Below are 71,917 nucleotides of genomic sequence, written 5' to 3'. Positions count from 1 at the left end.
CTGGGTGAACAGTGCAGACGCCATACCACGGAAAGCATAGAGCCCGCTTAGCTCAAGACAGCAGTCATGAACTTTATAAACACCTCGCACATTATCGTGCAGTTTATGTTGAACCAGGACCTGAAAAATCAGGCGAGGAGGAGGTGGCGACGGCAGCACGGAGAAGAGAGTGATGTGGACATGGACACAGAATTCTCTCAAACTGCGGGCCCAGGTGCTTTGGAGATCATGCTGTTAATGGGGCAGGTTATTGCCGTGGAACGCCAATTCTGGGCCTGGGAAACAAGCACAGACTGGTGTGACCGCATAGTGTTGCAGGTCTGGGATGATTCCCAGTGGCTGCGAAACTTTCGCATGCGTAAGGGCACTTGCATGGAACTTTGTGACTTGTTTACCCCTGCCCTGAAGCGCCAGAATACCAAGATGAGAGCAGCCCTCACAGTTGAGAAGCGAGTGGCGATAGCCCTGTGGAAGCTTGCAACGCCAGACAGCTACCGGTCAGTCGGGAATCAATTTGGAGTGGGCAAATCTACTGTGGGGGCTGCTGTGATGCAAGTAGCCAAAGCAGTCACTGAGCTGTTGCTACCAAAGGTAGTGACTCTGGGAAATGTGCAGTTCATAGTGGATGGCTTTGCTGCAATGGAATTCCCTATCTGTGGTGGGGCGATAGATGGAACCCATATTCCTATCTTGGCACTGGAGCCAGGGCCGGCTCCAGGCACCAGCCTGGCAAGCAGGTGCTTGGGGCGGCCGTTCTGGAGAGGGGCGGCACGTCCAGCTATTCAGCGGCAATTCGGCGGATGGTCCCTCACTCCTGCTTGGAGCGAAGGACCATCCACCGAATTGCCACCACAGATTGCGATCGCGGCTTTTTTTTTTTTTTTTTGGCTGCTTGGGGCAGCCAAAACCCTGGAGCCAGCCCTGACTGGAGCACCAGGGCAGCCAGTACATAAACCGCAAGGGGTACTTTTCAATGGTGCTGCAAGCACTGGTGGATCACAAGGGACGTTTCACCAATATCAATGTGGGATGGCCGGGAAGGGTTCATGACGCTCGCGTCTTCAGGAACACTAATCTGTTTAAATGGCTGTAGCAAGGGATTTACTTCCCAGACCAGAAAATAACCATTGGGGATGTTGAAATGCCTATAGTTATCCTTGGGGACCCAGCCTACCCCTTAATGCCAGTGCTCGTGAAGCCATACACAGGCAGCCTGGACTGTAGTCAGGAGCTGTTCAACTACAGACTGAGCAAGTGCAGAATGGTGGTAGAATGTGCATTTGGACATTTAAAGGGTCGCTGGTGCACGTTATTGACTCTCTCAGACCTCAGCCAAACCAATATTCCCATTGTTATTGCTATTTGCTGTGTGCTCCACAATCTCTGTGAGAGTAACAGGGAGACTTTATGGCGGGGTGGGAGGCTGAGGCAAATCGCCTGGCTGCTGATTACGTGCAGCCAGACACCAGGGCGATTAGAAGAGCACACCAGGAAGTGCTGCGCATCAGAGAAGCTTTGAAAACCAGTTTCATGACTGGCCAGGCTACGGTGTGAAAGTTCTGTTTGTTTCTCCTTGATGAAAACCCGCCCCTTTGATTGACTCATTCTCTGTAAGCAACCCACCCTCCCCCTTCGATCACAGCTTGCTTTCAAAGGAACTAAAGTCACTATCGTTTAAAAATCATGTATTCTTTATTAATTGATTATAAAAAGAGAGAGAGAACTGACAAAGGTAGCCCAGGTAGGGTTTGGGAGGAGGATAGGAGGGAAGGAAAAGGCCACTAAAAAAGTTCAAAATAATGACAGCCTTTTGCTTGGGCTGTCCACTGGGGTGGAGTGGGAGCCTCCACCCCCCCGCGTTCTTACACGTCTGGGTGAGGAGGCTATGGAACATGGTGAGGGGGGCGGGCGGTTATACTGGGGCTGCAGCGGCACTCTGTGATCCTGCTGCCTTTCCTGAAGCTCCACCAGACGCCGGAGCATGTCCGTTTGCTCACGCAGCAGCCCCAGCATTGCATCCTGTCTCCTCTGAGCTTCCTGCTGCCACCGCTCATCTCGAGTGTCCCTCCACTCCTCACGTTGGTCCCTCCTGTCCTCACGTTCACTGGCATCTTTCCTGTACTTTGATACCGTGTCCTTCCACTCATTCAGATGAGCTCTTTCATTGTGGGTCGGTCAGAGAACATTTAGTCTCGTGTCCGTTTTTTTCGCCGCCTTATCTGAGATAACCTTCGGGACGGAGGAGGGAGGCTTGAAAAATTTGCAGCTGCGGGGAAAAGGGGAGAGAAGTATTTAAAAAGATACATTTTACAGAACAATGCTTATACACTTTCACGGTGAACAACACTATTCACATTACATAGCACGTGTGATTTCGGTACAAGGTTGCATTTTGCATCTTAATATTGAGTGTCTACGGCTTTGGTGTTAGAGATCACAGACGCAGGTCCGGGCAACAGAATTCAGCTTGCATGCGGCCATGGAAGCCATTGTCTTTCGGCTTCTGCAGCCTTCATAAAAGCAGTGCCCTCCTTTCCCACATACCAAGCAAAGCCCGTTGAGTGCTGCGGTTTTCCTGTTACCATGCAGCAGCAGAAACCAAACTACCCCCCCATCCAATTCTCTGGGATGATTGCTTTTCCCCTCCCCCCACCGTGTGGCTAGTATCAGGGAATATCCCTGCTAGCCAAACGCGAAAAGCTCAGTGCCAACACCCTCCTCCCCCCCCCCGCTTGGCTAACTGCAGGGAAGGATTTCTTTTCAGCCACAGGCAAACAGCCCAGTAGGAACGGCCACCTCTGTCCCCTTCATTAAATTCCCGTATTTCAACCAGGTTACCATGAACGATATCACTCTCCTGAGGATAACGTGAGATAAAGAACGGATGTTGCTTGAATGCCAGCAAACACCAGGACCATACGCTGCCAGGCTTTGTCATGCAATGATACCAGATTACTTGCTACTAGCATGGCGTGGTCAAGTGTCCTACCATGGAGGACGGAATAAGGCTGCATTGCCCAGAAACCTTCTGCAAAGGCTTTTGGAGTACCTCCAGGAGAGCTTCATGGAGATGTCCCTGGAGGATTTCCGCTCCATCCCCAGACACGTTAACAGATTTTCCAGTAGCTGTACTGGTCGCGAATGCATCCCAAGTCCTCAGGGCAAATTAATCATTAAAAAACGCTTGCTTTTAAACCATGTTTTATATTTACAAAAGGTACACTCACCAGAGGTCCCTTCCATGGCTTCATGGTCTGGGATATTGCCTTGGGAGGGTACTTCGGTCAGGCTGAGAAAAAGATCCTGGCTGTTGGGGAGAACGGAGTGCTGTGTGCTCTCTGCAAGCTCGTCCTCATCCTAGACTCATAGACTTTAAGGTCAGAAGGGACCATTATGATAATCTAGTCTGATCTCCCGCATGATGCGGGCCACAAAAGCTGACCCACCCACTCCCGGAAGAATTCTCTCCCTTGACTCAGCTGTTGAAGTCCCCATATCAAGATTTAAAGACTTCAAATCGCTGAGAATCCTCCAGCAAGTGACCCCTGCCCCATGCTGCGGAGGAAGGCGAAAAACCTCCAGGGCCTCTGCCAATCTACCCTGGAGGAAAATTCCTTCACGACCCCAAATATGGCGATCAGCTGAACCCCAAGCATGCGGGCAAGATTCTCCAGCCAGACCCTCTGGAAAAAGTTCTTTGTAGTAACTTTTAATACCCCATCATTGACCATTGTTGCTAATTACCAGCGATGGCACATTATTGACCTATTGACTAAAATCACTTTATCCCATCAAACCATCCCCTCCATAAACTTATCAAGCTTCATCTTAAAGCCAGAGAGGTCTTTCGCCCCCACTGTTTCCCTCGGAAGGCTGTTCCAAAACTTCACCCCTCTGATGGTTAGAAACCTTCGTCTAATTTCAAGCCTAAACTTCCCAGTTTATATCCATTCGTTCTCGTGTCCACATTAGTACTGAGCTGAAATAATTCCTCTCCTTCCCTGGTATTTATCCCTCTGATATATTTAAAGAGAGCAATCATATCCCCCCTCAGCCTTCTTTTGGTTAAGCTAAACAAACTGAGCGCCTCGAGTCTCCTTTCATACGACAGATTTTCCATTCCTCGGATCATCCTAGTGGCCCTTCTCTGTACCCGTTCCAGTTTGATTTCATCCTTTTTAAACATGGGAGACCAGAACTGCACACAGTACTCCAAATGAGGTCTCACCAGTGCCTTGTATAATGGAACCAGCACCTCCTTATCTTATCCCTACTAGAAATACCTCACCTAATGCATCCCAAGACCGCATTAGCTTTTTTCACGGCCACGTCACATTGCCGACTCATGGTCATCTTGTGATCAACCAGGACTCCGAGATCCCTCTCCTCTTCCATTACTTCCAACTGATGCATCCCTAGCTTATAACTAAAATTCTTATTATTAATCCCTAAATGCATAACCTTACACTTCTCACTATTAAATTTCATCCTATTACTATTACTCCAGTTTACAAGGTCATCCAAATCTCCCTGCAGAATATCCCGATCCTTCTCCGAATTGGCAATACCTCCCAACTTTGTGTCATCCGCAAACTTTATCAGCCCACTCCTACATTTGGTTCCGAGGTCAGTAATGAATAGATTAAATAAAATCGGACCCAAAAACGAACCTTGAGGAACTCCACTGGTAACCTCCCTCCAGCCTGACAGTTCACCTTTTAGCACGACCCGCTGCAGTCTCCCCTTTAACCAGTTCTTTATCCACCTCTGGATTTTCATATCGATCCCCATCTTTTTCAATTTGACCAATAATTCCTCATGCGGTACCATATCAAACGCTTTACTGAAATCGAGGTATATTAGATCCACCGCATTTCCTTTATCTAAAAAATCTGTTACTTTCTCAAAGAAGGAGATCAGGTTGGTTTGGCACGATCTACCTTTCGTAAAACCGTGTTGTAATTTGTCTCAATTGGCATTGTCCTCAAGGTTCTTAACTACTTTCTCCTTCAAAATTTTTTCCAAGACCTTGCATATTACAGATGTTAAACTAACAGGCCTGTAGTTACCTGGGTCACTTTTTTTCCCCTTCTTGAAAATAGGAACCACATTAGCTATTCTCCAGTCAAAAGGTACCACCCCCAAGTTTACAGATTCATTAAAAATGATCGCTAACGGGCTTGCAATTTCTCACGCCAGTTCCTTTAATATTCTCGGATGAAGATCATCCGGTCCGCCCGATTTAGTCCCGTTAAGCTGTTTGAGTTTGGCTTCTACCTCGGATACGGTAATGTCAACCCCCACTCCTTTATTCCCATCCGTCTCGCTTCTACTATTCCTCAGCCTTTCATTAGCCTCATTAAATACCGATGCAAAATATTCATTTAGATATTGTGCCATGCCTAGATTATCCGTAATCTCCACTCCATCTACAGTCTTAACCGGTCCCACTTCTTCTTTCTTTGTTTTCTTCCTATTTATATGGCTATAAAAACTCTTACTATTGGTTTTAATTCCCCTCGCAAGGTCCAACTCTACACAGCTTTTGGCTTTTCTCACTCCATCTCTACATGCTCTGACCTCAATAAGGTAGGTTTCTTTGCTGATCCCTCCCATCTTCCACTCCCTGTACGCTTTCTGTTTTTTCTTAATGACCCCTCTGAGATGCTTGCTCATCCATCTCAGTCTATATCTCCTGCCCGCAAACCGTTTTCCCTTTCTCGGGATACAGGCCTCCGACAGCTCCTGCAACTTCAACTTGAAATAATCCCAGGCGCCTTCTGCCTTTAGATCCCTAAATATGTTAGTCCAATCCACTTCCCTAACTAGTCCCCTTAATTTATTAAAGTTAGCCCTTTTGTAATCGTAAACCTTAGTCTCCGATTTAATTCTGTTAATCTTTCCATTTAGTTTAAACTGAATTAGCTCATGGTCACTCGAGCCAAGGTTATCCCCTATAACCATTTCCTCAACTAGGTCCTCACTACTCACCAAAACCAAATCTAAAATGGCATCCCCCCTCATCGGTTCAGCAACTACTTGATGAAGGAATTCATCAGCTATCACGTCTAGGAAAATCTGAGCCCTATTATTGTTACTAGCATTTGTTCCCCAATCTATATCCGGGAAGTTAAAGTCTCCCATGATTACACAGTTCCTATTAGTATTTACTTCACTAAAAACATTAAAGAGTTCTCTGGCCATATCCAGGCTAGATCCCGGCGGTCTATAGCACACCCCAAGCACTATCCCAGGGGAGGCTCTAGTAGTTCTTTTACCCAATGTGAGTTTTGCCCAGACAGACTCTGTCTTATCCATTCCATCACTTATTATTTCTTTACAGTTTACCTCATTATTGACATACAATGCTACTCCCCCACCTTTACCTTTGATCCGGTCCTTCCTAAACAGCACATACCCTTCCATACCTGTACTCCTCTTCCCCGTCTGCAGAATCCTCAAGCATGGCTGAGATTACCCCCTCCTCGGAATCCACGGTCAGAGGTGGGGTAGTGGTGGCGGCCCCCCCTAGAATTGGATGCAGCTCAGCCTAGAAGTGGCATGTCTGCGGCTCTGACCCGGACCTTCCGTTTGCTTCTTTGGTTTTCTGGTAGGCTTGTCTGAGCTCCTTAACTTTCACGTGGCACTGATATGAGTCCCTATTGTGGCCTCTCTCCATCATGCCACTGGAAATTTTTTCAAATGTTTTGGCATTTTGTCTTTTGGAACCTAGTTCTGCTAGCACAGAATCCTCTCCCCATACAGCGATCAGATCCAGTACCTCCCGTATGGTCCATGCTGGTGCTCTTTTTCGATTCTCGGACTGCATGGTTACCTGTGCTGATGAGCTCTGCGTGGTCACCTGTGCTCTCCACGTTGGGCAAACAGGAAATGAAATTCAAAAGTTCACGGGGCTTTTCCTGTCTACCTGGCCAGTGCATCCGAGTTCAGATTAATGTCCAGAGCGGTCACAATGGTGCACTATGGGATAGCTCCTGGAGGCCAATACCGTCGAATTGCGGCCACACTAACCCTAATTTTAAATGACAATGTTGATTTCGGCGCTACTCCCCTCGTCGGGGAGGAGTACAGAAATCGATTTTAAGAGCCCTTTATGTCGAAGTAAATGGCTTTGTTGTGTGGACAGATGCAGGGTTAATTCGATTTAACGCTGCTAAATTCGACCTAAACTCATAGTGTAGACCAGGCCTCAGAGTAAGTTTGTCTCTCCTTGCTTAATGAGGCTGAAACTTCCAGCTAATGTAGTTAACCAGCATGGTTACATGTTCCATTGAGTTGAAAAGACATTCCACGGTATGAGGTTACACATTTTAAATACCTCACCCACCTTGTCTTTAGCTAGACATTTTAGAAAACCAAACAAAAGCAAGAACATCCAAATCCTTGGGATTAAAGAGAGGGCAGGAAGCCAGTGTTGATCAGGGGGCAAACTATGCTAAAGTGAACAATTGATGGAAACTACTTTTGACCCCTTGCTAGCTGAGAGGAAAAAATAACAGTCCTAGCTATAGAATTTCTGGCTCTGCTTCAGATACTGTAAGAGAGACAAGGTGGGTAAGGCAATATCTTTTATTGGGCCAACTTTTGTTGGTGAGAGAGACAAGCTTTTGAGCCACAGAATTCTTTTTCAGGACTGGGAAAGGAACTCCCAGCCTCACAGCAAAATGATAGATGAATGGACTGTTTAGCAGAAGTAGCTAGTATATACTGTAAGGGACCATTCAAGGTAGAGTGACCTGTTAACACCTCTGCAGTCATAGGACAAAAAGAGGGTTAGTGGGTTACAGATTGTTATAATAAATTCTATGTCTGTGTTCAGTCCATGAACTTTGGTGTCTAGCAGAGTAATGAATTTAAGCTACGAGGCTCATCTTTTGAAAGTGTTCTACAGTTTTCCTTTGAGAATGAGGACTGTGAAAAGTGTTCACCCAGAGGTGCTAGGTTGTTTTTGTCTTTCATCATTTTCCTGTGAGTTCATTTGAGAGCATAGTGATTGTCTGTTTTCACCCACATAGTTGTTGTAGTTGGGGCATTTAGTGCACTGGATGGAGGTACACCACATGTTGTGTAGGCATCTGTAGGATCGATGGATCTTCAGAGGCGTGTTGTGGGTGGTGTTGATCATTGTAGCAGTAGAGATGCATCAGCAGGTTTAGCATCTGTTGTTCTGGCAGGGTCTTGTGCTGCTTTTATTTGGTGTGTCCTGGTCTGTGGGGAGCTTGCGAGAGTCAAGGAAATTCATGTATGTGGATGACATTGCCCTAGCTGTTCAGCATACAAGCCTTCATACCAGTAGCTGCAGCCTAACCCGAGATCTTAGCACAATGGCTGATTATTTCTACCACTGGAAACTTAGGCCTAACCCAAAAAAACCCCAGAGTAACCACTTTCCAGCTCAACAATAAAATGGCTAATACCAAATTTGATGTGCAGTTCTGAGGTGAGAGCATCAGCCAGGAGGCTAACCCAAAGTATTTTGGCATTACACTGGATCAGAGTTTAACCTTTTGCCAACACCTTGCGCACTAAGGCCAGGTCCTGTATTATACTTTTCAGAAAATTGGCTGGAACATCATGGGGCTCTAGTCCATGGACTCTATGAACCACAACAATTGCCTTAGTATATTCTGCAGCTGAATATTGTGCACCAGTGTGGTCTCACAGCAGTCACACTACACTCCTTGACACTCAATCCAGCTGTTCCACAGGCTCTGGGTGTGCTCCCTGCCCCCTTCCTGGTTCCCGCTGGACACGGGAAGGAAACTGCCTGGGGCATCTCACCCCCAGGAAGTGGGGTCCAGCTGCCCCAGCATCTCAGCTCTGCTCCTTGCCAGGAGCCCAGCAGCCTTGTCAATTTCACGGCTCTGGTTCCCAGTGGGAAGTGGGGGTGAGGGAAGCTGCCCCGAGTTTCTTGCTCCCCAGCTCCCAGCTGGGACCTGGGGGGCAGCTATACTCTAGCTGTCCACTTTTCTTGTCAATTTCATGGCCATTCCAGTCGTGAAATTGACAAGAATGACAGCCAACAGCCACTGTGTCTACACAGACACTGCATCGCCATAGGCCCCACTCTCATGGGGGTGGGTTTATTATGTTGGCATAGCAGGGGAGTTACATTGGCAGGAGGAGCATTTCAATGTGTACACGTCCACTGATTTGTCAACAAAACTGTGTAGTGTAGATAAGGCCTCAAATACCAGAAATATTTCTGTTATGACTGATTCAATAGCACTAGGACAGGAAAATTTTGATTTTTTAATTTTTGTGGTTTTTTAGTCTAAGGCCTTGGCTACACTTGCGAATTGGAGCGCATTAAATCAGCCCCGAGTGCCCTAACTCCTGAGGTGTCCACACTGGCAAGGCACATAGAGCGCTCGGACTCCACCGCAAGAGCGCCCCTGGTAATCCACCTCCATGAGAAGCATAAAGCTTGCTGCATCCCAGCTGGAGCACCGCAGTGCCAGTGTGGATGCCCTGGTCTATTAATGCGCTCTGATTGGCTTCTCTGGCCACTCTGGTCATCATTTTGAACTCTACTGCCCTGCCCTCAGGTGACCAACCATCAGACCCGCCCTTTAAATTCTCTGGGAATTTTGAAATTCCCCTTTCTGTTTGCTCAGCAAGGCGTGTACTGCTTTCAGCGAATCTTTCCAGGTGACCATACCTCCACGTGCCAGGCAATCCCCAGTATGGAGCAATGGTGAGGTGCTGGACCTCATCAGTGTTTGGGGGGAGGAAGCTGTCCAGTCCCAGCTGCGCTCCAGCCGTAGGAATTATGATACCTATGGGCAGATATCAAGGACCATGACAGAAAGGGGCCATGTCCGGGACGCAGTGCAGTGCAGGGTTAAAGTGAAGAAGCTGCGGAACACCTACCACAAAGCATGGGAGGCAAACTGCCGCTCCGGTGCTGCGCCCACAACCTGCCATTTCTACAAAGAGCTGGACGCGATACTTGGGGGTGACGCCACCTCTGCTCTGAAGACCACCATGGACACTTCAGAGGCCATGGCAGCCTGGAGTGCAACAAGGCAGGAGGAGGAAAGCAGGAGCGAGGGTGCTGAGGAGGAGGAGGGGGGCCCAAAGCCAGAGAATGGCCCAGCATCCCTATATGCATGCAGCCAGGAGCTGTTTTCAAGCCAGGAGGAAGGTAGCCAGTTGCAGCAGACGGTGCTTGTGGAAGAACAAACAGCAGCAGAGGTGCCTGGTAAGCGGCTTTTATTTTGGGGAGGTAGTTGTTCAGTGCGGGCTCTTGGGGTGAGGAGGGTTGCAGAAAGAAGGGTTAGGGCTGCGTGCATGCCGAGATGCGGAATAGGGCATTGATGTGCTCTCTCACATCGCAGTAATCGGCCTCAGTGATCTCATCGAAGGTCTCATGCAGAAGGTGGGCAATCCGCTTACACAGGTTCCTTGGTAGAAGCTACTATGCTGCTTGTCCCAGTAAGGCTAACATATCTGCACCAGGCGCTACTGTGCCGTAAGGGGTGGGGGGAACCATTGCTGCACACAGGTAAGCGGCATAAGGACCACGGCAGAGCCACATTGTAGTAGAAGACCCTCCCCTGCTTCCCAGGTCACCCCCAGGAGCGAAATATCTTCCAGGCTGAACTCATGCTGTGGAAAATGTAGGGACAGAGTTCAGTATAGGGCCCCCCTGCAGCCGTTATCTCTTCCTAAGGCACAGAACCCTAGAGGACAGTACAGCCCTGAAACAATCAGTCCCCCTCGCTCCTGTGCTTACTCACGATTTCGAGGCTCTTGTGGTTATGTGCACTTGCTTTGGGACGGGCACTTTCTGCTATTGTGTGCACTGTGCTGGTCTTTAAGTTCGGCCGAATCATTGCTCTGTCTAGCGTTAACAACGCTGCCTCTGTTAAGTGGTGCATTTTGGCTTTACAAATGCAACCTTGAGATCCTAGCCGTCCTTGTTATCAATGGCTGAAACGCTACAAAGAATCAGGAAGCATCTGTGAAGAAGCAAGGAGGACCTTCTGCATGAAGTCATGCAGCAGTCCCTTACTGAAAATAAAAAAGTACAGGAGTGGTGGGAGACTGAAAGGCAGCACTGCCAGCAGAATGCGGATCGCTGGCACCAAAGCACGGAGTAGCTCCTAAGCATTATGGAGCACCAGGTGGACTCTATGCAGGTGCTCATAGCACTCCAGATGGAGCAGATCTGTGCCCACCACCCCCTGCAGCCCTTGTCCCAAAACTCTTTCCTTGTACCCCCATGTCACTACCAACCCACTTTCCTCAACCTCTGGTTTCTTATCGCCACCAGCTGCCTCCAACACCTGTAGCTTCACCACCCAACCCTGCAAACTATGACTTTTACCCACTGCACTCAACCCCCATCACCATGCATTTTAACCAGCCTGAAGTGCAGCACTTATTGCACAGCATTCCAGACAGGAAGGCTGAACATGATAACAGAATATACGCAAATCTGTGATTGTCCCGTTCCCCACCCCGCCCCCTTCCCTCCTCCCACACAGCACAGATGTGTGATGCCATCTGTGTTTCCTCAACAGTTGTGTTTCTTTTCAATAAATGAATTTTTTGGCTTTGCAAACATTCTTTATTGCATTAAGTAAAAGACAGCATAGCCCAGGAAAGCAACAGGCACTGCAAGTCAGTGCATCATACGTAGCAAACACAGATGCCTACTATTGGAACCACTGCATTTCACTCCTGTGCAGGGCACCAAACATTACTGGTGGCTCTCATCATCAAACTGCTCCCTCAAGGCATCCCTAATCCTTGCAGCCCTGTGCTGGGCCCTCTATTACCGCTGGTCTCTGGCTGTTCAAATTCAGGCTCCAGGTGTTGAGCCTCTGAGTTCCATGACTGAGTGAAGCTTTCATCTTCCCTTCACAAATGTTATGGAGGGTACAGCCTGCAGCTATAACTGTGAGGATGTTGTCATCAGCCAGGTCCACCTTCCCATACAGACCGTGCCCTTTAAAAGGCCAAAAGCACACTCAGTCATTCTGCCCTGACTCAGCTGTTGTTGAACCATGTAGGGATATTAAAGAAGGTACTAACAGTGATTTCCCCAAGTGACAGTGACCCTCTAATAAATTTGTCCCCCACGCTTTAAAATCCAACAGTTTCACCAAGTACAAAAATCTCTTAGGTCTTCTGTTAAAACTTGTAAGCTACTGTCTGTAGAAACCATTGATTGGATCTATCCTGTGAAAGATACTTTATTACTATGTAAAACTTACAAACAAGTTAATTGACTTTGTTCTTGAAGTAATTAATACAATGTAAACAAACACTATAAGCTGTTAAGTGACTTTCACTTCACTCTAACAGCAACGGCTCCTAGACCCCCAACGCTCTGTGATTAAAGGGGCGGGAGTCTCAAATGAATTAGCACACCCCCCAAAAGTAGTGGAGACAGTAAATTAAAATATGGTTAAGATGGAATGTATGTTGATGAATGCTTGATGTACATGAATGGTTAGGGAGGTGCCAGCCTAGAAAGGGAGCATCTAGCGGCCGAAGAATGTGTCAAGTGGATGACCAGAAACCCCCGGAGGGTAAACTGGGATGCACCCCATCACCTGGAAGGATGAGAAACATAAACTTTGGACAGTTTAGAGCCACCAGGAATGTGCCATCTGCTGATTGAGTCAGCAACAGCAGGATGAAACAGCTCCCATAGACTAACATAGGAACTAATTCCTATAAGAATGGACTCTCAAGACTGATGACGGGCTGAGTCTCTGGTTCTGCTGCCAACCTCGAGGAGCATCAGGTGAACTTGACACAGACTCGGCTCCATCCTCATGACCAAGATACCTGGCCAGTAACTTGGCATGAGCAACTTCTAGGCTGGTAACTATAACCCCTATACAGAACTTAAATAATTGTGTAAATAAATAGTGTGTGTGTGTGTGTGTGTGTGTGTGTGTGTGTGTGTGTGTGTGTGTGTAAGGAATAAATAGTGATAGGAATAAGTAGTCAAACAATGTTGTTTACTTTTATCTTTTGCTTTATCATTAGATATACAATAAATGTGGCATCTTTGCCTTATCCCTCTTAATAAAATCCTGCTAGTTTTTATTCTATTGGTATAATGACAGCTCCTTGCTGCTGTAAAGGCTTCCTGTGTAGGGTTTCATGAGCCACGGCATTAAGGGGTAGGCAGGGTCTCCATGGATCACAATGGGCATTTCGACTTCTCCTACAGGTGATCTTCTGGTCCAAGAAGAAAGTCGCAGCTTGCAGCTTCCTGAACAGGCCTGTGTTCCGAAAGATACATGCGTCATACACCTTTCTGGACCAGCCTGCGTTAGTGTTCATGAAACACCCATGGTGATCCAAAAGTGCCTGGAGAACCATTAAGAAATACCCCTTCCGATGTATGTACTCAGAGGCTAGGTGGTCTTGGGACACATATTCCATCTATCGCCCCTCCACAGTTAGGGAAACCCATTTGTGCAAAGCCAGCCACAATGTCACGCACATTGCCCAGAGTCACGGTTCTTCTGAGCTGGATGCGATTAATGGCCCTGCAAACTTGCATCAACACTATTCCAACGCCAACTTTCCCACTCCAAACTGGTTAGTGACTGATCGGTAGCTGTCTGGAGTAGCCAGCTTCCAGATTGCAATAGCCATGTGCTTCTCCAGCAACAGGGCAGTTCTCAATGTCATGTCCTTGTGTCACAGGGTGGGAGTGAGCTCAGCACCCAGTCCCATGAAAGTGGCTTTCCTCATCTGAAAGTTCTGCAACCGCTGCTCATCATCCCAGACTTGCATGACGATGTGATCCCACCACTCAGTGCTTGTTTCCCCAAGCCCAAAGGCGGCGTTCCACTGTGGTGAGCATGTCCGCGAATGCCACAAGCAATCTCGTGTCCTATGCGTTATGCGAGTCGACATCGGACTCCTCACTGTCACTTTGTAGCTTAAGGAGTAACTTGACTGCAATTCGTGACGTGCTGGCGAGATCCATCAGCATATTCCTCACAAGTTTGGGATCTATTCCTGCAGACCGAAAGGGAAGACAGAGCACGCAGTACAAAAAACCTTTGAAAGATGGCACCAAATGTGAACGGAAGCACAGGGATTGCTGGGAGGCGAAGCAATGCATCATGGGGCATTGGGACAGGACCCAGGATGCCCCACGCCCCCCCTGCTTCCCACAAGCCTCAGCGCCAGAATGGGAAGAGGTGCTCTGTGGGATAGCTGCTCATAATGCACCGCTCCCAATGTTGCTGCAAGTGTGGCCACGCCACTGAGCTTGCAGCTGTCAGCGTGAACCCACAGCAGCGCTTTCCTGCTGTGGTATCCAAGGGCTGGTTTAACTCCTGGTGCTCTACATCTGCAAGTGTAGCAATGCTCTAAGTTGAAAACCAATTTCAGAGCTAGTACTGTGACATGCAGCCCTAGAACTAGCCAGTAATAAGTAGAGCTGAGGAAATTTTGGAATTTCCATCCTGCCAGGTGGGATAAAAAGTTGAAATTATTTTGCAGAAAAGAAATAAAAAAAAAAAAGGGGGGGGGGGTTGGATATAAAATACTGTTAATTCAGCTGAGGATGTATTTTAATCCTCAACTGAGCTAAAACGCTGGTGCGCACACAGTCTTTTTGGAGACAAACTTCAGGGTTCCTTCCCCACTCTAAACTCTAGGGTACAGATGTGTGGATCTGCATGAAAGACCCCCTAAGCTGATTTTTACCATCTTAGGTTTAAAAACTTTCCCAAGGCACTAATTCCACCTTGTCCTTGAACAGTATGCTGCCACCACCAAGTGAGTTAGACAAAGATTCAGGGAAAGGACCACTTTGAGTTCCTGTTTCCCCAAAATATTCCTTTCTCCCCCACCCCCCAAGCCCTTCACCCCCTTTCCTGGGGAGGCTTGAGAATACTCTACCAACCAGATAGGTAACAAGGTGAGCATAGACCAAACCCTTGGGTTTTAGGACACAAAAACCCAATCAGATTCTAAAAACAAGGACAAAACCCCCAGACTTTATTATAAAGAAAAAGTAAAAGCAGCACCTCTGTAAAATCAGGATGGAAGATAACTTTACAGGCCAATCCGATTAAAAAAAAAAAAAAAACGAACAGAGGATTTCCCCTTTAGTTAAAACTTTAAAGTTACAAAAACAGGGATAAACCTCCCTCTTAGCACAGGGAAAATTCACAAGCTAAGACAAAAGATAATCTAACGCATTTCTTTGCTATTACTTACTATTTCTGCAATACTAGATGCTTAGTCCAGATGTGGCTTAGGGAGATATATTTGCCATGCCCTGGTTCCTTTGCTGACTGAGAGAACAAAAAGACACAAACAAAAACCTTCCCCCACAGATTTAAAAGTATCTTCTCCCCTTATTGGTCCTTTTAGTCAGGTGCCAACCAGGTTATCCAAGCTTCTTAACCCTTTACAGGTTAAAGGAATTAACCCTTTGCACAGGGTAAAGAGGGATGTTATGTTACCCTTAGCTGTATGTTTATGACAATGTGAGTGTCTAGTGAGAGGAACTGGACACTGCCGAGACCTCTCTGGGGAGCCTGGTACCTGGGGTTCACTGAATGTTACCTGCAAGGCAAGATTTAGACTGGCAGGGTCTCAAGGAGTTTGCTGGTAAGGCTGCTGGTGTATCAGACCTGACACATCTTAAGCACCAGCAAAGCTCTCTTGCGGAGGCAGAAGCAGCACAGTGGCTTATGGTTCTGGGCACCCTGAGAAGGCATCACAGAGAAGGGATTCCACAGCCTCCTTTGGAAGCCTCTTCCAGAATTTAGCTACCTTTAGAGTTAGATATTAAGGAATATGTTCTAACCTAAAACTCCCTTGCTGTAGATTCAGCCTATTAACTTCTTGCCCTACCTTCACTGGTCATGGAGAACAACTGATCCCCACCCTCTTTAGAGCAAGCGCCACTTACATATTTGAAGTGTTAGGTCCTACCTCAGTCTTTCAAGATTAAACATGCCTATTTTTTTTGTAAACCCAGCTATAAGTCAAGTTTGCAACACCTTTTTATCATTTTTCTTGCTCTCCTCTGGACACTCTCCAAATTATCCACATCTTTCCTAGATGATGGTGCTCAGAATTGGACACAGTACTCCAGATGAGGCCTCACCAGTGCCAAATAGAGCAGGACAATTACCTCCCATGTCTTACATATAAAAATTCTGTTAATATATCCCAGAATGGTATTAGCCTTTTTCACAACTGCATCACATTCTTGACTCATTCAATTGATGATCCACTATAACCCCAGATCCTTTACAGTAGTACTACCTCCTGGCTAGTTACTCATTTTATAGCTGTGCATTTGATTTTTCCTTCCTAAACAAAGTACTTTGCACTTTTCTTTATTGAAGATTTCTGAAAACCACATGAAAACCCAAGAACACTTTCCACTGACTTTCTGAGAGAACAGATAGAAGGTACTAGGATTCACGGTAGTTTGGAAGAGGGTGCAGGTCAAAAGGCAACTGAAAGTGAGTTAAGGCAGGCACAATCTTTCCCAGACTTGAGTTTTAAAGGAGGAGATTAGATCCTGATCTTGCTGGCATATTTGTGCTTAAACTTTATTCATGCAAGACATATCATTGACTTCAGTAGGACTACTAACATGGGTAAAGTTAAGCATGTGCTTAAGTGCTTGCAGCATCCATCCTTAAGATTATCTTTCTGAAGGAGCATGAGAGGAAGGGGAAGATATTACTAAATTTTGAAAGACTAGAAAACAGTCCCCTCTGCCCCATCCACCTCTGCCCCCTCAAGAGCATTTTTCCAAGGAGGAAACAGAGGCAAATGTTTTTAAGAATGCTTTTAATGATCACTAAGAAAATATACAGAAATTTCATTGAAACGTTAAACAAAATTTCAGATGTAAACACAGTTTAATATCTGGAGATTTGTATAAACAGACCAAGGCAGACTTAAAAATACCAGGAATAATTTGGGTCTGTTAGAAAAGTTATTCAATTGAAGATCTCATGTTTAGATGCATCTATACATTATATTAAAATATGCAGAAAGTAACAGTGTATTGTTATGTGCATAACATTGGAACAGCAATAGAGAATCTCATTTGGATTAGAGAACCTAAAAACATCAAAGTAAAAGCTTTAAGGAATACACAGTAGAGTTCTCCTAAAATAGCTGAATCTGGGAGTGTGCCTTATTTTTGAGTGAGTCTTATTTTTTTCTATGATTTTTATGTTGGCTCTCTGCACGCTTGCACCAATCAATGGTTGGTTGTGCAAGGAACAGTTGCAAATGTGCAGTGCTCTTTGCTATTTCAGAGGCCACCTTCTTCCATGTTTGACCCACCAGGGAAGCTTACCTACATGCCTTACAGATTCAGGAGAAAAATCTTGTCAATCATCTAACTCAGTCAGGGCTTCTACAGTTTGTGTTCTGCAGATAGAAAGTGAGATTATTACTGCCAAACTGAAGAAGTTAATGGAATGTTCCTCTCCAGGTTACCCAGAATCCTTGGATACTAAAATAGCAACAGATCACCAGATTCTCAGACCTGATTCTCCCTGCCTTGTACGTGCAGTCATTCTTACCTATGCAAAGTGGGTATAAAATGCTACCAAATCAAAATTCTCCAGGCACCTAGATGGTAGCATTTTGCCAAGGTGTAAACAAATACACAGGGTGTAGTGGCGCATTAGGTCCAATATGTGTAGAGGGCACCTTAACATCAGCAATAAGTGACATTTGTAAGAAGTGGTAGTGCTTTGCATTGCCATGTAGACCCTCTGGTTCAATTCCTGGTGCTGCTTTAGCCAGCACATGCTGGAAACAAGATGGAGCAAGTGCCTTCTGTCACAAAAGAGTTCATTTTTTTGTTTGAGGAAATACAGGGAGAGCAAGAAAATGGAGGGGAGAGATAAAGGGAAAGAAGCTTATGGAAGAAGAATGTCTTCTGGGAGTTCTGGGCACATTAACCCGATTCCTTTTACTCACTGGTAAAAATGGAGTTTTTATAGGTTTATATGACATAACAGCTGCACTAAAATACCAGGCTGAGCAGAATGATGTCATGTCAGAGTACAAGAGGCACATTACTTCACCCACGTCCCAGCATCATAAAAAGTGTCTGTGGGGGGAGGGGGAAGAGGGAGGGGGTTGGGACTGTCATAGTAGATGGAAATTCTGGAAGTCGGAGAGTCCTCTTCCCTTTCCAGAGGAACTCAGAATTCCAGCAAGGAACCTTCCTCCTCAGCAGAGTCAGGCTATGTTGTTATAACTTATGTCAACCCCTTCCATCGGGGTAAGTAGTGTCTACGCTGAAGTACTGCAGCTGTGCTGCTGTAGCATTTTCAGTACAGGCATACCCTTATACGTTTGCTTCATTAGAAGCATACCTTGCTTTTGTGCACCATAGGGCAGAGGCAACTACAGGCAAAGTTCAAATTTCAATTAACTGAATATCCCGATTAATTGTGCTCATTCAGATAACCTCTTAGCGGCTCATTAAGTGCATGGGGGAAATACACTGTTCTTTCAGATCACACTCTTGGGGATCCAAAATGTAGTTAAGAGAGGGGAGGAATAGCTGCAGGAGACAAGAACCTCCTTGGTTCTAGCACTTAGAGCTGTGGGGGAGGGAGCCAGGCAGCTGTACCCCTCACTACAGTATTTGTACTGGTGCTTGTGGAATCCTGGGCTGTCAAGAAGGCTCCTGTCTCCTGCAGCTCCTTCCCCTCTACCTCCTTTCTTTTCTCTGCCATCCTCCTCTTTGCCTTCCCCCTCACCCTCCCGCCCTTTCATTCTGCAGCGATACCAGATCCTTTTTGCCCCTCCTCCCTCTGGGTCTGGCATCACTACAGCATGAAACAGTGGCTTTGTCTACACTACAGCCACTCAGGCAGCACTGAAATTGTGCCACTGGAGCACCATAGCATAGGCGTGACAGGAGGGGGTTTCCCCTCAATAGGCGTAATCCACCTCTGAGAGGTAGTAGCTAGGTCAACAGAAAAATTCTTCCATTGACCTAGCCACATCTACCAGAGAGATTAGGGCATCTTAACAACGTAGCTAGGCTGACCTCAATTTGAAGTGTAGACCAGACCTGTGAAACTGCAGCTAAAAATAGCACTTCCATTTATCTGAACACCTGGTTATCCAAAGGTCTTGGATGTCCTCCAGGCCATTCAGATAAACAGAATTCACCTGTATTATAAAGGTTCCCCCTTTGGGTAATGCTAAAGGAAAGAAAACAAGACATAGGCTAACAAGGCCATCCCTGTTAGGAAACCACTTATTACAAATTCACTGATGGAAATCTCATTGAGTCAGTGTGTCCCCCAAGGAGAACCCTTTGAGTGATGAATCACAAAAGCAGAGGCCCCAAACCTCCAGATCCACATTAATATCAGATCAACTGCTGGGACAGTCACACAATCAGGCTCTCCATTTTAGCTTTTGCTTTCTCAATAAAATCTACAGAGGCACTCAGGAGTGGAAGCCGTGGGGGACCCATTGGAATCCCTGAGGTAAAAGTCATGACTGCTTTAGTCTGTGCAACACCAAAACCTAGGTAGGCAAAAGAAAAAGGCAGGTTACTTAAATATATCACTTAAATAAAAGATAGTCACTACAGAGGGCTCTAAAATACCAACCGCATCAACTATTCCATCTCTTGTGAAACCCTAGAATATGGCCAGAGTTTAAATTCCCACAAGGGAGAAAGATGTAATCAGCAAGTGATGTTTGCAGACAGAAAACAGAGTTAATATCCATCCTGTATTACAATACAAACCACTCTTCGCTACCCATATTTTCCTCCAAAATGCCCCAAGTACAATATTTCCTTAGTAATGCATGCTTATGCTCTGAAAAGTGACTCAGAGTGTGGCTTTGGGAGGGTTCCCATACTTGTTTTTCCAGGACTTCCAGATCAAATTAGGGTAATCTTTATAGATAAAATGTATCCTCTAACTCTCAGCCCAGCAAACAACCTAGGAACCGAAAGCCCAACCATGTCCTTTGTGGTTTACATATAGTATCAGAAGTACTACAGACTAACATGGCTGCTACTCTGAAAGAAGTAATACAGATTCTGTAGTTAGAATTCAGTTAATCATTCTCTTGATTATGTGCAAACCAGAAAGAATCTGCCTCTCTCGCCCAAAGCGGTGATGGCTCTGCAGGGTTAACAGGAGAAAACATGTATTTTTGCCAGCAAAGTCAATAGATACAGTTTTGAAAGCACAAGGGGAGTAGGCCTACAATGTAAAAACACTTATTCTTCTCATAAATGGATGTTTAGATTCTTGGGCCTGATTGTCCTCTCCTCCCTAATTGAGGTCAATTAGGATCAGCTGATTCCAACTAAGGGCTGCCCGAGACCCTTTTACACCCTCCCCGTTGGGAGAAGAAGGGGAGGGAGAGAAGGAGTCATGCTGGTAGTAGGTTAGGTGCAGTGAGACAGCGAGCCTCACCAGGAGGGGAGGCTGCATTCCCTCCCAAAAGACTGGTGGAGAGAAGGAACGGACTTCCCCTGTGCAACCAAGAGGGACTGTTTTATCCAAGCCTGTCTCACCAAGGCTAAAAGCAGCGGAGCCTGGTGAGACCGAGAAGGTGCCTTGCCACACAACAAAAGAGGAGAATCAGGCCCCCCATGCTTTGTCATCAGGGCACTTTATTATCTTGTCCGGGATTGAGAACACTCAGTAAGAGTGACAGAGTGGACTTAAGAAAAATGGATAGTCAGGATAAAAAAAATTGTTTTTTGAAGTTGGGGAATTTGTCAGAGAGCCTGGAGAAAGGAGGGAAGAGTGAGTAGAATCTTTCTGGATGTGCTTTACCAGCTCAGTCATTGAACTTCCAACTGCTGATAACTCAAGCAGTAACAGCAGATGTGAGGTCTCTTTGCACAAGACCTTTCAGAAGGGAGCTTCTCTTGTTGCAGGGACCTGGAAGCTTCAGTGAAGCTCATGGATTTTCAGTTCTTGTTTTACAACACAGTGAGGAAGGAAGATATTGCAGCACCTACCTAGTTTGAATACAAAGCTGAGAAATTCTCCAGTACAGAACTAGAAGAGAAACAGACAGTATTTTTTAATTCACTTCTTCATATTTACAAGACTTATTCTAACAGCTCTGGATGCTTGTATAACAACAATTATACACATGACATAGCAAAGGGAAAGTCCCCAGTACATTTGACATGCCTTCTTAAGTAAAGAAGATCATCCACAGCTCCAAACCCCCACATTGAACTGCTCCCACCTCAATGAGCCACTCCCCATTCAGGCTATCCTCATTATTCAACTTCGCCCTTAACACAACAGTCTGCGGAAACTGGTGCACCGTGCCCTTCTAGACTTCCAGACAGGAAGTCCTTTCCGGAGTAGAGGACCCTTTGTTGAACATAGCCCCACCACACACACGCTCCTGCCACCAGTCCCTCTTTTAGAGCAAAGGAGAAGTGCCCCAGCTGCCCAAGACTGCGATAGAAAATTGTGTATCATTTGCATATTGACTACACCATCGCTATGGCCTCTGACATGTTGAGCAAGAAGGGTAATGGCATAGTGACCTGAGAAACCCTGCATGATGGAGAACCCTTGTGCAGAATGCTATTGCCTACTGTTAACCAGGAAGAAAGCCCAATCTCAGTGGTGTGGGGGAGGTGGAGGGGAAGCAGGAGAAGAGAGACAAGAAGGAAAGAGATGATGCTTGGTCCAGCCTTACCTCCCTTCCCCATAAGCAACTGATGAGGGAGGGGCAAGAAACTGCCAAGACTAGTTAAAAAGTGAGTAGAGTGGACAGTGACCCATCTGGAATGGTTAAAAAGACGACTAGGACAACCACCCCTTAAAAGAGATTGGGCATGGAGCCCTATAGATGGAGAGTATTTGAATGGTGGTTATCAATCAGCAAGGGGGTGTTCAACCAGGTTAGAAAGGCAGGAGGCAGTCTCCAGACTAGTCAGCAGGTAGGTGTGTGCACAAGGACAGGAAGGGAAGAGGAAGGAGGGTGGATGAGAAGAACATTGATTGGAAATGGGACAAGAGGATCCTAGAACAGGTTGTGCCTAAGCCAAAACATGTATGTGACTGGGGGAAACAAACAGACCTATCTAGGTTAGGCTGTTTATGAGGGAAGAGATGGACAGTGCCCATTCCACACAGGGTTTTGGGGGCTGAAGGGGAGGTTACACAAGGGGAAGAAAGGTGAGCTGTGCCTTGGCTAGTTAAAATAGTGGGGTTTGTGCCTGGATCAGTTTGAGAAAAGGGGAGCTGTGTACCAGACAAACAGATTGTGTGTGAACACAGTGGTGAGAGATTAGGTGGTTAAAGTGGTGGTGGGAAGTCATAGAATGAATGTTGCCCAGTGAAGAGAAGTGGAGTCAGGACACTCCCACTGTGAGCAGGTAAAGATGCTGTACCTGATACCGTTGTGCTAATGCAAGGTCTTGCTTTGCAAAAGCCTCCAACATCAAGTTGTTTTTTTTGCCCAGATAGTTGTATGTGCTGCCAAAAAAACCAAAGTAAACTCAGTTACACAAAGAGGTGCTTAGAGCAGCCACCACAACCAGAACAAACAAGAAGTCCCAGGCTTTCTAGTGCAATATTTTGTTTTCAGAACGTAATCATTCCGAGCTAGAAATTCCACGTGGTCTGAAACATATCGTATATAGTTGAGCCTTAAAAGCATGATTGTTCCCAATTAAAAAAAGTGTTACAATTAAGTGTTTTCTTCCCATCATCCTTTACAAATGACATTGTTTTTCCAAGAACAAAAAAATCAGTTAGCCATTCTAGGGAACAATCACTTTGTTTACTTGTCACTTGTGATTTATATATTGTACACACGAATTGCAATATGGTATGGTAACTCATTTACGCCTCCTCAGTGGTGGAGGAAGGGTTGTCTAGTGCTTAAACACTGACCCTGACCTAGGTTAGAGTCCCTTCTCCACTTTCCCCAAGATCACACAGAAGTCTCTTTAGTCTCTCTGAACTTCAGTTCCCCTCAGTAAAGAGGGTAATAGTCCAACCCTGCCTCACAGCAATGTTGTGAGGATAAATAAATACATCAAAGATTGTGAGGTACTCAGGGTATTACAGTAATGGGGGCCATATAATTACAATACATAGACAGATAGTGGTAAATATGGCAACAAATGGAGCAGGAATGCAAAAAGACTGACCTTCCAACTGCCCCAGATGCTCCTATTGCCAGTGCACTCAGCAGATGCTAGTTTGTGGGGAGAAAAAAGCATTTTTACTTCATATAATAAAAAGCAAAGGAAGAATGATCAGTACAAGTCGCAGTCCTGAACATGGCTAGAATTCAATTCGCACTGGGTTGTAATTGTTCAGGTTGGAACCAGGATGTGTCTTAGCATAAGCCACATGGTTTTTAGAGGAGATCATTAAAAGTGGAGCCCCTTACCTCATCCACCCCATAGAGTAGCACAAATTGCTCTTTGTTGTTCTTCACACACTGTGCGAAGTCCAAGAGGTCTGTGTCACTGAACTTCACCCCCTGGAAGGTGGGGATCTGTTCTTTTATACCATCCAGCAGCTCCTCAACACGAACTGCACAGAACAACAATCTCACATCAAGAAACACATTCCAGTCACATAAGATGTCCCTGATCTCCTCCTCAAAGGGTCATCATTGTCACTCAAGCCTTACTATTCTTCATTTGAGCAGAGTCAGGTCCCTTCCCTCCCCTCACACGAGGTAATCAGAGGCAGACTTGTTGCTTTCCAACATTTTCTTTACGGTTTAAATGTAAGAGCTTGGTTACTTAAATAGCTTGAAAGGAACCAGTAAAGCAACTCTGGAATATATGAAGAGATGCACAAATGCATGTTAGGAGAAATGTACCATTGATATAGAATTGTCACTACCCCCTCTCATTTATATCTACTCCCGTATTACATACTTGCTGCTTATTGACAATAAGAAAGATCATGTGGGACACATCCACAAAGCTGAACAGTTTCTATAATTCTGCTACCTGCATTTTCTTTTTTTCCCCCATTGTCTATTTCCTGGCTTGTGCCCTGTTACACAGCAGTGATTTCATTAATATCTATCAGATGTCTTATTTCCTTCTTGAGTATTAATCTTAGTTCAGAAACTGCGAAATACAGTTAGATAAGCAGTTCAGAAAAGAACTGGCAGCTACACTTTAAAAATATATTCAAAGAGGCTATACGGTCTGTTGCCTAGAGCAAGGGAGTCAAAAAACTTAAGTTCAATTCTCAGCTGCACTGCTAACTTGTCTGGACTTGTCTACATTAGAAAAATTTATTGTGGCTGAATGTGATTAGTACTTCAGTTAGCTAACCAGGACTATGCGGTCAGTATTGAACAGCACAAGTGGAGGTTATCACTGTCAGCTAGGTGTGGTGAAAGGTTGCTGGAAGCAGGGTTTAACCATGGTTAGCAGAAATGATGCTAAATGTAACCTGTCCTGGTCTACACTGGTCACGATGTTATAGTCAGCTTCGTTTCATCTTATAGACTCATAGGAGCGTAGGGCTGGACGGGACCTCCAGAAGTCATCTAGCCCAGCTGCCTATGCTGAGGCAGGACCAAGTAAACCCAGACCATCCTGAACAGGTGTTTGTCCAACCTGTTCCTAAAAACCTCCAATTGTAGGGATTCCACAACCTCCCTGGGAATCTATTCCAGAGCTTAACCACCCTTAGAGTTAGAAAGGTTTTCCTAACATCTAACCTAAGTCTCCCTTGCTCCAGAGTAAGCCCATTACTTCTGCTCCTACCTCCACTGAACATGGAGAACCGATCACAGTCATCTTGGTAACAGCCCTTAACATACTTCAGGTGTTATCAGGTCCGCCCCTCAGTCTTCTTTTCTCAAGACTAAAACATGTCCTGTTTTAACCTTTCCTTGGAGAATAGGTTTTCTAAATGTTTACCATTTTTGTTGCTCTCTTCTGGATGATCTCTAATTTATCCACATCTTTACTAAAGAGTGATGCCTAGAACTGGACACAGTACTCCAGCTGAAGCCTCACCAATGCAGAGTAGAGTGGGACAATTATCTCCCAGGTCTTGCGTACAACCAGACATGGGAGGTACACCTGTTAATACACCTCAGACTTAGATTAGCCTTTTTTGCAACTGCATCACATTGATGACTCATTAAATTTGTGACCCCAGATCCTTTTCAGCAGTACTACCACCTAGCCAGTTATTCCCCATTTTGTGCTTGGGCATTTGATTTTTTCCTAACTGTTGTACTTTGCACTTGTCTTAATTGAATTTCATCTTGTTGATTTCATATCAATTGTCCCATTTGTCAAGGTTGTTTTGAATTCTAATCCTAGGGTTATCATATTTTGAGTGTCCAAAAAGAGGACACTCCACGGGGCCCCGGCCCCGCCCCCAGCCCTGCCCCAACTCCGCCCCCACCCTGCTTCCCACGAACATTTGATTTGTGGGAAGCCTGAAGCAGACAGCAGGTAAGCTGTGTGGGGGGGGAGGAGGCACGGCCCACTCTGGCCCCCCCAACCGAGCAGCTCCCTCCGGCGGCCGGCCCCGGCCCCAGCATCTCCAGCCTGGCTCGGCTCGGGCCCTGGGGTGCTGGCCCCAGGCCAGCCCCCAACCGAGCACCCCCAGCCCCGCACCGCCGAGCGCCCCCGGCCCCTCCCTATTTTCCTGGACATGTTCGGCTTTTTGGGATTTCCCCCCGGACAGGGATTTGAGGCCCAAAAAGCCGGACATGTCCGGGAAAATCCGGACGTACAATAACCCTATCTAATCCTGTCCTCCAAAGTGCTTGCAACCCTTTTCAGTTTGGTGTTATCTGCAAATTTTATAAGCATCCTCTCTACTCCATTATCCAAGTCATTAATAAAAATATTGAGTAGTACCAGACTCAGGACTGACTCCTCTGAGAGCCCACTAAATAGGTCCTCTGATAGCAAGGCATTCATAACTACTCTTGGAGTATGTCTTTTCAACCAGTTCCAGACTCACCTTATAGTAATTTAATCTGAACCACATTTCCCTAGTTTGCTTAGGAGATCATCATGTGAGACCATGTCAAAAGCCTTACAATCACATCTGTTGCTTCCTCCCCACCCACTAAGCCAATAACTCTGTCAAAGAAGGAAATTAGGTTGGTTTTGCATGATTTGTTCTTGAAAAATCCATGCTTGCTATTCTTTATAACTCTTATCCTCTATATGTTTAGAAATTGATTTTTTAATCATTTGTTTCAGTATCCTTCCACGTACTGAAGTTAAGCTGATTGGTCTAGGATTCCCAAGGTCCTCTTTGTTCCCCTTTTTATAGATAGGCACTATGTTCGCCTTTCACCCATCATCCATGAGTTCTCTAAGGTAATTGCTAATGGTTCTGAGATTGCTTCAGCTAGTTCCTTAAGTACCCTAGAATGAATTTCATCAGTCCTGGCTGACTTGAATATGTCTAACTTATCTAAATATTGTTTAATCTGCTCTTTCCCTATTTTGGCTTGAGTTCCTTTCCCCTTATTAATACACCAGACCCTCACTAGAATGCGGGATTTGGTATCCATGCATGGTACTGCGTTAACATGGGGACCGTGTTAAAATGAACTGCAATTAAAGTAATTAAATTTGGGATCCATGGCTGCGACCGTGTTGTATGCAAATTTGTGCTATATAGACACGTGTTCTAGCGAGGGTCCGGTGTATTAATTGTGTTGAGTATCTGGTCACCATTTACTAAAAAAAGTTAAGACTGAAGCAAAATAGGCATTAAATACTTCATCCTTCTTGATGTCAAGAGTTATTAATTCTCCTTCCCCACCAAGTACAGCACCTACTTGACCATTCAATCCTGTTTCAGCACAGTAACATTTTCTAATGTAGACAAGCTAAATGTGTTTTTTAATTCTAGATTCACCAACTGTTTTCTGAGGGTACATCTACACTACAGCGGGGAGTCGATTTAAGATACGCAAATTCAGCTACGTGAATAGCGTAGCTGAATTCGACATATTGCAGCCGACTTACCCCGTTGTGAGGACGGCGGCAAAATCGACTTCTGCCGCTTTTTGTCGGCGGCGCTTACTACCACCTCCGCTGGTGGAGTTAGAGCGCCGATTCGGGGATCGATTGTCGCGTCCCGATGGGACGCGATAAATCGATCCCCGAGAGGTCGATTTCTACCCGCCGATTCAGGCGGGTAGTATAGACCAGATCTGAGTAAATCCCTTGAACAGGGAAAGTCTGCATGTAATAGGAGCAAGAGTCACTGAATGAGCAATATACTTACTCTTTACACCTGTTAAAGGAGGAATGTGATAGTAATAAAATGGAATGCCAGGGGCTTCAGATGCAACTTCCCGTAAGAAAGCAACCAGTGTATCTGAAAGAGGCAGTGAAAGAAGGCAATTAGACTCTGAGGCAAGCGAAGGAGGTCATCCACATAAAGGGGAGTTCAGGTTCATAGAGTTCTCAGCAAGCCATCTCTAAGTAGGGTGACCAGATGTCCCAATTTTATTGGGACAGTCCAGATATTTGGGGCTTTTTAAAAAACAAAACAAACACACACCACACACAGGTGCCTGTAACAGTACCTCCCATAAGGCTTTATGGAAATATGCTTAGAATGTGTTTTATGCTACATATGCCATGTAACATATCTCCATAAAGGTTATGATCTACTGAATGTATTAATCCTATTTGTATGCAAGTATCATTTTTGTATTCAAAGTTATGAATGTTGGCTGTGTCCTGGCTTGATTTCTAAACCTTAGTAGAACATTGGTCAATTCCTGGAGAAAGGAATGTGCAAATTAAGTACCTAATCAAGAAACATTTAAAGGACAATGGATCTTGGAATGCTCCATCCACATAAGAAGTCTACTTGAGGACATTCAAGGTAGCATGTAAACAATGGTTGCTACCTGTAAAAACAGAGTCATGCATGGACATGAGACTTGCCCAGGTGACTCCTAAACTCCATCTTGGAGCTGGACTTTGCATAGGAGTGAGGAGGGGGTCTCCACCCATAAGAGAAAGTCTATTTAAACCCCTGGGAGACCCCTCCATTTTGTCTTCAGCTGGCTAAAGAGATATCCTGGAGGGTGGAGAGGCTATTTGAAAAAAACTGGAACAAAGGACAGTGTGCAAGAGATGTGAGTGATTGCTGGACCCAGGCTAAAAGATTAGTCTGTAAAAGGGAGCATTCTGGAACTGGTGAGGATCTTATCTGTATTCAGTTTGATTAGACATAGATTTGTGCATTTTATTTTATTTTGCTTGGTAACTTATTTTGTTCTGTCTGTTACTACTTGAAACCACTTAAATCCTGCTTTCTGTATTTAATAAAGTCACTTTACTGATTAATTAACCCAGAGTATGTATTAATAGCTGGGGGGGCAAACAGCCATGCATCTCTCTCTCTCTGTCTTCTAGAGGGCAAGCAATTTATGAGTTTACCCTGCATAAGCTTTACACAGGGTAAAACGGATTTATTTGGGTTTAGACCCCATAGGGAGTTGGGCATATGAGTGTTAAAGACAGGAACACTTCTGTTAACTGCTTTCAGGTAAACCTGCAGCTTTGGGGGGAAGTAATTCAGACCCTGGGTCTTTGTTGGAGTAGACAGGAGTGTCTGGCTTAGCAAGACAGGGTGCTGGGTTTCCGAGCTGGCAGGGAAAGCAGGAGTAGAGGTAGTCTTGGCACATTGGGTGGCAGCTCCCAAGGGGGGTTCTGTGATCCAACCCGTCACAGTGCCTATTACCCCCACCCTCGGTCCCGATTTTTCACACTTGCTATCTGGTCACCCTATCTCTAAGGAGACACTATTTCTCTATCTCTTCTGCACTTAATAGGTCCAGGATATAGGAATTGGGTACTATGCTTTTAATAGTTTGTGAGCTCTCTAGTGTTCCTCACTGTCTAGGTTTCAGAAGCCAACAGAACAGTAGTGTATATATGTAGCTAGGCCTTGAATGGTTTATAAGATGAGTAAACATGATTATTTCAAACCCACTGGGCCAGTGTAATTCCTTCATATTACATGTTGTCTCTTGGTTTTTATACAACAGGTTATTTCATTTTGGGCTAATCTCACAAATTGATAACACTGGCTAGGGTCAGAGTTTTGCAAGCTTCTTCTACACAGCTCTATCATTTATCCTCCGCTCTGATCTGCTCCCAAGTAGTTCTGCACCTCACAAATAATATGCACTGGCCCTGTTAATCCTCTCCTGTGCTTCCGCAGAAACTGTCAAATATGCCAATGTAATGTATGCAATTTGGTGTGTCCAGTAGGCATCAAGAGATCATCAATTAGTTTCACTTATGACCAAGACCAAACACACCACTGGCATTCGAACAAACAATGTTATTTCCAGAAATGGTTTCCAAAAGAATGTCCATATGACAGTGAGGATGGTTACATTCTGAGCCAGAGCAGCAGAGGGTAAAGGAGGAGCCTATAACACAGGACCTATGTTAAAACTCGATTACCTGCCCTCTTAGAAAAAAACCCAACACCTGAAGGAGGAATATAAGCACTATAAAGGAAGTTTTATCATTGAGGAACCATATAGCAAAGATACAGATGCTCTGACCAACTACAGCAGCATTGCTGCCACAGATCTCTAAAAAAAACCATGACCTCCCTTTACCATATCATACTGCTGACAGCCTGAATGTGTGGTAAACTGCAGAAGAAAAAGGGCTCTGTGGATGTGATGGCCACAGATGTCTCTGCTCACCTTTGTTTGTAGGTTTGAAAAAAAAGGGTGCGATCCCAGCGATACCACTGGCTCCTATTGCAGCTGCATGTTTGGCCTGAATAGGAAAGAACAGAATGTATCAAAGGTGCATGCACTGCATGTGTTTCTATCATGCACGTAGTGAAGAAGAACCACATCAATCCATTCCACCGCTATGAATTAAACTCTTAGAAGCAAGTTGTACATTATGAAACAAGTTCAGCCCTGAAGTTAATGGGAGTTGTGCCAGTTTTGCCAGGGATGAAGGGGCCCTTCCATCAAGGTAATGCACTACCTCTGTTTCTAAACAAAACACATATCTATTACCTCTGTCTGATTAATGAATGGTCCTCCATCCTTACAGCTCCCACCTCCCAAGAAATAGGTTAGCATCACTGACCCCATTCTACACATTGGGAGACAGACAGGTTAAGCGACTTGCTCAAGTCACACAGGAAGTAAGTGGTAAAAGCAGGGAATAGAATCCTGCTCTCTGGCACCATCAGGTTCTTCAAGAATTTTCCCTTCCTTCAACTACAACATGCCTTTTAAGAGTCCCACATCCCCTGAAGTGGCCAGGAGTGGACCATCTGGGCCTGAGAACATGTGTGTGTGAGTGAGAGCGAGCAAGACAGTGCACAAGTGAACAGGGGCCGACAGAGAGAGATTGAGTCAGAAGACAGGAGAGAGTATGGAAGCCCCCTAAGAAACAAAGAAGAGGAGGAAATGAGGAGTAGAGGCCCTGGGGGGAAAACAAAGGAATAAAGTGCAGATATAGGGGAGCCATGTTACCAGTAGCCTGTGCTTTAGGGATGGCTAAAAAATCATAAGCCTAACTAGGTTTTTCTAACATATGCCCATCATCATAGTGTCACTCTCTTAGCACTAACGACACTATTTCCTTGCAACATAGGCTGGTATGGAGGGGATTTTTTTGTCCCGGACAGCACTACATCTATAGCAGTTTTCTAATTGCTACCTTTTCTCCAGGAGTATCCCAATGTTGAATGCTGATCCCACATCCTGCATGCCTACCTGGTGGAATGTTAAAGGGTACCTGAGAATTTTCAGGGCACAGCAGATGCTACTTGATACGTCAATGAGGCAGCAACATCCCCTTATGACAAGCTGATGCAACTTCATGACACGAGCTCATCCCTTAGGACGAAGCCTCAAAGGGCAAAAGCCTCCATTCATTAAACCTTCCCCCAACCAGAGTGCAGTGAAGAGGAGCCTGGCTGGCTCCTCCAGTTAACCAAATCAAGAGAGCCTCAATCCCAGGGGAGCCTGAGGTTTATCCTAAAGTGACCCACAACGAAGTGGGTCATACAATTTACAATGGTCATTAATTATATTACTAGATGAATGGGGCCGTTCACATGAGGGGTGTCAGGTCACATTTGGAAGTCCCCCCCACCCCCAGTAAAATGGTGGCGGAGAATCTATTTGTAACATATTCTGTGCTTGTACAGCACCTAGTGCAATGGGGTCCTGGTCCATGAAAGGGCATTCTAGGCCCTGTAGCAATACAAACAAACGCTGTATAACCTGACAGCTGTCCAGGAGATGCTAGTAGAGCAAACCAACTCAGTCTGATTAGATCCAATGCTTGTGTACTCAAAGACTCAGGGATATGACTATGTTGATAAAATACCCATGTCTGGCTCAGGTCAGCTGACACAGGCTCACTGGGCTTGGGCTGCAGGGCTATAAAACTGCAGTATAGACATTTGGGCTTGGAGTGGAGCCTGGGCTCTCGGACCCTGTGAGGTGGGCGGGTCTGAGAACCCATACTCCAGCCTGAGTTAAAACGTCTACACTGCAATTTTATAGCCCTACAGCCCAAGCCCTGTGAGCCTGAGTCAGCTGACCCAGGCCAGTGTTTTATTGCCATGTAGATGTACCCTCAGGATCCTCCAGGACCAAGACAGCATAACATGGAAAGAGCACATGTCAGTAAGCACATAAACTCAGAAAAGAAAAGGGGATCAACCCATTCATATAGAAGGTTATGGAAAGACAAAGGAAGGAGGCCAAGAGACAATTCACACACGCACCAGTTCCTTTGCCTCTGGTAGACTTAATGCTCCCACGTGAATGATCACATGATCCAACCTACACAGAGAAAGATTGAAAGGTTGCTGTTTATTTTTTGGTTTATGGGAATTTAAATGTGGGGGAAAAATGCCAGACAGACAGTCTGGGTAACTCAATTATGTCCACACAGCAGATACTTAATTGGAGTGGGCATACAAACTAAAGGGGATCTAGACACAAAGTTTTAGAGTATAGCAAAAAGTTCAGCCACACATCCAACACTTCTTTCCAGTACCTTCCTCCACCCAGATCCCACAATCTTATTTCTGCAGCTCTCAGATCCTCATCGCCAGAGCTGCCACATGCTGGCCAAGTGATCTTCCTGAAGCAGTGGGCCAGATTCTCCCCTGCATTGTCTCTTGTGTAGTCTCTTCCCCTATGTAAAGGGCTAAACATTCTGATCTGCAACATCTGACACCATTTTGCATCAGTAGAAATGAATGCACCAGATACAAGGCTGTGGAGAATCAGGCCCATTGTATGCAGCAAGCTTAGAGAGTCACACAAAGTAGGTTAAAATAAATAAAATAAATAAATATTAAAAAAATCATTTTTCATAGGAAATTTTCAAAATTTTTTCCTCCCCCTTAAACTTTCTATAGGAATTTTTTGAGTTATTCAGCAATAACCCCCCCACCCCCCCCCACAAAAAAACCCCGAATCCAGAATTTTTTTTAACTCAAACTTGAACAAGAGTTACCAAGATACCCCTACTTCAAGGAAAAACTCCACCCATTTTTGTTTCCCCTCTTTCTCCCTCTAAAGAGAAGCCCAGAAAGTTTAAACCCAAAAGAAAAATTCAGTGAAAATGTTTTCCCCCTCTGTCACTTCTCCCCCCCCGCATTTTCACTGTCCCTTCCCCACAATTCCACTCTCCCCCTCCCCATCTCTCACCTCCCCACAACTCACTTTCAACATGGACGTTAGAGACAGCGCAAAGGTGAGTGATATGAGAATATGCAAAACATCCAAGAAGAGGGATGGTCCAGTGATTAGAGTTGTAATGTGGGACACAGAAGACATGAGGCCAATTTCCTGCTCTGCGACAGACTTCTGGTGTGGTTTTGGGCAAGTCACTTAGTCTCTGTGCCTCAGTGTCCCCATTTGTTCAATGGGGATAACAGCACTGCCCTGCCGCACAGGGGTGTTGAAAAGATAAATACATACAAAGATGGTGAGGCTCTCATGCCTGTGAGAAGGCAACATAAAAGCAGCAAAGATGGTCTCATTTTCACATCCCTTATTACTTTCCCTTCCCCCAACTTAAGCAACAGGAAGAGGGCGTTTCCAAAACCGCCTCTCTTCCACATGCCTCCATAAGCATTTCTATAGTCCCTTATTTTGACAACACCAACAACATCTTGATAAAAGGGCCAGGGAAAGAAAATAGAGGAAGTAATTAGAGGGTGCACCCTTTGCTTAGACAAGCAGTAATGTCTAGGTGAACAGACAAGTTTCCTTAGAGCTACTCACTTGTTTTTCCCTTTGGTCACCCACTCCTCTGCCAGCTGCTTCCTCTCCTGGGTGCTCAGTGACAGCCCTTCTCCTGTTGTGCCATTCACTGTTTCAAGCAGAACACAACACACTCTAAGGCCTGGCCTATACAGAGAAGTTGCACTGGTTTGACTAAAGACCATTATTGAAATTTAATCACACAAACTAACCTAATATTGAACAGTTGTAAACAGATACCCTGTTTCCCCGAAAATAAGACAGTGTCTTATATTAATTTTTGCTCCCAAAGATGCGCTAGGTCTTATTTTCAGGGGATGTCTTATTTTTCAGAAATGAAAAATGCCTTATTATCGGTGGATGCCTTATTATCGGGGAGGTCTTATTATCGGGGGGATGCCTTATATTACAACGAGAGGCAAAACTGTAAGTAGGCCTTATTTTCGGAGGATGTCTTATTTTCGGGGAAACAGGGTATGCAAGTCCACACAAGGGTTTGCACTGATTTAAATAAACTTTTTTTTAAAAGTGCTTTAGTTAAACATGCGGAATTTGTGTGTGATATATATATATATATATATATGAGAGAGAGAGAGAGAGAGAGAGACTATAGCACTGAAAGAGTTAAATGCATATGCCCTCTGTGATGTTAGGAGTATAATATAATATCTCATTGAAAGGTGACAGGGCCAGAAAGAGTTAACTCACAGACTGACCTAACCCGTGTTTGAACCTTAAGGACTGGTTAGAAAGATATGTAAATGAAAAGAGCTTTGAAATGCAAGTCTGCATTGTTAGAGATCTCAGGGGTAGATGTTTGCTCAGGTCTTGTGATGTAAGCAAACAAGTCTTATCTATTGCTATAACTTTAATTCAAAGATCAAAAAAGGAATTAACATTTATAATGATATTTGAGTGAAACAGTATTATTGTCTATATGTCTCTTTGAAGGTTGTGGTAACCTGTATCTGAACTGTTTAATAAATAAATTACCCTGTGCTAATTGCCAGGATGTTTGGAGGGAGAATTAAGCCTAGTGTTTTCTCAGGCCGAAAGACGGCTGGAAATGTCTAAGAACCCTGGGACACAATCCTGCTGCGTCTCAGAACTTCTTTGGGTTTCAAGAGGGGGAAAACCTTGAGCCACAAGGATTGAGATCCCCAGTCATTGACTGGAGCCACCCTGAATATGAACATTGGAATGTAACCTATGGACTATTTCTAAAAGGACTTTTGGCAACTACAAACTCACCTCTACTATATATCTGAACCTCAAGAATTGAATTCAAGTCTGTGTGTGTATATTATATATATATATATATATATATATATATATATATTTTTTTTTTGATCTTTTAACCAACACTCCCTCTCTTTTCTTTAAGAAATTTTAGCTTAGTTAATAATCATTGGCTAATAGATCTTACCCAAAATACACACTAAGTTATAATTGGACCTGGGTATATGGCTGATCCTTTGGGATTGGAAGAACTTTCTCTTTTATATGATAAGATTCTCAGTAATCATCATATCTGACGTGTGTGTCTGGATGGAGGCCTGAGGCTGGGTACTTTAAGGGAACTGCGTGGTTTGGACTTCTGAGTAACCAGTGAGGTACTACAGAAGCGGTTTTGTGCTGGCTTGGTAAATCTAAGTATTGGAATAACCACCAGCATTTGGAGTTTGTCTGTCCTGTTTTGTTTGCAGTTCACCCTGATTGAGTGACCTCAGCTGGCTCCCATGGGCAGCACCGTCACACCCTCCTAGGCCAACACAATCAGAAAGGAAGAAATCCTTTTAAGAGAACAATGGACTTGAAGCTCATTTGATAAAGGTGCCTACTGAATAAATATGATTTGAATAAATGCATCTCTCTCATATCCAATGTTGTCCATCAGGTGACCACATCTTGTCCAAGCATGTGGATAGAATCATTCAGATGGGTCTTTTCTGTCACTGCTTTGATCCTTCTTAATGCCCTAATATGGCATTATCTAGTAGTGGTCTCTGCTTCCTTCCCCACTCCAGTAACATTCTCATCTTCTGCTCTATCCTGCACATAACTGGGAGTTTAGGCAAAAACAGATTCCTAAAGAATAGGCTATGATCTCTTCCACTTAAGTGCACGTTTATAATGCTCCCATCCCCATATTCCATTGCCTCACAGCTCTTGGCTGACAAGAAGCACAATTCACTGCTTAAGACTTACCAAAAATGTTCTTCACACCCTGCTCTTTTACAAGATAATCCACATATTGCCCAATCACAGAGAGGTTAATTTCTCTGAAAAGAAAGAAAATGAAAAAGGGGAAGACAGAAATAACATGTGTTTAAGGAATCCCTGACCAAGTTCAAGTTCTAACAGGTTTCCCTCTAATAACCTAGAGGGGTTGGGAGTATGAAATCTAGCTTAAAAAAAATTCATCTGCCCTCTTCCTGAATTGTGGAGACCTCTATACATAAAGCTTCTGAACAGGGTATTTGGGCTGAGAACGCCAGATTAGAAAGCGTCCTGTATGTGAGACCTAAATTGGGATTCCTAGAGCATGAGATTCACAGAACTATAAGACCCAGATATTCAGCGATCAGAACCACAAAGCTTCACGTGTTCTATTGCTACAATTTATTAATGCCTTTAAAATTTATATAGATATAGATAGAAGACTTGATAGGAACGCTATTTTTCAAGTTTACCTGATTCTGTCTCATAACCACTGCCCTTCTGAGCACACAGCAGCCACCAGGCTGGCTCTGACTTCTGGAAAGTGCTACAGCAGAGGTTCTCAAACTGTGGTCCGTGGACCACCAGTGGTCAGTGAGCTCCATTCAGGTTGTCTGCAGCTAGTTCCCTCTAAGGTGCACGCCTGGGCGGCTACACACAAGAGAATGAAGGGCCACCCACCCAGAGGGGAAAGTAAGCTGGTACGCTACCCCAGGGCTCCAGGGGCTATTTAAAGGGCCAGGACAGTAGAAGCAGGAGAGGCCCTGGCCCTTTAAATAGCTGCCAGAGCAGCAGTGGCAGCTGGGGTCTCCGGCAGCAGTTTAAAGGGCCCGGGGCCCTTTAAATAAACTGCTGCTGGAGCCCCCAGCTGCTGCTGCTATCCTGGCGGGGGAGAGGGAGGGCGGGCACTTACTAGTGAGCCAGCCCCAACCCAGCCCCATACCAGCAAGACCCTGTTTCTACTTTCACCCCTCCACCCACCTACTTATGGGAACTGCTGAAAAGACTTACATGTAAGGTGAGGTGGTGGCCTTGGGGAGGCGGGAATAGGAGGTAGGTGGGAGGGGGCAGTGGGGTGAGAAGAGAGGGTGGAGGGAATTTGGGATGTGGAGGGCTGTGGCGGCTAGAGAAAAAAAAAAAAAAAAAAAAAAAAAAAAGGCAACTTTCCCCAGCTCCAGGGCTGGGGAGAGATTCCCCCTCCTTCCTAGCCCCAGCTCAGAGCTGCCATGGTGGGGGAGAGAGAGGGCACATCCATCGCATTGGAAAGGTAAGACTACTGATATTAAAATTTGAGTTGTGTGCTTTTATTTGTAGACCAAATAGCGCTTTTATGTAGAGTGCTTTATAATAGTTAGCAAACAGTACAAACAATATTTGGATAGATCATTAAGTGGTCCGCCGAGACCCTCAGCAATTTTCAAGTGGTCCGCAAAAAAAAAAAAAAAAAAAAAAAAAGTTTGAGACCCATTGATCTAAGGAACATGGGGTAAGCCTGGAATAAAGTGTAGCTAGGAGGGATACCAAGCTTAGTTATGTTTTGAAACTAGTAGACTCTCAGACACCAAAGTCTCCAATCGCCAACAGGGTTCACTCAGGCCTTCAGAGGTGGCTAAACAATTCTAGGCAGTTGTTTGTTTTTTCTGTATCTGAAAAAACCCACAATAAAGGCCCTTTCTCCCCTGGGCAAACATTTAATATCTTGTAGTGCTTTAAGACTGCAGGTCTAAAGGAAAAGTGACTAGGTAAAAGTAGTAACTATTGCTTTGACAGAGCTATTAGTTTGCTTATTCAGTCATATCTGCTCACTTCAGTGGCAAGCAGAGAACCAAATCCTCAGCTGATGTAAATTAGCATCAGCTGAGGACCTAGCCCATACCTTGACAATTTTACAGTTTCTAACCCATATATTTTCACTACTCTTTACTGCTGCTTGCCCTGCAGAGCCCCTCCCAGATATTGTATGCTAAATTCCAATCTGTGCAAACTTAATGAAGACAATGGGATTGTGCCTGTGTCAGAGGTATAATTTCTCTGCAGAATGTGTGTTACTGGTTGTCAGGTGAGAGATGGGAAGAGAACAACTCGTTGCTCAGGATCCAGGCTTAATCTGCAGAAAGATTACTTAAAAACCATTGTCTGAATTTTAAATGGTACATGCTGGAGTACAGAAATCACTGAGAGACTATGATCTAGAGCTGCTCAAACAATGGTGACCTTTATGGAAAGGTTTTATTCCATACAACTTAGACTTCTTGAGAAATCTTGACCCGTTCTGCTGTGATCCATTTTTGCTGTCACAGAATTAAACAAAGAACAGAGAAACTCCAGCGTTCTCGGTCAAAATTTCCCTTACCCTCCCCATCTGTATTCTACAGTGTGCTAGATGGTTGCCAGTGCCACTTTCCCACACTCCCTGCATCTTACTGGTGTGCTGCATGCTTGTAATTTGTGGAGCACACAAAGACATCATTTAGGATGAAAGGCTCAGAGTAAAATTACTGGAAAAACAGTTTCCCCCCCACATTACATTCTTGGATGCTCACCATTTAACCCCTTTAAGGGACGGAACGGTCTGTGGTCTTGGCTTTAACACAAGAGAGACAAAACAAGACCCGCTGGCACAGCCACTTACCTCTGCTACTGAAGATGCTTTGTGGGTTTTTTCCTGCCCTATTAAAATACAGTGACTCATTTCCAGCAGCTCTACCATGCTCAGATTATTAAGTGTTTCTTGTATTGTACATTGTAATTTAAGGAGAGTTAAGGTTGGAATGGAATGCTCAAGATTTAAAAAAAAAAAAAAAAAATCTGAGCTCCCGATTCAATATCTGCCGGGGGGGGAGGGGGGGGGGGGGAAATGCAGCGTTCCCAAACAAGATGAAATATGTAGTGTTGTTGATCAGCCATACAGTTCCCCTTTGGACATAGGAGTGTGACTCAAAATGCTAACAGTCTAGCTGTCCTTAAACTGGCGAGAGACAGCATGTGTAATCACAGCATCTCTATCAGGTTCAGATTTTAAATTAGTCACCACTAGAACCTTTTAGTTATTCTGACTATGTGGGTAGTGAGCCAATGTCAGAGTGGCAGATGGGGCCTGATTCTCCCTTACATGAAGATCACTTTACACCAGAGAGAGTGGGGGAGATAGGGAGGTGTGTGAGATCAGAGAATATTGTGCTGCAGCCAGTCTCTGCATCCTGCTTCCCTGATTCAACCTAGGTGTGACTCCTTCATGATCTGGGGTGACTAGCTGTAGGCCCTCCATCCAGCCCTTAAGATCAAGCCACCCAGTTACACTTCCCCAACACACGCACACACTTTGAAACCTTGCTTACCCTCCCTCCCACTCAATTTACCACTTGAATGCATGGTCTGGGCTCTCACCATAATGAGCAGGTCTACAGTCACCTGATGCTTCTCTGCTAACTGCTCCCATGTCCCCTGAGAAGAGACTGAAGCCACCCACACTCCCTGTTCCCATGTGCCCTCAAGGCCACAGTTTGGGTGTTCATTTCAGCAACCTTAACCCCAATTTAAAGAGGTGTGGGATTATAAAACAATTTTTAAAAATCCATTTTAAAGAAGTGTGTATGTACACATACGGATATTTATTTATAGGCCAAAAGAGGTCACAGGATCATTTAGATGTGCAGTTCTAACTTTCATGCCTCTTTCTTTTAATTCCCCCACTGCCTCCTGACCAATTGTTTGTTGCTGTAATCCACGGTGTCTTTTTTGGTAATTAAACTAAGCACTTTTGAGAAGGGAAGCACTATGAATAACTTCTGGGCACTAAAAAAAAAAAAAATAGAAGTTATTTGTATAAATACACTCTACTACTGTAAGAAGTAGCTAAGCAAACCATCCTTCATAGTTACAGGATGCAGGCTGTTAATGGCATCTGGTGGATGTTACTTTGCCCTTTCTCTTTGGTTGGATAAAGAGAGAAAGGGACAGTCTTCATTTTGCTTGTGATAAGAATAATCAGGGTTGGATTCCATATTTATGGCCTCTCAATAACTCCAGATGAAATCTTCTCAGTTTACAAGTCAAAAGGAGTGGTGTAAATACCGACATAACACTGTACAAACCTAGATCTCAAAGCACTTATCAAAGTCAGGTAAGGTTGAGCAGCTCCATTTTTACAGTGTAACCAACCTGATGGTTTTTTTTTTTTTCCTTTTCTTCCGAGAGCCAGTCTAGACTCTGAGTAAGCTGCCCACCACAAAATTAACCTCTGCTCCTAGTACTGCAGGACTGTAAGGAAGGGGATTAGTCAGTCAAACAAAAGCCTTCACAAACCTTTATCTTCTTGGGATGTTGAACACGGTTAGAAAGTTAACTTAAAAAAAAAAGTAGTTGCAGAAAAGCAAGTAGGAAAATGTAAGGTTCTGGGGAAAAGTTCACAATACATTAATTGTCATTGACAGCAACCCTTTTGGTGGGGAGAGGTAATATTTACCCATCTGGAGTCATTGGAGTGATTGTAGCTGCTGTGAGACCCTGCAATCTCTTTGGGGATGCCATTGAGCTGTTGGGAGAAGTCAGAAAGACAAGCAAAATATATATTTTGAGTAAATTCTGTTAATGACAAAGCTCTACAGGCAAAGCCTGGAACAGGTGGACTTTGTAAGTTTCTTTTGAGAAAAGACGACTGTGCAGTTTTCTGCAGATCTGTGCAGATGGGGTTACTGTAGCAGGCAAGGTCTGAGCATAAGATTGGTAGCACCTGGTACAGGTCTAGTTCATAGGCAGTTTCTCTTTGAATCTCCTGTTTTCACATGTGCATCACTTCCTAAAACATTCACCTTTGGGCCAGACAGTACTTATGTCTGGGTCTCTGTTTGAAGAGAGAATTTCTGGAAGCAAAATCTCTAACACCATTTTTGAGGTCTGGGGATGGAGTGGAAAAAATGCATGTCAAACAATATAAAGGGGAAAAAAAATAAGCACATTTTTATCAAGGGAGCTAAGCCACCAAATTTAACATTTCATATGGACATAATCCCTGAAGAGCTCTATAGCGTCTACTTGGGTTGGAGATAGTGGGAAATCAAGTCAGGGCTGCCCAGAGGATTCAGGGGGCCTGGGGCAAAGCAATTTCGGGGGCCCCTTCCATAAAAACAGTTGCAATACTATAGTAACATGTATTTGGAAATGTAAAAAATAACCAGTGAAATACATTCAAAAATTAATTTGTAATAATTTGAAAATACACTAAATACATTTAAAAACATTAAATACTTTAATGGTATGTATACATTTGCAATTACATAATGGGCTGTTGCTGGGTGATGGTTGGTGCCAACGGACTGTCGCTGCCTGGGGGTGGTGCTGCTGTTGTCCAGGGCTGGTTGGGGAGCTGGGCTCTGGGTTGGAGGGTGCCCGGCTCACAGGGGCTGGGCTCAGGGCTGTGGGGAGATGGGGTCAGGGGGGTGTCCGGCTTAGAGGGGCTGGGCTCGGAGCTGGGAGTCAGGCCTGTGAGGGTCATGGGGTCAGGGGAGGTACCTGGCTCACAGGGGCTGGGCTCAGGGCTGTGGGCAGGAGGGTGCCTGGTGCACAGGGGCTGGGCTCGGAGCTGGGGGTCAAGGCTTGGGGGGGGTAATTGGGTCGGGGGGTACCTGGCTCACAAGGGCTGGCTCAGGGTTGTGGGGAGCTGGGGTCAGGAGGGTAGCCGGATCAGAGGGGCTGGGCTCAGAGTTGGGGGTCAGGGCTGTGGGGGGGATGGGGTCAGGGAGGTACCTGGCTCAGAGGGGCTGGGCTCAAAGCTGGGGGGTCAGGGCTGTGGGGGATGGGGTCAGGGGGGGTGCCCGGCCCCGGCTCCTTACCATGCCGCTTACCCCCTCTCCCGGAGCCTCAGCCCACCACGTCCAGGAGCGGCCCCAGACAGTGCTGCAGCAGCGTGATGTCTCCAGGAGGGCCTGAATTCCCGCCCACAGCTCGCAGCCCTGCCCCCTTACCAGCTGAGACGCCAGGGAATGTGGGATGACGGAGGTGGGGGGAGCCTCCGACATACTCGTGGGGGCCCTGCAGGGCCCGGGGCCTATTGCCCCACTTGCCCCCCCTTCTGGGTGGCCCTGAATCAAGTGATTGAAAAGTCACTTCTGAGCCTGGTCAATTCTACTTCTCTTTACAAAATTTACCCACCACTCATTACTGTTATTCCAAATATGGCCCCAGCCCCACCCTCAGCCTCTCTCTCCTCTTGGAAAGGATGGGAAAAGGAGAATTCTTCTCCTGCTGGACAGGGAAGTCTCTACTGTGGGAAAGAGGTAGCATAGCAGCCTTATGGTGCCTTCTCCTCCATGACTTTCTCTGCTGCTGTTTCCAACTTAGTCTACAGTATCAGAACAAAACTTATCCAGTTTGTCCCAGTTACATTTCTGAGCAGTATTCATAGAAGCAGGGTTGGGAGGGACCTCAGGAGGTCATCTAGTCCAACCCCCTGCTCAAAGCAGGGCCAATCCCCAGACAGATTTTTACCCCAGTTCCCTAAATGGCCACTCAAGGATTAAACTCACAACCCTGGGTTTAAGCCAGGGGTCTCAAACATGCAGCCCTCAGGGTGATTTTCTGCTGCCCGCGAGCCCTCCCCCAGTGTCTACCAGCGCAGCTCTGGCCAGACATGCACCGGGAGCAGGTCATGGTCCCTGCTTGTCTGGCCTGCCCTGTGCAGCTCCGGGAAGAGGCTAGAAGGGGGGGGTGGAGGGGCTGTGTGTGGCTGTTGCTTCGGGCAGCGCCCCCAGCAGCTTCAATTGGCCAGGAATAGGGAACTGCGGCCAATGGGAGCTGCTGGAGGCGGTGCCTCAAGCAACAGCCACACACAGCCCCTCCATCCCTCCTTCCCCATGTTCCAGCCTCTTGCAGGGGCAGGGCAGACGCGCCAGGCCAGATCCTGCCCCCCAAACTCCTCCTGCAGCCAAACCCCCTGCCCTGAACCCCCTGCCCCATCCCACACTCCTCTTGCACTCCAACCCACTGCCCTAATCCCCCGCCTCACCCTGCACCCTGACCCCTTGCTGTACCCCTCACCCCCTCCTGCACCCCACACGCCAACTCCCTGCCCTTAGGCCCCACCACACCCCTCCTGCCCCCCCTGGGGGCAGAAGTGGGGTGGGGATTTCAGGGAAGGGGTTGGAATGGGGGCAGGGAAGAGGTGGGAAGAAGCGGGGCAGGGGCAGGGCCTCATGGAAGGGGTGGAGTGGAGGTGGGGCCGAGGGCAGCACGGGGGAGAGGTGTCAGTAATGCAGCCCTCGGGCCAATGTACTAGTCCTCATGGTCATTTGAGTTTGAGACCCCTGGTTTAAGCAGACCAATGCTCAAACCACTGAGCTATCCCTCCCCCTGGAGTGGCATATCTGAGGACATAAGACTTCAACACTGCAATGGTTACTCTTGGCTCAGCTTTGGGAGGTTGTCTTCATAATCATAAGGGCTAGAAACTAAATTCTTCTATAAATTAAAGATTCGATTCAACAGAAGCAGATGGCATTGGCACCCCAACTCACCCACAGTGGATTGTGAGTCCTGTTAATGCAAAGCTACTTTCTAACAGGTTTTGCCCTGAGTACACATAGTATGGAAATAATTGAAACAGCACAGAGCACAGGCTCTCTTGAGAACATGCTGATTTGCACATTGGGTGAACAGCTCCAGCCCAGAGATAACAGCATCACATGAGCTTTACAGGGGATGGGGAAAGGGGACAAAATCTGCTACAACCATGCTGCTCAGAAACTCAGTCTCCCCCCCGTGAGCTCCACACACCACCCCCTCAGTCACTCTCAGAAAGCCGGTCGGTCTGTCTGTCTGTCTCCCCCTTTCCAAGACTCAGCCAGTCTGCCCCCCCTTTAAGAATCTGAGTTTCTCCGCAACTCTGCAGAGCCTGCCCCCCACTGCAATGAGTCTGCTGTCCTGCCCACCCGGCCTGTGTCAGTCTGTCCTCACCTGCAGAGTGAGCCCCTCTGGCCAGCACACCGCGCTGCCTCCCCTGGACCTCGGCAGCGAGACTGATCTGGTGTGACTCTGCTCCCTCGAGCTGCTGTGGCTTCCTTTTTATTGCTGAGCATGCCTGGAGGGGCCGCACATGCTCACTAACAGCAGCTGAAGCCCTGCCCTAAGCCGGCACTCATCACCCCCAGGACCCCAGCCGCAGGATTTGCTCCCCGATCAAACTGCTCTTCTCCGGATGGGGGTGCTCCGTGCCCAGGGCTGCGGCGTTAAAGCCCCGCCGGGCCCCCCACTGCCCATTGCAGACCTGGTTCCTTGTCACCCTTGTTAAGTATTAGGGTCGTGGCCAAAGTCCTAGTCGGGGCGGGGGGGCATTATACCCTTGTGTGAACAGTCACCGTCCTGCCAGAGTTCACAACCCCACCACCACCACGGGTGCGGATGGGCGCTGCCCTCCTGGACAAGCGAACGAGCAAGGGGGTGGTTACCTGTTTTGCTGGTGGTGGTGGTGATAGTTTTCGGTTGTGGTTAGGGAGCGGGAGAAATGTTGGCGCTCGGGAGAGGAAGGGGAAGAAAGAAGGACAATCACAGCTCGGCAGCTGCCCAGCACTGATCAGGGCCGGTGTAGTGTATTGAATTGCTCTTCATAGGAATGTGCTACTTATGGTGTACTGAGCATGCTCAGTACATCTGCTGACGCCACTGCCCCTCACCTTGCCCTTATTAGCCGTAAAAAATCTGCTGACTGCTATTTACAGGGGTTAAAAAAAGGCATATTTATTTGTGTATGGTCACACGAACTGAGCATGCTCAGTAACATCTGCTGAAGCCACTGCCCTTCACCTTGCCCTTATTAGCCGTAAAAAATCTGCTGACTGCTATTTACAGGAGTTAAAAAGGAGCAAAGGGGGCGAATCAGAGCAGGGAGGTGGACAGGTTCTGAGCAGGGGGCGGAAGTTGAGTGGTCAGGGGGGTCAAGCAGCTGGAGGCAGCAGTAGGAGAGGGGCTAAAGGGCAAAATCAGGAATGGGGGGAGTAGGCAGGAGTGAAGCACTGGCAGAGGGTGACAATCCCAATGCCTAGTCAATGCAGCTCCTCTTTGTCTGATCTAACCTACTGAGGCTATGTCTACACTACAAAGTTCAAAGTGCTGTCATGGATGCCAGTGCTCCTGGTAATCCACCTCGACGAGGAGATTAGCTCCAAGCACTGGGAGCCGAGCCTGTCCACACTAGCGCTTTAAAGCGCTCAAACTTGCTGCACTCGGAGTGTGTGTGTGTGATTTTTCACATCCCCGAGCCAGCCAGTTAGAGCGCTTTAACTTGCCAGTGTAGATAATCCCTGAGATTTAATTCAGTGAAACATTTTACACATATCCCCTCAGAAACAAAGAATCCCTTATCACTGTATCTGATTGCATAGAGTCTCCGAGCAGTTTCCCAAGTTGTCTTATCTGCTGCTGGGATTCCCTGAATTCCCTGAATTTTTAAATTTAATTTTTTCTTTTCATTTTAGAGCTGACTGAATTTCTGGACTAGTGTCAAAACTTTGTTTTGAGTCAATCCACCAATGGGGATTGCATTTTTGCAACTGTTATTTTGCCTCTTAGTCTAGCCCTTAGTGTTTTTGTGCATGCTGTTGTATACAACTTGATTCTGAAATATTCAGTAAAGGCAGTATACTATCTCCTATAATGTTGAGAATGGATTCAGGCAGAGAGATCATAGAATATCAGGGTTGGAAGGGACCTCAGGAGATCATCTAGTCCAAGCCCCTAAATATATGGAGATATACCTATCTCATAGAACTGGAAGGGACCCTGAAAAGTCATCAAGTCCAGCCTCCTGCCTTCACTAGCAGAACCAAGTACTGATTTTGCCCCAGATCCCTAAGTGGCCCTCTCAAGGACTGCACTCACAACCCTGAGTTTAGCAGGCTAATGCTCATACCACTGAGCTATTCCTCCCCCTTACTGAGCTTAATGTCTTTCTCCCTGGAAAAAAATCTATTGTAATTTTTGCAGAAAATTAGAACTGCCATCATGGGTCAGACCAATAGTCTGCCTAATCTAGTATCCTGTCTTGTGACAGTGGCCAATGCCAGGTGCTTCTAAGGGAATGATCAGACCAGGCAATGATTCAGTGAACCATCCCATTGTCCACTCCCAGCATCTGGCAGTGAAGGGACAGTTTAGGGACATGCAGAGCATGGGCCTGCATCCCTGATTATCTTGGCTAACAGCCAATGTGCTTATCCTGAGGGACTGATCTAATTCTTTGTTCAACCCATTCATAGTTTTGCCTTTCAAAATATAATGAACACACACCTACAACCCCAAGATACCTTTACAACCACAAGAATTCTAAAATCATGAGTTATACACCCTCAAGTCAAGAAATTTTAATAAATAAATTATATCTTTTTTTTATGTGCCTCTTTGTTCCTGAGCCTGTAGGGTGCAGTAAGGCCAGTTCCAATGCCTTGAGCCTAAACACCCGAATGAATCTTAGTCTACCCTCATACTGTTCCTGTTACCGCTCCCAAACATTTAATAGACCTAAGGCCATATCTACACTTTAAGTGTTGGTTAACTCAAGTTATGTCAGCATAGAGTCACTACAGTTACTATGTCAAGTATCAGGGGGTAGCCGTGTTAGTCTTAGGGTGACCAGACAGCAAATGTGAAAAATCGGGACAGGAGTGGGGGGTAATAGGAGCCTACATAAGAAAAAGACCCAAAAAATCGGGACTGTCCCTATAAAATCGGGACATCTGGTCACCCTAGTTAGTCTGTATCCACAAAAACAACAAGGAGTCCGGTGGCACCTTATCTGTTAGTCTTTAAGGTGCCACCAGACTCCTTGTTGTTTTTACGGTTATTATGTCACTTGTGTATGCCTCCTGGACTCCTTGTCTCAGCAGTCAGGGTACTCACCAGAAGCACTTGTATAGATTCAGAGTGAGGTGCACCATGAATAGATATCCCACTGTATTTTGGGAAGCTTTGTTTTGGCAGCGTATGCTGGGTACCAAACAAGTCAGACGGGGTGGTTGTGACCATGGGATCCAACTTCTTATAATGCATTGTTAACTATCCACTAATTTCATATGTATCCCATACATAAACGTATACATAATGTTTACAGTTTTTTTTCTAAACCCACAAACATGCCTGGCCCACCTCACTGTCTGCCATCTCACACAGACTCATGGAGCTTGCATGGCTCTGCACTATTGTCATGAACGTTTGCACCCAAAGGTGCATACTCCTTTACTATTTGCAGAGCAGCAAACATACATGTGGGGTGTGCAGGGCCGGCTCTGGCTTTCTGGCCGCCCCAAGCAAAAAAACCGTGGCGGCCAGAACAGCAAAGCAAAAAAAAAAAAAAAAAACCTGCGGCCTGGCCGGACCCAGGGTGCAGGGGGATTCCCTGCCCTGCAGATGTGCCCCGGCTAGCGGGGGGAGGGAGAAAAGGGGGGCGGCCAGGGCTTCAGCAGGGCGCTGCCACGCAGCCCCTCCCGCCGTGCCCCCTACTGGGAAGGCTCCGCACCGCTCTGGTTGGCTGGGAGGGAAGGATGCGGGCTGCCCTGCCGGGCTTGTTGCAGGGCGCTCCCATCCTCCACGCTGCTGCCCCCTACAGGGCGGCCGGAGCAGAACAACAACAGGAAAAAAAAGCGGCCGTGCCGCGGATTGGGCGGAATGCTGCCTCCTACAAGCTGCCGCCCCAAGCACCAGCTTGCTTGGCTGGTGCCTGGAGCCGGCCCTGGGGGTATGACATTATACTCTACATTCTTTATGAAAATATGCTTATGATATGGATATGACATAGCTAATATGTACTTTATGCAAGATGGCTGATGTGGGGTATCATTGCAAAACTTAAGATCTATTGACTGTGTTTATCCAACCTGTATGCATGTAACATTTGTATCTGAGGCTAGAAATATTGACCATGTCTCTATATTTCAAATGTGCTCTGTGGGATGAGGCCAGACAATGTTAGTGGCTTACTGAAGGAATGCACAAAGACATAAAGATTACCCCAGGAACTGTGTGCAATAGGACCCTCTGAATGATAGTGCTATACAATGGGGACTACTTGACAAGATCAGATACCTCTACAAAGTGGGTGCTGTTTATCCCAGGTCACAGCACAAGAGCCTTCCAGAAATTGGGGGGAAGAAAGAAAAGGTGGACAATGACAGCCTACAAAGAACAACCGGAAACACCTGAGGTACAAAGACTGAACAGTGAGAAGTGCTTGTCCCAGTAATCTGGATGATGGGAAGACAGACACTTCAGCTTAGCTCAGCATACTGAGAATGAGAAGGATCTGACATTATCAACCACTGAAGAATAATACAGGTATGTATAATATATCTTGTGTCCCCATTATGCAGGCATAGACCTTTTTCTCACTGCTAATAACACTAATGAAAACAACACAAGACAAGTTAAGTTTTAACAGTGAAGACAAAGGCTAAAGAAAATGTCTCAAAAATTAAATGAGCACGCAATGAGGTGACATGTGAGTACCACAGTTCTGAGTGTAATTTTTGTGGTGATACCTCTTTGCTCCTTATGTGCATGAAACAGTGACAGAAGTGGAAGTCTGTATAAAGCACAATGGTAGATTTTCTGCCTATGAGCTTGCTTTCCAAAGAAATTAAGTATTTCATATACTATTTATAATGTTTTTCACTACTCTCAATGTTTTGTTTGCATTCAATGTTTTTTTTTATTAATAGACTGTATGACCTACTATGCAGTGGAAAGGGACTAATAAAGATTTCTTTTTAAATGTTCAGACTTTCATTAAGGTTTTTCATGCAATAGCCATGAAATTCCACTTGCAAAATGTTTTTTAAACAGTCCTGAAAATATAGGAATGTGGGGTTGGGTCTCTCTTCTCCAAAAATGTGTTTGGTATCAAGTGTTTGTCTAATGGATATTTTGAGGATGGCGACTAAGCATCTTGTAATACAGCGAAAGTGTCACTTAAGATTTCTTGAGTAATAAACATGTACATAAGGCTTTGACACTGGCCCTAAACCATAGTGGATTTGATTTAAATTTAAATAATAATTTAAATCATTAGTCAGGAAGACAATTTAATCATGGTTTTCTAGATAAAAGTGCATTCTTGTTGGTTGCTATAGCCTTAATACATATTCTTCACAACTCAGAGTTAGATATAAGTTTCATTTCTAGAAGGTACACACTATACATTTTTAAACAGTGATTTATTTAGAAAACTTTTAAGAGTAGTTTTACAGCTATATCAGAAAATGAATGTGTGACATTCTATACCTTGCGGGAGTGTACCCCATGTTCCTCATTTTCATATAATTGTGATCTTACATATAAAGCATGCCATGTAAGGTATCAGGGGAGAGGGTTAGGGTTACACACCAAACCTGTCCAAAGGAAAGTTTATGGCATATGTTTTTTCCTTTCAGCCTAACCTAGAGATGTGCAAAAAATTGGGACTACAACATAGCTTCACCAACCCATACCATCCACAAAGCAATGGACTATCTGAAAACACAATCAAATCCATCAAAAGGTAATTTTAGGGCAGGGAAAATTATGGTATTAATAGAAAGGAGAATGTACTTTGACAGAAGCTACAAATTGCTTCAAATGTTTAGTACATTGAAACTCAACTTGTCTTCTATTTCAAGTAAAAGGAATTATCCCACTGCACTAGGATGGCCTCTTTACGCCTTTTCGATTGCATACAATTTCTCTCAGTAAAGACAGTCCTTTCCCCTTCCCCCACAAATAATCCATCCCCATTTTTTACAGAGCATTGCACAAGTTGGTTGATGACAGTGCGACTAATTGTGATGAATTTCTTGGTGATGAATTTTCTTTGAGAACAAAACCAAACACGACAACCAAATTGTCACCCTATCGACTACTTTGAGGCAAGATTCCTAGACCAAATCTCAGACAACTATATGGTAAGTGTCCTTCAGCTTTCAGGTGTATATGTTATTCTGTTATTGTTCTTTTTACAAACACAACTCCTTGTTCATTTGTTTCCAAAGCCAACAGATTTTGAGGAACTTGATGAAGAATACTACAAAGAATACATCATGAAAATTGAAGCTAGACGTGATGCTGAAACTAAACTGCCTATTAGTAATATTTCAAAAGCACAAGAAAAGCAACAAATACAGTATGCCAAACGAAGACTTGTAAACATGGGGAAATAACATTCAAGATTGGTGACACTGTCATGTTACTGAATGCGAGAAGGAAAACAAGAAAGGGAGGGCAGCTACAACCTACCTATGTGGGACCATACAAAACTGCCGCTGTAGAGGGCAAAAGAGTTAAATTAGGAAACAAGTTAGGGAAAGGTTTAGCAAAGTTGTATAGTATCTCACAACTAAAAGTATTTAAAGAGTCTCCAAAATTAGGTGAGGAAAACATATCACAGAGAAACATGGAAAAGGAAACTGCTGTGGATGACACTGTGAAAACCTCTGAGGTAGGAGAAATGGGAGGCGATGTATCTAACAAGCCTCACAACAGCCAAGTGGCGGTCACACACACGGAAAAGGAGGAGTGTGTAGTGTCAAGAGTTTCAAGCAGTCATGCAGGTGATTTTGATGACATGGTTACAGAGGATGATGAAGACAGAGAATGGTTTCTCAAAGGTGTTGCTTACCACACAGTTGTTTTTAAATAATTTGTTGACACCCTTCCATTTATCAAGGATGTCAATAGTTTCCATGTAGGAATGGAATGTTTGTTTGCAAAAATCATTTCTCATTCTCTTTTGTACACAGCACCACACAAGAGAGGTGGGAGGGACACCAACTTCTATCTAACACCTGGTGATAGATCCAGAGGGGTGAAAAGATCTGCTGCTGAAATCAGAATTGTAGCTGGCCTATTTACTCTTGAGTTAACAGGGCAGCGGAAAGTTGAGAGGACAAACTGGAGGCACACAAGGTGATGTGACTTGCCAAAGGTTACATACCAAGTCAGTGGAAATCCTGGCTCTCATTTCCCTGAACTTTTCTTCAGAATCCCGAATTATAAAAATTCTGGATTTCCCCTGGTAAATTCTCAAAAGGCCTGATCAGTGTAATCTCTCTGGTATATTCCCCCCACTATATTTCCAGCAGCAGCAGCTATTATCTGGCAGGTTAATCAGCTGAAACTCTCATCTTTCCAAATGTCATCTTGTGTGTATTACATTTTGTGTTGAGTGAGAGAAGCCAGATGAAGGTAGGGAGTGTGATTGGGCTAGGCATGTGCAGAGTTTAGCAGAAAGCTCTTCTAACAAGAAAGAGATCTGTGTGATACTTGTTTACATCGCATTCTGTCAGCTGCAGTATTCAGCATTAGTTTCTTTTGCTCAGGGGTGAAAGTAACTTTCAGGACTTACCGGTACTGCCGGAGTCCTGAGGGGGCGGAGCCTCATCTGGCCCAGGCGGGGCCTCTCAAGATTTAAAGGGCCTGGGGCACCGACTGTGGCTTGGAGCCCCAGGGCCTTTAAATCAACCGGGGCCTCCCAGCTGCAGAGGTGGCTGGGAGCCCCTGGGGCTCAGGGGCAAATTAAAGGGCCCAGGCTCAGCCGCCGCGGAGCTCTGAGCCCTTTAAATCCCGGCCCCAGCCCGGCCGCCAAGCCGCGGGCGGGATTTAAAGGGCTCTGGGCTCCCTGCTGCGGCAGGCGCTCCCGGCCCTTTAAATCCCAGCCCCAGCACGGCCGCCGAGCCGCGGGCGGGATTTAAAAGGCTCTGGGCTCCCCGCTGCGGCAGGAGCTCCCGGCCCTTTAAATCCCGCCCGCAGAAGCCGTTGCGGTACGCCGTACCAGACCAGACCGGCTTACTTTCACCTCTGCTTTTGCTCTTAATGAAAATAGCAGGGTAGGTTTGATTATTGTGCTAGGCCAGGGGTTTTCAAACTATGCGTTGCGGCTTGTACGGGAAAGCCACTAGCTGGTCACAAGACACTGTTTACCTGAGTATCCACAGGTACGGCCCTTCGCAGCTGTCACGAACTGCTAATGGTAAGAATTCACTATCTCTCTGCTACAAGTTGCAAATTGCTACAGATAGCAGTCTCACATACCTATGGTGTGAGAAATGCTATCTGTAGGAATTAGCTTCATCACATATATAGATAGCAGTGTTACAGGTAGCACATCCCTACAGATTGCAGTTTCTAACCATGTGTGTGTCAGAAACTGCAATCTGTAGGACCGTGCTACCTGCAGCAGCAACAGGTCCTACTTTGCTAAAAAAGGCCATCTGATGTAGCTAATTCAAGCAGATAGCCTCACATATCTACGGTGTGAGAAACTGCTATCTGTAGGAATTAGCTTAATCAGATTGCAGTGTTACAGGTAGCACATCCCTACAGATTGCAAATTCTTATACATGTGTGTGTGTGTGAAAATGCTATCTGTAGGACCGGTCTATCTTGCATTTAGTAAGACTTTTGATACTGTCTCCCATGACCTTCTCATAAACAAACTATGGAAATGCAACCTAGATGGAGCTAAAATAAGATGGGTGCAAAACTAGTTGGAAAATAGTTCCGACAGTAGTTATCAGTGATTCACAGGCTGAAGGGCTGAGTCAGGCTGAAAGGGCACAACGAGTTGGGTTCTCCAGGGATCAGTTCTGCATAAGTTTCTATTCCAAATCTTAATCAATGATTGAGATAATGGCATACAGAGTACAATTATAAAGTTTGTGAATGATAACAAGCTGCACGCATACAAAATGGGAAACGACTTCCTAGGAAGGAGTACTGCGGAAAGGGATCTGGACCACAAGCTGAATACGAGAACTCTGGAAAGGGATCTATGCAAAAAAACAGAACATCACCTTGAGATATCTGCTCTGCTCTGCGCTGATTAGGCCTCAACTTGAGTATTGTGTTCAGTTCTGGGCACCACATTTCAGGAAAGATGTGAACAAATTGGAGAGAGTCCAGGAAAGAGAAAAAAAATTTAAGGTCTAGAAAACATGACCTATAAGGGAAGTAGCATATTTTTACAAAAGCTGTTTCTTGCAATCTATACCTATAAATAACTGCTACAGATAGCAAATTTCTACACGTAGCAATTTCACATATACTATAGTACAAGAAACTGCTACCTGTAGGCATTTGCTACATCAGGTAGCAGTTTACTACAATAGCAGTTTCTTACAATCCATTATGTATTGGTAACTGCTACCAGTAGCACATTCCTATGCAGAGCAGTTTAATACACTACACCGGCTCCAGGCACCAGCTTACCAAGCAGGTGCTTGGGGCGGCCACTTTGGAGAGGGGCGGCACGTCCAGCTGTTCAGTGGCAATTTGGCAGACGGTCCCTCACTCCTGCTCGGAGTGAAGGACCTCCCGCCGAATTGCCGCCACAGATCGTGATAGCGATCACGGCTTTTTTTGTTTGTTTGTTTGTTCAAAACCCTGGAGCCGACCCTGGCACTGATCAGTTTTGTATGCACGATTGCAGAGATTTGATTTCTTTGAACATCTGCTGCAGCATTCCGATGGCTTGGGTGCCCTAACTGTGCATTTCCTTGCCTTAGCATGTATGAATGACTCCTATGGAATAAGGATCCAATCCTCACAAGGGGCTTTACCCTGCATGGCTAATATGTACTCCCAAACTCCGTCTCATTGCAGTTTTTGCCTGCCTGAGAATTTTGTATTTTATTTATTACAAAATTCATCCATAAACACTGAACAAGAAATCTGTTTCTGGTGTTCCCATCACTCTGTATTTTTTGCACAATCTTCCTTCCATGCCCTTCTTCGTTTGTCGTTCCACCCCCCCGCCCTTTTTTTTTAAACAATGAATTGGCTGTGTGGTTGTGGAAGTCCCTCCTACCCTTTCCAGGGCACCTTGCTATCCTTTTTTAGATATATTTGTATTTTGGTGCTATCTGCCATTTTGGGGAAAACAAGATTTAAATTTTATGTGATTTAGCCTTACTGGAAACATTATAAATACAAAAATAAATATAGACTTCATGATGTTCCTAATTTTTAAGAGGCAATATGCTTTTTATGAAGGTAGTACAATTCTAAATAATGGTTGTTAAACAATTGCAAAGGTCACAAAATAGTAATGAGAGAAAAAAAAATTAAGGCTGTCAAGCGATTAAAAAATTAAACAATAATAGAATACCATTTATTTAAATATCTGTGGATGTTTTCTACATTTTCATATATATTGATTTCAATTAGAACACAGAATACAAAAAGGGTACAGTGCTCACTTTATATTTTTGATTACAAATATTTGCACTGTAATAAACAAAATAGTATTTTTCAAGTCACCTAATACAAGTACTGTAGTGCAATTTCTTTATCATGAAAGTTAAACTTACAAATGTAGAATTATGTACAAAAAACCTGCATTAAAAAATTAAACAATGTAAAACTTTAGAGGCTACAAGTCCACTCAGTCCTACTTGTTCAGCCAATCACTCAGACAAACAAGTTTGTTTACATTTGCAGAAGATAATGCTGTCTGCTTAGAATCGTAGAATATCAGGGTTGGAAGGGACCTCAGGAGGTCATCTAGTCCAACCCCCTGCTCAAAACAGGACCAATTCCCAACTAAATCTTCCCAGCCAGGGCTTTGTCAAGCCTGACCTTAAAAACCTCTAAGGAAGGCGATTCCACCACCACCTTAGGTAACCCATTCCAGTGCTTCACCACCCTCCTAGTGAAAAAGTTTTTCCTAATATCCAACCTAAACCTCCCCCACTGCAACTTGAGACCATTACTCCTTGTTCTGTCATCTGGTACCACTGAGAACAGTCTAGATCCATCCTTTTTGGAACCCGCTTTCAGGTAGTTGAAAACAGCTATCAAATCCCCCCTCACTCTTCTCTTCTGCAGAATAAACAATCCCAGACTAAATAATCAGCCTCTCCTCATAACTCATGTGCTCCAGCCTCCTAATCATTTTTGTTGCCCTCCACTGGACTCTTTCCCATTTTTCCACATCCTTCTTGTAGTGTGGGGCCCAAAACTGGACACAGTACTCCAGATGAGGCCTTACCAATGTCGAATAGAGGGGAATGATCATGTCCCTCGATCTGCTGGCAATGCCCCTACTTATACAGCCCAAAATGCCATTAGTCTTCTTGGCAACAAAGGCACACTGTCGACTCATATACAGCTTCTCGTCCACTGTGACCCCTAGGTCCTTTTCTGTAGAACTGCTGCCTAGCCATTCAGTACCTAGTCTGTAGCAGTGCATGGGATTCTTCCGTCCTTAGTGCAGGGCTCTGCACTTGTCCTTGTTGAACTTCATCAGGTTTCTTTTGGCCCAATCCTCTAATTTGTCTAGGTCCCTCTGTATCCGATCCTTATCCTCCAGCGTATCCACCACTCCTCCCAGTTTAGTGTCATCTGCAAACTTGATGAGAGTACAGTCCACGCCATCCTCCAGATCATTAATGAAGATATTGAACAAAACCGGCCCCAGGACCGACCCTTGGGGCACTCCGCTTGATACCGGCTGCCAACTAGACATGGAGCCATTGATCACTACCCGTTGAGCCTGACAATCTAGCCAGCTTTCTATCCACCTTATAGTCCATTCATACAGTCTGTACCTCTTTAACTTGCCGGCAAGAATACTGTGGGAGACCGTATCAAAAGCTTTGCTAAAGTCAAGGAATAACACATCCACTGCTTTCCCCCATCCACAGACCCAGTTATCTCCTCATAGAAGGCAATTAGGTTAGTCAGGCATGACTTGCCCTTGGTGAATCCATGCTGACTGTTCCTGATCACTTTCCTCTCCTCTAAGTGCTTCAGAATTGATTCCTTGAGGACCTGCTCCATGATTTTTCCAGGGTCTGAGGTGAGGCTGACTGGTCTATAGTTCCCCAGATCCTCCTTCTCCCCTTTTTAAAGATGGGCACTACATTAGCCTTTTTCCAGTCATCTGGGACCTCTCCTGATCACCATGAGTTTTCAAAGATAATGGCCAATGGCTCTGCAATCACATCCGGCAACTCCTTTAGCACCTTCGGATGCAGCGCATCCGGTCCCATGGATTTGTGCTCATCCAGCTTTTCTAAATAGTCCCGAACCACTTCTTTCTCCACAGAGGGCTGGTCATCTCCTCCCCATGCTGTGCTGCCAAGTGCAGCAGTCTGGAAGCTGACCTTGTTCATGAAGACAGAGGCAAAAAAAGCATTGAGTACATTAGGTTTTTCCACATCCTCTGTCACTAGGTTGCCTCCTTCATTCAGTAAGAGGCCCACACTTTCCTTGACTTTCTTCTTGTTGCTAACATACCTGAAGAAACCCTTCTTGTTACTCTTAACATCTCTTGCTAGCTGCAACTCCAAGTGTGATTTGGCCTTCCTGATTTCACTCCTGCATGCCTGAGCAATATTTTTATACTCCTCCCTTGTCATTTGTCTAATCTTTCACTTCTTGTAAGCTTCTTTTTTTGCATTTAAGATCAGCAAGGATTTCACTGTTAAGCCAAGCTGGTCGCCTGCCATATTTACTACTCTTTCTACATATCAGGATGGTTTGTTCCTGCAACCTCAATAAGGATTCTTTCAAATACAGCTAGCTCTCCTTTGCCCCTCATGTTATTCTCCCAGGGGATCCTGCCCATCAGTTCCCCGAGAGAATCAAAGTCTGCTTTTCTGAAGTCCAGGGTCCGTATACTGCTGCTCTCCTTTCTTCCTTGTGTCAGGATCCTGAACTCGACCATCTGATGGTCACTGCCTCCCAGGTTCCCATCCACTTTTGCTTCCCCTACTAATTCTTCCCGGTTTCTGAGTAGCAGGTTAAGAAGAGCTCTGCCCCAAGTTGGTTCCTCCAGCATTTGAACCAGGAAATTGTCCCCTACACTTTCCAAAAAACTTCCTGGATTGTCTGTGCACCGCTGTATTGCTCTCCCAGCAGATATCAGGGTGATTAAAGTCTCCTATGAGAACCAGGGCCTGCGATCTAGTAACTTCTGTTAGTTGCCGGAAGAAAGCCTCGTCCACCTCATCCCCCTGGTCTGGTGGTCTATAGCAGACTCCCACCACGACATCACCCTTGTTGCTTACACTTCTAAACTTAATCCAGAGACTCTCAGGTTCTTCTGCAGTTTTATACTGGAACTCTGAGCAGTCATACTGCTCTCTTACATACAATGCAACTCCCCCACCTTTTCTGCCCTGCCTGTCCTTCCTGAACAGTTTATACCCATCCATGACAGTACTCCAGTCATGTGAGTTATCCCACCAAGTCTCTTATTCCAATCACATCTTAGTTCCTTGACTCTGCCAGGACTTCCAGTTCTCCCTGCTTGTTTCCCAGGCTTCTTGCATTTGTGTATAGGCACTTAAGATAACTCGCTGATCGTCCTGCTTTCTCAGAATGAGACAGGAGTCCTCCCCTCTTGCGCTCTCCTGCTCGTGCTTCCTCCCGGTATCCCATTTCCCCACTTATCTCTGGGCTTTGGTCTCCTTCCCCCAGTGAACCTTGTTGAATGCCCTCCTCACTAGGTTAGCCAGCCTGCTTGCGAAGATGCTCTTCCCTCTCTTCATTAGGTGGAGCCCGTCTCTGCCTAGCACTCCTCCTTCTTGGAACACCATCTCCTTCTCTCCGACACCACCTTCTACAATTCGACGGTCTCTACCCAGGCCTTTTCCTTGCACAGGGACCAGGCCGGCTCCAGGCACCAGCCGAGCAAGCTCGTGCTTGGGGTGGCAGATTCTAAGGGGCAGTATTCCGCCCAATCCTAGGGTGGCACAGCCGCCCTTTTTTTCCCTTTTTTTCCGGTTCGCCACTCTGGCTGCCCTGTAGGGGGCGGTGGCGCGGAGGAGGGGAGCGCCCTGCTGGGAGTGGGCTGCACGTTCTGTCTGTCCCAGCTGGTGCCAGGTCTGCAGCAAGCCCGGCAGCCCGCATCCTTCCCTCCCCGCCGACCTTCAATTCACCTGCAGGTGGGAGTGGCGTGGAGCCCTCCCGGCGCGGCAGGAGGGGCCGAGTGGCGAGTGCCCCGGCTGAAGGAAGCCCTGGCTGCCCCACTTCTCTCTCTCCTCCTGCTCCCTCCCCCTCCCCCCCGCTAGCCGGGGTGCGCACTCCGCTGCCTAGGGCACATCTGCAGTGCAGGGAGTCCCGCTAGCCAGCACAGCCGGGGGAGACAGCTGCCAGCCGCCAAGTAAGTGGCACTGAAAGTTTGCTCCCTGGTTCCGGCCGCCCTCCACAGTTCTTTTTTTTTTTTTTTTGCTTCACCGCTCTGGCCGGCCTGCACGTTTTTTTGCTTGGGGTGTCAAAAAAGCCAGAGCTGGCCCTGACAGGGAGGATGGATGAGAATACCACTTGCGCTTCAAACTCCTTTATCCTTTTTCCCAGAGTCATGTAGTCTGCAGTGATCTGCTCAAGGTCATTCTTGGCAGTATCATTGGTTCTTGGATCTTGTTTACAATGTCACCTGAAAGTGAGAATAGGCGTTTGCATGGCGCTGATATAGCTGGTGCTGTGAGATATTTACATGCCAAATACACTAAAGATTCATACGTCCCTTGACGCTTCTACCACCATTCCAGAGGACGTGTCCATGCTGATGATGGGTTCTGTGTGATAACGATCCAAAGCAGTGCAGACCAACGCATGTTCATTTTCATCATCTGAGTCAGATGCCAACAGCAGAAGGTTGATTTCCTTTTTTGGTGGCTCGGGTTCTGTAGTTTCCGCATCAGAGTGTTGCTCTTTTAAGACTTCTGACAGCATGCTCCACGCTTCGTCCCTCTCAGATTTTGGAAGGCACTTCAGATTCTTAAACCTTGGGTTGAGTGCTGTAGCAATCTTTAGAAATTTCACATTGGTACCTTCTTTGCATTTTGTCAAATCTGCAGTGAAAGTGTTCTTAAAACGAACAACATGTGCTGGGTCATCATCCGAAACTGCTATAACATGAAATATATGGTAGAATGCGGGTAAAACAGAGCAAGAGACATACAGTTCTCCCCCAAGGAGTTCAGTCACAAATGTAATTAACTTATTATTTTTTAATGAGCATCATCAGCATGGAAGCATGTCCTCTGGAACGAAGGCCGAAGCATGAAGAGGCATATGAATCTTTAGCATATCTGGCACATAAATATCTTGCGACGCCAGCTACAAAAGTGCCATGCGAATACATGTTCTCACTTTCAGGTGACACTGTAATTAAAAAGTGGGCTGCATTATCTCCCGAAAATGAAAATAAACTTGCTTCTCTTAGCAATTGGCTGAGCAAGAAGTAGGTCTGAGTGGACTTGTAGGCTCTAAAGTTTTACATTGTTTTGGTTTTGAGTGCAGTTATGTAACAAAAAAACTACATTTGTAAGTTGCATTTTCATGATAAAGAGATTGCACTACAGTACTTGTATGAGGTGAGTTGAAAAATACTATTTCTTTTATCATTTTTACAGTGCAAATATTTGTAATAAAAAATAATATAAAGTGAGCACTATACACTTTGTATTCTGTGTTGTAATTGAAATTGATATATTTGAAAATGTAGAAAAACATCCACAAATATTTAATACATTTTAATTGGTATTCTATTGTTTAACAGTGCGATTAATCATGGTTATTTTTTTAAATCATTATGAATTTTTTTGAGTTAATCAAATGAGTTAACTGTGATTAATTGACAGCCCTAAAAGGAAAAAAGGCAAAAAAAGAAAGGAGAACAACACCTCACCCCACAGATTTTCACCAGCCAAATGACAGAAACTCCTGTTCTGGGAGCTTGCAACAACCCCATACCACACTAGCTGAGCCAATTACAAGGTATTCTTAAATGACGTGACTTTTTGTGGAATCATATATCATAAAATATTAAATTCCATTACTTTTTTCCAGACCCAGTCTGAACAGTTTTTCTTACTCCATGGCCTTTTATGGAATTATTTATTGAAACATATTATAAAGGTAAATTAAAGGTAAAATACTAATCAAAAGGAGCATGCATGTAGACTTCTTTATCAAGCGTTTTACAATACCTATGTACATTTAGCAATAAGCCTTATATATTTATTTAAATCTTTAAATATTTATTTAAATCAGGAATAATATTCAAACCAACTTGCATATTATTTTATAGAGAAACCACCTTAAGTATACATTCAAAGTAGTTTTATATCTATAGATAAAAAAAAACAGTAAAGGCATGTCTTTATCTATGCCAGTGGTCCCCAAACTTTTCACAGTTGTTCCCCCTCCCCCCAGGAGCCAGGGCCGGGAGCTGGGGTGGAGGGAGAGTGCACAGACAGGGGTAAGGGGGCTGGGGCTGAGGCTGGGGCTGCAGCTGGGGGCTGGTCTGGGGCTGGGAACGGAGCCATGGCCAGGGGCTGAGGCTGGAGGTGGATCTGGGGCATAGGTGCCGACTTCCCCTCTGCCCCGTGGGTGCTTGACCCTGCCCCTGCACCGCCTCTTCCTGCCCTTGCACTGCCCTCGCGCACCCCCATTCTACCCCTTCCCCAAAGTCCCCACCCTACCCCGCCTTTTCCCACCCCAGTCCCGCCCCCTTCCCGCCCCCATTCCACATCCTTCTCCCAAGTCCCTGCCCTTGCCCTGGCTCTTCTCCGCCTCCTCCCCTGAGTGCACCGCATCCCCGCTCCTCCCCCTCCGTCCCGGAAAGTCCTAAGCGCCGTCAAACATCTGTTAGGCGGTGGGGTGTGTGTGTGCAGGAAGCACTGGGGGGGGGGAAGAGTGGGGATGCGGTGCACTGTGGGGGGGCAAGAAGGGGGAAGCTTGGCTGCTGGTAGGTGCGAAGCACCCGCTTATTTTTCCCTGTGGGTGCTCTAGCCCCAGAGCACCCACGGAGTCAGCGCCTATGGACTGGGGGCGGGAGCGAAACCGTGGCCGTGGGCTGAGGTTGGGGATAGGAGCGGAGCTGCAGCTGGGAGCTGGGACCATGGCAGATCTGGAATGGAGTGGGGCTGGGTGGTGCTCCCTCCCTGACCCCCCCCAAATGTTCCTCCATGCCACTGCCCCACAGTTTGGGGACCACTGATCTATGCCAACATTCATAGATCATGGTGATATCAGAGGTAACTCAACCAATTGTCACCTTTCCTTAGGGTGACCAGATCACCCAAATCAAATATCAGGACGCGGGGGGATGGGGGGAGGGTGCGCCCAGCCCCTGGCCAGTCACGTCTGGGCTGCTGCCCAGCTGGTGCTATAGCGCGGCGGCCCTGGAGTGGGGGCAGCAGGCCCCAGCCCCCCTGGCCCGCTCAGGTCCCGCAGGGGAACGAAGGGGGCTGGGCTGCCGATGCCTCCGCCCCAGGGCCACCACGGGATTGCACCAGCTGGGCAGCAGCCCAGACACGACTGGCCAGGGGCTGGGTGCAGCGTGCGCGCTGCTGGGTCCCTGCAGCAGGCCCCAGCTCGGGGGGTTCGCAGGCGCCAGAGCCGCAGCCGCCGAGCTTGGCCATCGGCCGCTTCCTCCCCCCGCGGCAATGGGAGCTGCAGCAGCAGCTGCTCCCGAGTGCCGCTGCCCAGGGGGGGAGAACAGCCGCCGCCTGGCCCCGCGGGCCGCCCCCCTATTCTCCCTACCGCCCGACTGAGTCGGGCCAGGCCAGACTCTCACTCACCCCAGCCCCACGCTCCCCCTGCGTCTCTGGGGCCTCCCTCCAGCGCTTGTGGAGGGAGGAGGAATGGTGAGCCTGGGGAAGAGGCGGGGATTCGGGGAGGGAGCCAATCGGGGGAGGAGGGGGTGGAGTCGGGGCGCACGTCGGTCGGGACGCGGGACAAACAAGGAAATATCGGGACAGTCCCGATAAAATCGGGACGTCTGGTCACCCTACCTTTCCTCTACAGCTAATTTGCATGCAACAATTTTGTTGGTGGTAATGAATCAGTCTGCACAGATGGTAGATTACTTGGGCCCAACTGCCACAGTTCTTCACAGCTTGATTTGCTGCCTGTACGCCTCAATACAAGCTCCCCAATGCAACCCACACTCCCAAACATAGCCACCAGCAGGACCACCACAATCAGCACACACAATAACCCCAAACACACATAACCGCTCAACACAGGACACACCCCTCATTCACCACCTCATTCACAAATCAACACAAATCTCCCAGCACAACGCTCATACTCACCCAAATCATCACTTTAAAGTTTCTTAGAGCTGCCTGCTCCGGGAGTGGGGGAGCCGAGAGAGATACCTGCCTGGAGAACTGGGCAGTGGAGTCCAGAACCTTCCACCCCCACCACCTTCATAATTTGTATAAAATACAGAGCAAAGGTGCTAACTGCTTTCCAAAGGACAGTAGCGAGGGAGCTACACATGCATAGCTTGCAGGATCACCCTCACCCCTCCATGCACACAGCACGAATATCCACCCCCTCCAGAACTCCAAGGCCAGACGTTATTTGACTTATACAAAGCCCTGTGATATAATCAAAATGCATCACCGCCTTAACATTTGTAGCAATATTTATACAGCTATCTACAAAACAATTACTTTTTACCATTTTATTGAGGCAGCCCCAAAGAATTACCTGATATAAAACTTTACATTATGCAACCCACACATCTCCTGGGTGTGGTGTTCTGTCCCATCTAGTGGCACCAAGACCACTTAGAGATTAATGAGTCTGCAACAGCCTTAGCTAATGAACATGTGGCTTTTAGCTCATGCAGTAGAGGCTCATGCATTTAGCTCCTGCCCGCCGACGGCCATGGTCTGTCAGTGTTACAATTATAAAGTTCCTGTTACACAAACCACAAACCAGGCATCCCTCCTGTAGAGACACCTCCAGGCACCCCTCCTCTAGAGACACGTCCCCCCCACTCTCATAAACATCTTTGTTTTGTCTTAACCAAAGAGGACGAGGTCTGGTAATTACCACATGGTGTTTAAAAGATATACTACCCCAAACTTTTAAAAAATTGCGATAGCTCGTTTTTCAGATTTGGCCTAAATGAGTTGCACAACATCCAAAAAACCACAACCAAACAAACATTTCTCTAAATGCAGTTTCCATGGGTTGCAGGCTCAGCACTTATAAATTGTGAAGAAAGTTTTAGAGTCCAGGAGACAAGGGATATGCATATGCAAGCAGAGAATCACACCCAGCTGATAGTGTAGATGTAGCCAGAGGCAGCCCTGCCCCAGAGAGCTCCCAATCTAGCATTTAGAAAATACATAGCAGGTGAAGACAGACAGAGAAGCAGAGCAAATGTGGGGGTGGAGAGGTGGGAGGACAAGATAACAGTAGAGAGAGGAGCATTTGCACAGGTAACCGTGTTGGTAGTCAGAGTGGTCTGTAGCCATTGGTAGTCTCCTGCTGACCCAATGCCAGAGGCAGTGATTTGTAGACATCACGGCAAAGGTAGATTTTAAGGCGGTATTAGGCCATGTCTGTATGTACAGCGCTGCAGTGGTGCAGCTGTACCGACACAGCTGTGCCGCTGCAGCGCATCTGGTGAAGGCGCTCTATGCTGAGCTCTCCCGTCAGCATACAACACCCACCTCCACAAGCAGCAGAAGCTGTGTTGGCAGGGGAAGCTCTCCCACAGACATAGCGCTGTCTGTACACACAAGCGTTTATGCTGGCATAATTAATGTCACTCACAGGGGTCATTTATTCACACTCAGTCCGGCTCCCATGGCACGGCTCCGGCACGGTGCTGCTCGGGTCCGGCCTGGCCCCCACAGCGCGGAGCGGCTCGGGTCCGGTCTGGCCTGGCCCCCGCGGCGCGGCTCCGGCCCTCGTGGCGCGGCGCTGCTCCAGGCCGGACCCAAGCCCGGCGACCCTGGCCGGCGTGCGGTTCAATTACTGGGGGCGGGGCTTGTGGCAAGCCCCGCCCCCAGGAATCGCACCCCGCTCTTTCTAAAGCCAGCCCTGGTTGCAACTTTAGACTGCCACCTCTTTTGATATATACCCACTATATGGCGAGGGGGGCATTAAGGTTTCATTGGCACAGGTTTGAGATATTAAACATTGCTTAGTCATTCATTGGTTAAGCAATGCTTTCATGCAAAATAAATGGGAGAACTCTGATACATTGCAAAAGGCTGATCTACTATGTGAGGAACCAAAACTTTCCAGGAAATTGACTTGCCATAAAAACATATGCCACTAGGTGTCACTTCCTCTACAGATTATCCACCCCAACTCCCTGTTAATGAGTGAAAGGGTTAGAAATGGTGATGAGGAGAATCTCTGATCAGAAGGCTCTGTTATTTTTTCTGAGCATCTATGTGTGGCTTTGTACTCAGATTCTATTTTTTTCTATTTCCAAGGGAAAAAACTATGCATAAACAATCATTAAAACAGAATATATATCAGTAATTTACAGGTAAACAAACATCACAAAGAATGATACAATTATCCCCAAAATCAAGCATTACAAATGCAGGAAATTCAGAGTTCAGGGTCAAAACTTAACATGATTGGATTTCTGTCACGTTATGGAAATACACAGTCAAGATTTCAAGATCCTCAATTCTGCCCTGTAATGATGGTACGAGTAGGGTTGCCCACTTTCTACTCGCACAAAACTGAACACCCTTGCCCCCCCCGCCTCGCCCCTCCTCTGAGGACCTGCCCATTCTCGCCTCCCCCGCCCCCGTCACTTGCTCTCCCCACCCTCAGTCACTCGCTCATTTTCACTGGGCTGTCTTAGGGGGATGAGGTGCACGAGGGGGTGAGGGCTCCAGCTGGGGGTGCAGGCTCTGGGGTGGGGCCAGGAATGAGGGGTTTGGGGTGCAGGAGGGGGATGTGGGCTGGGGGCAGGGCCGGCTCCAGGCACCAGCCCACCAAGCTTGTGCTTGGGGCAGCACCTGGAGGGGGGCGGTGCGGTGCTCCGGCTCCGGCCGCCTGGGAGAGCAGGGCCACGGCCGGGGCTTGCTGCCCTCCCCCCGGCGCTCTGGCCGCCGGGCACAGCGGAGCCGCGGCGGGCTCGCCGCCCTCCCCCCCGGCGCTCTGGCCAGAGCCGGCCCTGGCTGGGGATGGAGCCAAGGGGTTTAGAGTATAGGAGGGGGGCTCCGGGCTGAGGCAGGGGGTTGTGGTGTGGTAGGAGGTATGGGCTCTGGGCTGGGGCCAGAAATTAGGGGTTCAGGGTGTAGGAGGGGGCTCCATGCTGGGCAAGGGGGGTGGGGTGCGTGTGTGTGGGCTCCATCTGGGGGTGCGGGCTCTGATGTGGGGCCAAGGATGAGGGATTTGGGGTGCAGGAGGGGGCTCTGAGCTGAGACTGAGGGGTTCGGAGGGCGAGAGGGGGATCAGGGCTAGGGCAGGGGGTTGGGGCGTGGGGGGAGTGAGGGATCCAGCTGGGAGTGTGGGCTCCGCAGTAGGGCAGGGGATGAGGGGTTTGGGGTACAGGAGGGTGCTCTGGACTGGGACTGAGGGGTTCGGAGGGCAGGAGGGGGATCAGGGCTGGGGTAGCAGCAGCTTGATGCTGTTCTCAGACTGTGTGTGTCAGTTTGCTGGAGGATTCTCTGCACTTTGAGGTCTTTAAACCACGATTTGAGGACTTCAATAACTCAGACATAGGTTAGGGGTTTGTTACAGGAGTGGGTGGGTGAGATTCTGTGGCCTGCGTTGTGCAGGAGGTCAAACTAGATGATCATAATGGTCCCTTCTGACCTTAAAGTCTATGAGTCTATGAGTTTTAAGGCTCCACATGACCTACTAGTTCCAAAAGAAAATTCTTAGATCTTGACTAATACAGCAGCACAACATGATGGAGTCTCAGCAGTAGAGCAAGTAACAAGGAGTAGGAGGCCTCTGTTTTCCACACTGGTATTTTTACTATGTGTATTATGGTAGCATCTAGAGGCCTCAATCAGGGATCAGGGCCCCACTGGGTTGTGCTAGGCACTATACACACACGTGCATGCACACACAAAATGAAAGGACTCTCGCAGTCCCAAAGAGCTCACAATCTAAGTAGCAGGAAGATCTTTGCTCATGTAAGGGGACTGTTGTCCCCTTACTAACACTCAGTGGGGGTGTTTTGGTTGGCTAGCTCCCAGCACTAAAAGGGGAAGGGTCGATGGCAAATCAGGAGCCTGAGACTGACAGTCCCCAGGAACAATGGGGAGAGGCCAATGCTCCAGATCAGTCTGATTGACAGGGTGGGCAGGCTAAGCAGGGAGTCAGGAGGCCAGGTGGGTCCCATCCTCCATGTGAACTGGAATGGCCTGAGTAAGACAGAGTGGGGCCGAGCTAAGGAGAGAGCAGGGGCCTGAGCTAAGTTGCTGGAAGCAGAGCTGGAGCCCCAAAGCCAGAGACGGCCCAGAGAGAGCAGAGCTGCCCTGGGAGCAAAGCTGCAGCAACCAGAGCCAGAGGGGCCAGACAAGCAGCCAGGAAGCAGGTCAGAGTTGGGAGCAGAGTCACAGAAGCAGCCTGCAGAGCAGACCTGTCCTGGGGGCAGAGCTGCAGCAACCAGAGCCAGAGAGGCCAGAGAAGCAGCCCAGGGAGCTGGAGGCAGAGCAGCAACAGCAGCCGGGCTGAGGCCGAGCGGAGCTGGGGCTGGAGCAGTCCGGAGCTGGGTGCGGTGAGCAGCTGGGGAGAGTGAGGGGGAACCTGGGCAGCAGGCCCAGCACAGGGAGACACCTCAGCCAAGAGGCTCTGCAGGCCAGACTTGGAGGGGGATCATAACCCTGACCGGGCGGGGGCAATGCTGGGAAAAAGGGTCCTGCCACCTAGAACCTGAGAGCGTGTGGCCACCGCCAGAGCAAGTGTCCAACCCGCAGCGTCTCTGCAGCACAGCCGGGGCCTGAGAAGGAGCCTGGGACCTACAAGGAACAGACTGAACTGCCCTGACATTCCAGAGACACTGTTTGTGATGTTCCCTGCCACAGAGCAGGGTGATGTGTTTTCCTTTAACTTTTCCCATTTTTCCTTATTCTTTTTTAAAATTAATTGTTAAACAACTTGTATTTGCTTTAAATTGAATGAAATGATCAGTGGGTCAGGGAGGTGCCCAGTGCAGAGAGAGCACCCCGGAGTGGGAACACCCTAGCCCCTGTCCTGGGTGACCACAGCAGGGTTGGGGGTCGAGACCCCAGGAATCCTGGGCCCAGCCTTGTCGGGGTTTACGAGGACTCTGCCAAACAGGAGAGTGGAAGGGGAGTCCTCAAGGGCAGGGAGGCTCTGGGTAAAGGAAGTGGGAGTGAGGACTCGGATCCTTTCGCTAGCCCACTTCACCGGGGTAGTGCAGAAGCCAGGAAAGTTCCCCACAATAGTGGGACCATTCCCCCGCTTACACTCAAATAACCTGGGATGAAAGGACAGATTCTCATCTCAGACATCCAGTGCACATGATAGTGCCCTTCAAACTGTGTGTGGCATGTGCTATTCACTGAAGCATGCAGTATGATCCGAAGCATACTGCTCAAGCCAGAATCATCCCTGAGGTCAATGGAGTTACACCGGGGACGAAATCGGCCCATCGCGTTTACCAGCATTGGTTTAGTAGCATGGACCCAGAGTAGTTTTTCCATCTCCCTCAGTCCCAGAACTTAGTTACTGTGGAACACAAACATTGTACCGACACTTGGGGGGTTAAGCAGATCAGTAAGGGTTCATGGTAACACCAGCACTAGAACTGCCAGCCTTCTGGTTACTCTAAGGGCATGGCTGGTCTTTCAATCTGTCCAAGCAAAGATATTCCCCTCAAAGCATTATCAGGATTTAGCAGCCTTGGGCAGCTTTTTATTCTGTGGCGCTTCTCCAGATGGAAAGAGGCAAGGTCTTTGCTAAAGGATCTGCCTGTCCATTTCCCCCTCCCCCTCCAAGAGGGTTTCGACCCTGAGCCAATGGGAGAAAAGATGTTGCAGATTTAACAGCAGGTGTCAGCCAACAACTGAGATTAACCATTAGTGTTACCTTGGAGAGTCTATTATAACGTAAGGATAATGACCCCCCAAATATGTCATTTTGAAAATCAAACTATAATGATCAGTAGGAAAAAACAGCTGCTGTTGAGGAACAGAACAAATAAGAGCTCAAGCCTACAATGCTTGCTTCCACAAAATTCCTACTGAAGGCTATTTCCCTGAGCAAGGGCTGCAGGGTCTGGTTCACTAGCAGTAAGCGATTTAGCAAGAAGGCAAAGCCTCTAGTCCAGGGGTAGGCAACCTATGACACGCATGCTAAAGGCGGCACGCGAGCTGATTTTCCGTGGCACTCACACCTCCCGGGTCCTGGCCACTGGTCCGGGGGGCTCTGCATTTTAATTTAATTTTAAATGAAGCTTCTTAAACATTTTTAAAACCCTATTTACTTTACATACAACAATAGTTTAGTTATATATTATAGACTTATAGAAAGAGACCTTCTAAAAACGTTAAAATGTATTACTGGCACGCGAAACTTTAGATTACAGTGAATAAATGAAGACTCGGCACACCACTTCTGAAAGTTTTGCCGACCCCTGCTCTAGTCAAACACCAGTGTGTGTCCCTCCTGGAATCTGACCCTCTTTCTCTAGCCACTCATCATGCTACAGGTTCAGACCATAAATGGGCATCATTTTTATGACAGACATATATTGGCAAGACTTTTAAAGAGGCGTTCTCAAAACTGCTTGGCAAATGGAGCTAAAAACGAAAAGTTGTGTTTTACTGGGTTTTATTTCTGCTCCGTACTATGTTGTTCACTTGCACTATATCAGTGTCAGGTACCGAAGGACACCACCATCAATTCATTAACAGCTTAACTGGCATTATAAAGAAATCACGTAATTGGGTGCTTGACTTTAGTCATGCACAAAAGTTTACAGACACACTGGGGAGGAAAAAGTGAATCACAGTTTTAATAAATACCTTGGAAGCTGTTCCTTGAGGCAAACAGATTTATTAATTACTATTCTTATAATAAATAATAATTACACATACTTTAGAGCCTCTTATAAATGGGGAAACAGTAATGTGTCATGATGCCATTCCCAAGAACTCACATATGAATATCACAAATTGTATCAATATTTGACATTAGGGCTGAATGCTGAACAGCATCCGTTATACATTAGGGCGGGCTGAACATTTTCCATTCAATCATTTGTTTGATGGAAAACTGGGTTTTTCATTAAATGAACATTTTCACAGCAAGTATCTGCTTTCTTCAAAAAATTTACAAATTTTTGTTGGAAAACCAATAACTCGAAAACTGATTTTGGCAACTTTCAGCTGAAAAAAATTCAGTTTTTGGACAAAAAGTCAACATTTTTCAATGAAAATTCTGATTAAAATCAAAACAGCTTTCATTTTCATCAACATTTTCTGCAGAAAAAAAAAACATTTTCTGACCAGCTCTAATATTCATACTGTGGTCTTGGGCCACTGGGTCTTGGGCCACTGGGACGTCTCACAGAAAAGTTTCACGAGATTTCCCAGTGGCCAATAATGACCCACTGACATAACATCCTGTGTTTTGGCTCTGGATAGCTACTGGACACACTGAATAAGCACACTGTGGTTGGCCCTTGTGCGGGTGAACAAGGGGAAAGGGAGGACCAAGGGTCCTCTGCTCCAGTCTTGAGCACCTGTACAAGGCCAGACAAAATGGGGCAGACTTTCAAGTGCTTAACAGCCAATGTGCACAACCCTAACCTCGTCTTGATTGTGGGTGCTGGCCTCTATTGAAAATCCCAATTCAATGTGGTTTGGAAGTAGACCCAGCTCCCTCGTAGGGCCAGCATTGGCACCAGCTGCCTGAAAGAGGGTGAGCAGAGCAGAAGAGCTGAACATGAAAGGGAAAGGGCATGGCAGTTGCCACACCAGTACAATACACACTGCTCCTCCTGGGCATTCTGGCTACCTCCAGCACAGCTGGGGCTACCAAGAGCAGAACAAAGAGCAGAAATATTAGCAGATCTAGTTTACAAACAGAGCAGTAGAAGTGGCCAACAAATTTGAGATATTGCAAATACCACTGATCACTCTTCTACCACTCGTGGTCCCACTGGGGCTCTGCACCTCTTTTTCCCAATCTGTATAATGGGATTCATGTGATCTGCCCATCTCTGGGAAGTGTTTTGGTATACACAATTACTGTTAGAGGAGATCAATAATAAATGGCTCTAATGGTCTCAAATCCATATTTTTAGAAAACCTTGCATTCCCTTCCTCCACCCCCGCATTCTCAGTCTGCAGGTCAGTGTGTCTGCAAATTTCACTGATTTTGATGAATTTATCATTTTTTAACAGTGACAATATATAATTTAAAGTTCTTTCATTGCTATTTTCTTTTTTCTTTCTCACACACTCTACCCTTTCCTTTGGCATCTCTACCTGACACAACGAGAAGTGACAAGCTGTAATTTTCCTTTCTGCTTTAGATTCTGGTTATATATCAATAGAGGAGATTAGCTCTGAGGGCTTCCTGAGATTAGACAGTGACTCATCGAATACTGTATATACATCACTGTAGTGTCTCCTATTCCAGGAAAGACAAACCCCATACCAAACAACTCTCTTTCTATAGGAGAGGTGTGTAGTGAGGCATGGGGTATCCAGGGGAGTGACCCCATGATAGAAGAGGGGTGCTATGGTGCAGCATGAGTAGGACCCCCATGAATAGGTTGGGGGGTACACAAGCAAGTGCTCCAAGTGAGCATTCCCAGGAACAAAGGAAAGTGCAGATGGTTTCGCTGATGTTTATCACTGAAAGCTGGGAGGGCTTTAGGGATGTATGCTACGCCCCACCCGCTGGAGGGAAAGTTTAGGGTGGTGATCAACCTGTGATGTGAAGGGCTATGAGTTCCTGCAGTAAGTGACTCCCATTACTGGAGGGAAAAACTGAGGTTCCTTGGGATGACCAACCTCTACTATTGTTTAGATGCCCAGGGGGTAGTGGCCCTTTTACTCAGGGCTGAAGCTTACTGGGGTAAATTACCTACCCAGTGAAAAGAGAAGGAGAATGCGCCCTGGGCGAGAGGTTCACCATGACCAGAGAGGACTAAACCTGAGTGGCCTCTTCAGTTCCATACCATGTTTTTTTAATTAATATTCCAAATATGTTTTTTTCAAACAGAAAATGCTCTTCTCGTCACAGAGAGTCACCACAGGACAAGTATGAGCTGTTCCTGAGGAACAGGAGGGCAAGAAAAGGTGGCATCACTAAACAACACACACCCATCTCAGTAAAGTGTTAGAAACCTGCAGAGGAAAATTAGTATATAAGGGCTATGTATGATTATTATTAACACATCATACGACTTACACCAAAACTAGTAGATTTGCACTGCCATGTAACTTGGCCGATTTTACTGAAGTATTAAAAAATTACATCCCCCTTTGGCCTGAGATTGAGACCCAAAGTAGTTTTCTTACAGAGGTTATAAAGCGTGTGAAAACAGCTGTTTAGAGTGGAATGGCGTTGGCAACCTTGACTCTGCAGGTTTGATTATTAATATTTGTATTACCGCTGTGTCTAGCAGCCCCAGTCCTGGAGCAGGGCCCCATTGTGCTAGGTGCTGTACAAACACAGAAGAAAAAGACAGGGAGATTACAATCTAAGTGTAAGAGTATTACCCTGAGGATCCCATTATCTAGATCTGGTCCTTCTTTTTTTAAAAACTTAATATTTTTGTGGGTGAACTTATTGCTGGGGACAAGTGCTGCACTGACAGCACAGAGACTCAGGTTCTGTCTGCATCCCCAGAACAGGCAGCCGCCAGTCAAAACTTCCCCTAGCTGCTTTGTCAGTCTGCTATCCTGGAGGAACCACCGCTAAGGAAAAGTGCAGTTCAGTCTCTGTTGCCTGTTTAGTCTTTAGCCTCTCTGTTTAGACTGTCAAGTGTTGTTTTCTTCATGTGGACACTTTCACACTGGGAACTAGACAGAGAATACCAAATGCATTTCCCACAGGGCTTTCAAACAATTGTGACACGGTAACTTTCATTCACTTATGACCTTGCAAAGGTTTGTTATTATTTGTATTGCAGAAGTACTCACTGGTGCCAATGAAGATCAGGGCCCTGTTGTGCAAGATGCTGTACAAACACACACTAAGAGACTTTCCTTGCCCCAAAGAACTTACAATCCAAATAGACAAGACAGCTTTAAGATGTGACAAAGGCAGGACTACCACTCCCATTTTACAGATGGAAGACTGAGATTAAGGGCTTTCCCTAAGTCATATATGGAGTCAGTGGCAGAGGTGGAAATGGAACGCAGATCTCCTGAGTCCTAGTCCAGAGTCTTATCCACAAGACTATCCATGCCCTCTGGGAAAAAGCCTTTTCAGTGTCAATGGAACTTAAGCACCTACTTAAAGATAAGCACGTGGTTACAAGCTTCGCAGAATCAGGATCCAGCAAACTGGATTTGGAGTGGTAATGTGAAGGTTAACCCATTCCCAAACTCTGAGCAATTCAGTCCTGATAACCTAGACCTTATAGGATCAAATTTACCCCTCATGTAAGTGGGAGCAACTTTGCTGACTTCAATGAGTTGTATCTGCTTAAACCAGGCTTGAATTTAACCGTTCTGCATCCAAGCTGTTAGTCTTC

General features: G+C 46.3%; 1 protein-coding gene across 7 annotated transcripts; it reads right to left on the bottom strand.

The window, feature by feature from the left end:
* Window positions 1-19,405: 19,405 nt before the first annotated feature.
* On the bottom strand, window positions 19,406-44,013 carry NPL (N-acetylneuraminate pyruvate lyase). 7 transcript variants are annotated; one of them, XM_054038299.1, is made up of 12 exons: window positions 43,438-43,514; window positions 39,953-40,021; window positions 35,476-35,549; window positions 33,289-33,376; window positions 31,776-31,833; window positions 29,719-29,794; window positions 27,264-27,356; window positions 23,416-23,561; window positions 23,171-23,217; window positions 22,406-22,490; window positions 21,008-21,047; window positions 19,406-19,545 (listed from the first exon to the last, which is right to left on the bottom strand). In XM_054038299.1, exons 2-12 carry the CDS (start codon window positions 40,015-40,017, stop codon window positions 19,406-19,408), a joined length of 912 nt encoding a protein of 303 aa, XP_053894274.1. In that variant the 5' UTR covers window positions 40,018-40,021; window positions 43,438-43,514. The 7 variants fall into 7 exon arrangements, with proteins under 7 accessions (XP_053894274.1, XP_053894268.1, XP_053894267.1 ...); XM_054038293.1 differs by lacking the exons at window positions 19,406-19,545; window positions 43,438-43,514 and adding an exon at window positions 43,929-44,013 and having other exon boundaries at window positions 19,566-21,047; XM_054038292.1 differs by lacking the exon at window positions 19,406-19,545 and having other exon boundaries at window positions 19,566-21,047.
* Window positions 44,014-71,917: the final 27,904 nt, after the last annotated feature.

This window comes from Malaclemys terrapin, chromosome 8 (genome assembly GCF_027887155.1).
Source record: "Malaclemys terrapin pileata isolate rMalTer1 chromosome 8, rMalTer1.hap1, whole genome shotgun sequence".
Lineage (NCBI taxonomy): Eukaryota > Metazoa > Chordata > Testudines > Emydidae > Malaclemys > Malaclemys terrapin.
The sequence above is the reverse complement of the archived record's forward strand: the minus strand, read 5'-3'. Positions and strand labels throughout refer to the sequence as shown.

Coding starts and splice junctions, on each gene's coding strand:
- NPL (XM_054038299.1), bottom strand. CDS start 40,017: ATGGCATCCCCAAAGAGATTGCAGGGTCTCACAGCAGCTACAATCACT. Junction 33,377..35,475: donor GGGTGTGAAGAACATTTTTG/GTAAGTCTTAAG, acceptor TGCTTGAAACAG/TGAATGGCACAACAGGAGAA. Junction 23,562..27,263: donor TCCTTTAACAGGTGTAAAGA/GTAAGTATATTG, acceptor TGTTCTGTGCAG/TTCGTGTTGAGGAGCTGCTG.